The following is a 71,051-nucleotide window of genomic DNA, read 5'->3' as shown; positions in this document are numbered from 1 at the left end:
AAGAAATCTCCTGGTTGGCTTCTGGAGGTGTGAAAATCAGGTGGGGTTGGCCACTTCCTACCAAGACATCAGTTTCCCACAAGAGTTTTCCACTCAAGACAGAGCCATCCTGTGCCTGTTCCTGTGGGATATTCTGTCCTTGTGCCTTGGCTGATGTTTCCATATTTGAAGGTGCTCTGCTAATTCCAGGCATACAGAAGTCACAATAGTCATTTCTGAAGATAATTTCCTTTAGGGATTTGCTTTACCATGTAACTTTTGGGGCTGGATTCTTTACATCCATGAAAAATGAATCCTGAATCTTATTTGGTTCAAGAGTATGGTCTTTAAAATAGCAAATTATTTGAAGAGTTTATGAAATCCAGACTGTGAGCAGTTGAAGCTGAGCTGTATCTCTGATATTTTTCTTTTGTTGTGGATTTGCTCAGGAATGTTAGTAGTATCAGCTTCTTGATTTTGAAGTTTTACCCTCAAGGAAGTGTGACTCTCTTAATGAAGTGTAATTTCCAAGGTGAGATATGCCGGAGAGGACAAATCAGAATGTGTATTTCTTATCAGATCTATTGGAACACTGTTTTCAGGCCTGTCTGGCGGGTGGGAGGGGGGGAAATCATATTCTAAGAGCCATATATCTGACAACCTGTGCAAGATTTTCTGCAACAGGGAAAAGAAGCACCTGAAGTGCCTGTCTGTGAGATGATGAGCCTCCCATCACGCAGCTGGATGCTGCCTTTTTACCAACTGCGGTTTCTATTCTGCATATAGATAGACATCAGAGGCATGCAGTGTAAATAAGCATGCTATCAATCTACTGTAACTTTATTTAAGGCTTCCTCATCACACCAAAATTTCAGGATAGTTTTGTTCTGTTTCAGACTCTGAGCCAGCCCCCTTAACACTCAGACAGATCTGGCTTTGCAGAATTTAAGTTGTTTGAATGAACTTCCCTTCCTTTTAACATAATGAAAACCAGAGAGTGAAGCAAGGGGATCAAAGTTAAAATGAGTTCATTGTAGTTTGGATGGAGCACATTTCAGACTTGGGATGAAAGTCCAATTACAGTATGGCTTGATGAAGATTTGTTATCTGCACAGAAATATGAGTGAAACTTCCTGAATGACAAAATTTAGTCATACCTGCTTTATATAATTCAATTCATTAAGGAAAAAAATGGAATTACATTAAAGGAACATTAAAATAAATAAATAAATGTAGTAGATTGGGGCTTAGCAAAAAAGAAAAGACAGGAATGAAAGAAGCTTTTCAGCTAGGCAGATAAGCCTTGAAACAGGAGGCACAATGGCCTTAGTGATCTGTATGAAATCAGGGTCACCACCGAATTTAAGGAAAACAAGGTGAGAGGATCAGTCACATGCCCAGCAGAAGCAGATAAGGGCTTTTTTTTTTCTTTTGTACTAACTGGAGAGGAATGCAGGAGGCTGTGTAGGAAAACAGTGTCTGCAGTGATAAAGCATGGTATAAACCTTGTAATTCTGCGCCTCCTGTGAAGTGTGCCAGAACTACAGCAAAAGGAGCGCATGACAGACTTGATCGACACTCTGCCAAGGGAGGGCATGAGCACAGGGATGAAAGGGTTGCCGTGCTCTCCTGGCAGCTTGGATGTCACGCAGAGATAAAGGTTACTGCTAGTAACAAGTCTAATTTCCCAGGGAGAGAGCACGCAGCACCACGGCTCTTCACATATGGTAAGTTTCAGTGGAGCAGTGAGCTGGGTACATGCAGGCTTCAAGACTAACAGCAATACCAGAGCTAAGCTCCCTGCTATCTCTGCTCTGCTTGCGGAAATCACATGCTGCTCCTATCTGGTGAATGTGTGGGGATGTGGAAGGAAGGTGATGCTCTTTGAAAAGTGAAGTATCCTGCAAACAGGAGTCCTCACCTTGTTGTTGTAGGGGTGTAACACTGGACTTTGTGCTGCTTTGATGTTGCATCAGGATCAGAAATAATGTTGGCCACTCTTGGGCTGGGAAAGGCTCTGAAGTTGCAAGGTGTGCAGGCAGGGTCACCAGCACTCACGTGTTCTTCAGAGCTCAACTTTGTGTACCTGCATTTATGTGTTTGAAATGTTCAAAACGTGATGAATTTGACTCCCTACTAGAAGCTGATTCCTTCACAAAGATCATAGCGTGAATTGGGGGGGAAGACAATTCATTATGTTATTAGAAGTTTCATGTGTGGTACATTGGGCAAAATGGGCAATTCTATATTTTACTCAGTATTTAATGTTTCATCTTTAAATTAGCCAGCGAGGCCATCTTTGTGCAAACATTTTTGCTAATGAGAAGTTACAAGAACTGAATATGGTTTGGTCATCTCTGCGTTCATGGGGGAGGGGGGTGAACTTGCTCTTTCCGAGCCTGCCTAGCAATAGATCAATAGGATTAGTTCAATGCTTGTGAGTGCCAGCTGCCAAACCTTCCAGTCTAATCACCCAAATGCTCCTCTGGGCACTATATGCTCTCTCAGAACGTGGAGGGAGGGTGGGATGAAATGGTGATGCACTGGAATGGGCTGCCCAGGGAGCTGGTGGAGTTACCATCCCTGGAGGTGTTCAAGACCTGTCTGGTTGTGACACGGAGGGACATGGTTGGTTTCCGTTGGCTGTTTTTTGGTCAGCTTTCTGCCCACCCCGCGCTACAGCAGGAGGGCAGCAGGGATTTCCCCGCCCGTGCTGCCCTGCAGGAGGCTGCAGCCACTCGTGGTTGTCTCGTGCCACCGCGCGGTGCTGCTGCCGCACTGCCGAGCCCGTGCAGAGCTTATAGCCCGAAGCGCCATAAACAAACACAGCCTTCAGACTGCCGTTGCTTGCACGGCTTCCCACCGGCGTATTAAGATCTCTTGAGGAGAAAGCACGAAGTGGCCAAGAGAAGGGGGTGATGGGGTCTGCTGAAAAATGGGTTCCTACCCACCACTGACCCCAAAAACCCCAAATGGAGGATACCCCTTTTTGTACTACAGAGCTGATGTTTTCATCTGAGAGACATGAGGAAACAGCATTGTTTTCTTAGCAGTCAATGAGCAATCTTTGCATCCCTGAAATCAGACCAGGGCAATATTCTGCAGTTGTCTCCTGCGGTCTGGCTTCTGACATGCTGAGTTCTGGAAAACTTTCTCGCCATGTAAATGATGGTAACGTTAGGGAGATTAATGAAGAAATAGATGCTTAATGGTATTCTAACATATTTGCTCAATTGCATTTTACTTTTCAGGAGACTCCACCAGGGAATGATCTGTCTCACAGACTTGAACCCTCGCAGTTTTCCCTGGTATCCTGAAGAAGCAGTGTTTGCGGCAATGTAAGTTATCTCTGCCATTCTTTCCTTCTGTTTGACTGTCTTTTGCACAGTAGAAGTTACAAAGATTCCAAATTCCCACACATTTTGCAAAAATAAGAAAAGATCAGAGAGGCACTCCTAGTAATTTATCCAGATTAAAGAGTGGAACAACAACTGACCCTTTGTTAGACATCAAAGCACTCTTCTGGGAGGACAGCTGGAAGACACAAGCCTGCAGATTTACCATCTCCTTTTGATGTGCTGCTCATAAGGTGGCATATTATTCTTCCCTGTGCACACAAAGACAAAGGTGGAAATCACAGGTAGTTCTCACATTTCTGCAGTTTTGTAACCTGAGTCATTTTTATAAGGTCATGACAGTAATCTCAGCTTGTTAGGATGGCATCTTGGAAGAATTAGGGCTGCTTTTTATGTCTAGATAATTCTGTTATTATTTCTATTTTATGATTTTTTTTTTTTCTTTGTGTAACAAGAAATTACCCTGAAAATCTATCATCCTGTATTTATATCATAGGATGGCCTGGGTTGAAAAGGACCACAATGACCATCTGGTTTCAACCCCCCTGCTACGTGCAGGGTAGCCATCCACCAGATCAGGCTGCCCAGAGCCACATCCAGCCTGGCCTTGAATGCCTGCAGGGATGGGGCATCCACAGCCTCCTTGGGCAACCTGTGGCTGGCTTAGCAATAGGGATTTTGAATGACAATCTAAAGAAAGAACCCCTCAAGATAATGAATTTATACATATGAGGCCCAATACTGATCTCCATGTTCCTAATGAAAAATAACCTACCTAGTATGTAGTTACAGTCAAGCCAGTCAGATATCTATATTACCTACAGGTAATAGCTAAATCTTGAAATCTGCTCAGTAAATACACACACACACACACACACACATATATATATATATATATATATATACACAAACAAAGAACATGACTAAAAGTATGTACCATATAAAGAGGTGATGGATTACCAGGAGACCAGAAAGTAGGCCAACTGTATCGGGTTATTCTTGGTTTTTATTTGTTTCTATTAGTATTCAGATATTTTCAATCATAGGTTTTGGAGTTATGAAATAACAGGTTAAACACACTTGAACTATATGTAAGTTAAAATAGATTATTTCTATACAGCCATACGTGTTCCTCTCAATTCATCTCACCTCCTGTTTTCTGCTCTAATTGTCTTCAGGAAGTCATTTTGGCAATATATTTTTTTCCAGGTAACGAGGGCTGAGGGCTTCCACACTGATTAGTGGCTCAGTCAACTCCATCTTCTTTTCACTTTTGGTTTTATTTCATCTTCTCAATTTCATCTGCCTTTGACTACTAGAAACAATTTGCTTTGACTTGAAGATATTTTTCTTATTAATACGATGCCTCATTAGATGAATCTTTGCTTAGAACGCATCCTTCACACTCACTGCTCGTAGACAACCACTGAAAAGCAGCTCCCTCTGATGTCTATTCAATGGCTGATGAAAGTCAATTTCTTTAAAATAGATAAATAAATAAATTGCTTCCACAAAAGTCAAAAGAATCAGGATGGACAAATTACCCCCTTCTCTTCATTAATATTTTCTTTCAGTTTGGGATGGTTTGTTTTAACGTTTTGTTCTTTAAAGATTTATAAATGCTTGTTGGTGTTCAGTGTTTGTTATTCAAACTGTGCGTGCCAATGGGTGTTGGCAAAGCTGCTGTGCTCTGCAAATGATGACATTTCTGCCCCTCTGGGCTGGAAAAGGAAGCTCCTGTCCAGGCTCCAAAGGTCTCCAGTGACATTAAAAGAGATTTTCATGAAGTGGAAGGTAAATGCTATTAAAAGCTGTAATTTTTAAGAATCTTAAGAAATTATGCATATTTAACAGGATGTCTTTGAACTCAAGCCACCTAAGCAGGAAAACAAACAGCTTTGTTGCGAATTTGAGGATTATTTTTCACAAGAATTTAATTTCTTTAAATAGAAATGAATATGGATGAGGATATTTGAATAGGTTCTGTGCGTTCATCAGTCACAATTGCCAAGCGGGGACTAATCTTTGTGATTAGTAAGGGTAGTGACAAAAATATGCTTATATTCTGCATGCCTCCTGATTGGCAGTTTATCGCTCATAGAGAACCAGATGTCAAAAGCCATATGCTAACATTCAGCACAGAACAATCCTTTGGTTTACACTCTGAAATGCACCAACGTTGATGGTGTAGAACAGTGAGCAAACAGTCTGAAAGAGAATAAGAGTGTTCAGGGAAAAGGAGTGTTTGTTGCAGTGCTTGGCATAGGAGGAGCAGGGGATTGAGGGGCTGCTCCAGGCTCTGCTCCAATTCCTGACATCTTGTGACAGCCACCAGGGAAGGGCATATGCAGCAATTTACCAAAACTACAACTCGTATTATTTTCCTTTTACACAGCACCTGGCAGTGTCATTCCATTTATTTACTGTGGTGCAGCAATGAGCTTACTAAATAAGAACACAAGAGAAAAAGCATAAAGCAAAAAGTGCATGAGAATAAGAAATGCAGATATCAATTACTTTGTCTTCAGTTTAGACAGGATTTCAGTCCTTGATCCTCCTGAGCTTGGGGAGTTTACAAAATTAACAGTGGATGTTTGTTTCTCTGTTACTACGTACCTTTAAAGATAATACAAGTGATAACCCTGAGGAAAAAAGTACCACAGCTTAAAATAATTCATACAGAGGCAAAGCCAGGTTCTGCCTTCAGTTAAACCTTCCACTCCCAAATCAAAACAGCACAGGGTATGACCAAAGGCAGCATTAGGCTTCCTTCGTTCCAATGTGGTTCCAGTGAAACTGCTCCTGCACCATGTGCCCAAGATGTTAATTACAGCAGTTACTACTAACTGTAGCCATAACACCGAGGAGAAAAGTGCCACAGCCATCAGACAGAAGAGGCAACAAGGGGCTGGCTTTTTTCCCTGCAAGCCAGGCAGTAGCAATTCAAAGAACTAGCAAGATTTCTGCTCCTCAGTCCCCATCAGCTATTGTGAGCAATGAATAGACCCACCTAGCTGGTATGAAAGGCAATAGTGTTCTGCAACATGCTGCTGCAATCTCCCTAGCATTATTTTAACGTTTCAAGTCCTTCTAGCTTCTAACAAAAAATCTTTTTCAAAGATCAGTTGGGATGAACTGCGTTCACTGTAGCTGCTCTTAAAGGCTGTTAGTCTAATTTTACATCCCATTTTCTTGTACAGAGACTAAGATGAGCACAATTTTGTGCCTGTATGATTTCATCTGCAATTGCATCTGTAGCCATATTGTAAATGAGAAGAGTCTCTTTGATTCATTTCTATTCCAGGCTATCTTTGATGCAAGACAAGGATAAAAGCCTTATACAAAAGATCACTCAGGTTCTTTTTCTTCAAGATAAAAACTTGGATTTCTGTATCTTGGAAGGCACTTGAATTTCAAATTTGTTTTGGGCACTTGCTTTGGGGGTGATGGTCTGGAACATATTTAAATTTCAAGAGAAGATACACAGCTACGATCCTGCTCTTGAAGAGGTGTTGTGCACTTAGAGTGAGCTTTCCCTTTGTGATAGGGCTTCACTGTGCTCTCTGACTCATTCCTTAGCAGGGCACTTAGGGAGCACACCTGAACTGAAGAAAGAGCTGATAACACGCTATGGGAGAAGTAGCTATTAATCCAGCTCTTATGGTACCTCCCAACCTCTTTCTTTTTCAAAACAATAATCTAGTGAGATCATACATTTCACTGTAGTATTTCTCTGATTTTCATAATTTTATTAAATTGCTTTCATGACTTATGTAATCCTACACTAATTAAGGAGGCCTTAGTAGATCATCACATCTCCATTAGCTTCACTTTGAGTTACTCTTGAAGGGTGTGTAAAGCACAGGGAGGTGTAGGAGCTTGATGAGGGAAAGCAAGCTCTAGGAGAGAAATGATCCTGCTTTTCTGTATAAGGCAGAGACACTGGAAGACTCAGATATATAAGACTCAGATATATATTGCATGATCAGAGTTTTGCCTTTTTTTTTTTTTTATTATTATTATTGCTTTTCCCATCTTGGTTTTGTTTAATTTTGCTGTGAGAAAGTTTGGGATGAGCCTGTTGAAAGGACGCGGATTGTAGAGAAAGCTGCTGGAATAAGAGGCATCAATCATTGCTGCAGTGCTTCTTGGGTTGTGATGCTTGGGAAAAGCATAAAGAAAAACTTGTTGAAGTTGCAGGACTCTCAACTGGGAAATAAGCAAACGGTGAACTCTTTAAGAGCTCAGCTTTCATACTTCTTAAAAGCTTGCTTAATACTGCGCTAAAAGACTTGTTGAGATAACTCTTCAGTAAGCATGAAAAGATTTGCCTACTGTCTTAGGCTGGTGAGCTGGCCGTTGTCTGGGTTGGTCCATCATGCCTGTGAGAAATGGTCCTGTGCATTGTTTAGTCTGGTAATTCTATTAACTGCTTTTCTATATATCCACCAATTGATTTTGTTCTAGCTGAAATATTAGCTTGATGAGTAGTTTTCCACAGTCCTGGTTTTTAAGGATAGTTGTTAACGAGTCAATTGAAAAATGTTAACAAAATGTGTTTTTGTTTTTTTTCATGGGCAAGCAGACTTTTTAAAGTTTTTCCTTATGCAATAAATAGACAAGTCCCTTGAATTCTCTTTTTTCTTTCAATCTAGCCCCAGAATATTCTCTATTCTGATGACTGAAACCCATCGAACCTGCTGCTAGGAACAGCTAGTGTCTCAAAAGAGCTCAGCAGAAGTGATGTAATCTACCTGTTAGTTATCAATGACTGAGAACAAAAAGGTGATAAAAATCAATGATTTACAAGATCCAGAGTGTTGTATGGACCTTGTTGAGGATCACCTCCGCTGAGGTGATCCTCCCCCTCTACCCTGCTTTGGTCAGGCCTCACTTGGAGTGAGGCATCCAGTTCTGGGCTCCCTGGTACAAAAAAGACAAGGATATCCTGGAAAAGAGTCCAGTGGAAGGCCACAAAAGTGGGAAAGGACCTGGAGCATCTCTGTTATGAGGAAAGGCTGAGTGACCTGGATCTGTTCAGCCTTGAGAACAGAAGGCTGAAAGGTGGTCTTATTGATGCTTACAAATATCTTAAGTGTGGGAGTCAAAGGGCCATGGCTAGACTCTTTTCAGTAGTCTGTGGGGACAGGACAATGGGAAGAGGCCATAAGCTGGAGCATAGGAAATCTGCACCAATATGCAAAGGAGCATCTTCATAGTAAGGGTGACAGAGCACTGGAGCAGGCTGCCCAGGGAGGTTGTGGATTCTCCTTCTCTGGAGATATTCAAGACCCAACTGGATGCCTACCAGTGTAGCCTGAAGTAGGGGGCTGCTTTGCAGTGGGGTTGGACTTGATCTCTAGAGGTCCCTTCTAACCCCTACAATTCTGTGATTCTGTAGCCCACTTAACCTGGTCCCTTCACTCTGTTGGAAAAGTTGCATAAAATCTTTCTGTAAATCATAACTGATTTGCCCCTTTAAGCACATAAATACCTGTAAGAATCCACCAGAAAATCATGAACTGTCAAGCATCTCAATGTTTGAAGGACTCCAGGATTATCTTACTACTAGTTTGGATCAAACTTTAAAGCTGTAGGAATATAGGGAACAATAACTTCACAGAGAGCTAATGATCTCTAGGGATGTTAATTAATTTCTGCCTGCTAAAAATCACTCGACTTTGGATTTAACAAAGATGAGATTTCTCTTTTATTTGTCACAAGGGTGTATGTTCCACAGTGTTAACACTACTCTAATAGATATGTTCAGCATACACTTTAAGAGGTTATTTCGTTTTAAAACATCTAATACCTCCAAACATAATGAGTCTTGAGGGAAAAGCCTCTCAGGTTTGGGTCACTGAATCTTACCAAGTAATGCAAATATTATGAGTCACAGTCCTGTATGCCCTTAGTCTGCAATTCTTTTGAAGTACCTTTTTGTGTCTGAGTCAACATTGTAGCAAGGGCACTTGTTAAGGGAGAACAGTACTTTCAGAGAGGTTATCTGGGGTCTGTGTGTTAAGCTGACTTAGAATGACCCTGCTATGACTGAGACTTTCTATATTTACTTGAAACCCCATCCTGCATCCTTGTTTGTCTCCTAGCTAAATCCAGAGTTTGCTTCATGATCACAAAAATAATGACCTGGGTCACTATGGGGGACCCAAAGGGGAATGTTTTTCAAAATGGGATCTAGGTATCCCTATTAGCTGCAAGATGAGTGGGCTGGGACACCTCCAGCTGCTCCAGTGATTCACTGGGCTATACCAGAACACCCGATCTCCCTGATGTGCAATGGTACTGAATGAAGACAAATGGGATGGGAGAAAATGGAGTTTTGTGTGTTTTCATAGCTTTCACAATTTGAAATAGCATCCTGGTATCTCAAGGGATACCTATTCAGGGTAAAATTGAGAATATGGTTGGGTATTGCTGGGATTGCTTTCCAAATGTATTGTTCCTAAAAATCAATATTGATTGAGCGAGGCACACAGGCTCATCTTTCTCCTGACACCTCGCTGGCTTTTCACCTTAGAGCCTTATTTCCTGATCACAGCATCACTCATGAGGTCTACTGAGAAGCAGCTGTTGCTGATGCCTATTTTGTTTCCTGTCATAGGGCAGATGGCAGCTTTGAATTTCTTTTTTTCTTAAATACAGTACATGAAAAAACTAAAAGCTTTCATAGACAACAGTAATTCCTAACCACGACAGAAGCCTTATCATCTGTTTGTACCATATGTGACCGAAGTGCTAAGTTTTAAGAAAGGTCCAAGAGTACAAAGTATGGGAACAGGGGGAGCTTATCTTTAGTCACAATGGTCTGGTGAGGTGCTCAGCTGCAAACAGAAGCAAGAGTATGTGGTAGAGAGGGCTGGCTTCTGTAAGTGTCCAAGTGTAAACAGCTATAAAGGTGTTTACTTAATCTTAAAATTGTTTGAGTTGGAATGGACTCTTAAAGGCCATCCAGTCCAACCCCCTTGCAATGAACAGGGAAACCTAAAGCTCTGTCAGGGTGCTCAGAGCCCCATCCAGCCTGACCTTGAAGAACAGGTATCCACTACTTCTCTGGACCAAATAACCCCACTATAGCTTTAATTCACAGGTGTGAGAGCTTTTTTCAACTCTTTAGGCCTGCAAAGCTTCCTGTATGACAATTCTTGCAGTTTTTAGGAAGCCAGATTTGATCCCAGAATCAGAGCACTTTGTTCATTTTTCTGAATTCTCTGCTTATAAGGGCAGAGTCAGGAGCCAGGTAGACAGGGGATTAAAGTTTAATGTTTACTGATGTCCTGAACTTTCTCCAGCTTCAGCCAGGCTGTTTCCTCCCTGCCTATAGTGTGAAGTGCCTGAAGTTGAAGCATTTACTCATTAGGTGGTGCTACACTCTAATAAATGTAGGCTAAGCAATTACTGGAGCTATTTCTTATCCTATTTGGTATACTTGACAAGGCTCTGCACTCACCTTCAAGCTGTGAATACTGCCCTGCAGCACTGTTTGTCAGTTCAGAGGCTTGCTGGTTTGCAGTTAAACTTGCCATCAAATGATTATAGATAAAAAGTTTCCAATCTTTGTATTTTTCTCAAGTTACAGCCAATATTTCCAGAAATAGTAACTTGAATTTCATGATTTGGAACTTCCTTGCTCTTAGGACTGCTCCTAGGGTTGGGAATAGTTATATAGAATAGCAGATTTAGTTTGTCAGAGTCTAACAACTCTCTTCTTCCATCCTATAAAAGGTGGTCATTCTGACTGTTTCGCTTAATAAACTGTCACCAACTGCAAATAGAATTGACCTTGAACTCAAATCCCAGCTAGGCAGTGGTGTTCTAACCCAAGTACAAGGCAGAGTTCTGACAGAAGACTGCTATAATTGCCAAAGTAGAAATAATTAGGGACTTCTTGTATCTTCTGAAGTCATTGCAAGGCTGGTAAAGAAGATTCAGTTGCTAACTGAAGGTTTATAACAGGTAAGAATGTTGGGGTGTGAAACCTTCTTTAATTAATTAGACTATAAAGGTATTTGAGTTGTTGCCATAGGGAATTCTAGTTCAAGAAGCTGCTACAGAGAGAAATCTGAAACTCTCTTTCACAGAACTATTCTGTATTGACAGCTTTAAACAGTCTACTTAGCTGTCTTTGATGACCAAGAATTGTAGTGTCAGCAGGCAACTCACAGAAGGCTACTTCTCTTATAAGCAACGAATATCACTGAATGTCACTTCTTTGGGTGGAGACTGTCAGAGCTGCGGACACCACTCTGCAGAGCCTGTGGAGGAAAAGGTATACATGAGCCTTCCCTGCACACTACAGAGCACTGTTGCTTCATGGTCTGTACATGCAACAACAAGCTACCTCCAGGCTGCGTGACAGGCAGTGGGGCACAGCGATGGCTGGTGTGGAGCACAGTGTACTTGCAGCCGCCTATCAGTTTGCTGTTAAAACACTGAAGAATCATAGAAAGGCTCCTTTGAGCTCTGTTACATGGGCAAAGCTTTGAGTTAAGAGATTGGAACCTTACAGGGTAATCGTGGAGAGCATTAGAAATGAAGGCATATGAAATAGCTGAAGAGACGTCTTTGAAACCAGCTGCCAAATAATGAATAATCACGGGGAATTTAAATGAGATCCATAGTACAGCCTTTTGTTTCTTAAGGCACGCTACCTCTCTTGGAATTTTTCTTCCTCTGAGAACAAAAGGCAGAATCAATAAGCCAGTCAATGAGACTACTGGAAACCACTTTGAAGTTTGTGATGAAAGAGAATTTTCCTTCCTGTTTGAAATGCAGATTCCTCAATACAAACCATGGTTGGTTTGCTTCCACCTCACTAAATCTGACATCTAAGCTTCTATCCCATGCTAGCACTCAGCTCTTCTGAGTGCAATTCCACCAAGTGGGTTCAGTCAGCTGTAATCCGTGTCACAGTGTACAGTCAACAAAGATACAGAGCTATGTAATTAGGCTGGTATCTATAGATCATACAACTAGAAAGATTATCATGGTGGAAAGGGATAATCAAAAATAAATGAAAACGCTCATCCATGTCATGGGCTCACAGAAAAACTCCAAAGGGAGCAATCTCCAGAAAGAGATCCTTCCCTGGTGGCACTCAGCCCTTAAATGGGGTCTAGGAGAGGTGCAGCCAGGCTCCACTCCTGGTCACACAGGTGAACTGCCTTCACCTGTGCTCCCCTGGCTAACTCAGTGCTTGCTTCAGTGCTGGGAACCATCTTGGTCTTACAGCTTTGTAACTGTGTACCAGGATAGAGATGGATCTGTTTTGATTTTCCAGCTCATACCTGGCCGAAAGTATCACTTTGGGTCTGGTAGCAGGGGGAAGTTTGACCACTGCTTTATGACACGCAGTTTCTTTTCAGCAATTCCAAACTAGTCAGTGGCACAACCCCAGTGAAGTAACTAGTTTCTGGTTATCTGCAGCTAGTTATGTTTTCATCTTACAAAGGGTGGCTCTTCCCCTCTTTTGCTGTTGCTATGAGATCTTACCGGACATAGGTGGTCCTTACTTGTGTGGGGTTATGGAACACAAAACTGACCCTGGGACCTTTCTACCAGCTCTCATTCAGGTCTCATTCAAAGTAGTTGAGGTGGGGATAGCTTCTGAGCTCAGCATGTCTGCAGCTCCTAGCAGCTTCACACATGTTAAGGGTCACAGTCACTAATTCTTATTTCATTCCTTTTGAAGACAGATGCCTGAGACATTCAGATAGTAAATTTTTAATTGGACTAGAAATTAGTGGAGAACAATTTAGGGAACCTTTCTTGGTCATAAAATATTATCTTGCTAATACCGGATGGTCTTAAATTTCTTGCATCTTGCTGCACAGTCATTCAGCTTCTTCACCTACCGGGTCCACTCTTCTCTGCAGTGTTTTTTGTGCTTAATGAGCTTGGCCCAGGAGACCCAGCCACATCCCACCTAGCAATTCCCTGTACAGATCCTGGGTACTTCAACTAACTAACCTTTTAAGGATGAAATGCAGAATGACAAAGCTTGGTGCCTTGTCTTACTAGCAATGAGATGGACACAGGATGAGCAGCATTTTAGAAAGAGCTGAGAGCAGATATCTCCACTTTCCCTCAGCCTTTCCTATGCAGACACCAGATAACTCAGGTACAACTCAGGATTCCTTAGAAGACCCTTGGTGTATCTGACATAGATTCATTGCTCACAGAAATCCAGCGCCAACCTGGTAATTTTTGAAGGAAGTTCATCCAACAGAAGCGCCGTGCTGCTGTAAGATTACTCAGGTTCCTAAGCTGAGATAAAGCAGCAGAGAGTCATCTTCAAGCAGAGGGTGAGGAAGAAAAGGTTAACCAGCTGGCTGCAAAACTATTCCCTTCAGCTGAAGGCAGAAAAGCAGAGTGCATTTTTTATGGTTTGGGAGAGAAAAGCACACAGTGTGACATTAATGCAGAGTAAATATTTCATGGGCTGGCTTCCTGATGGACACCTCCCTGAGAAGAAGAGGCTGCTGTGGCAGTGACAGCCCTGCTGCCTGCATGAGCACACCAGGGAGTCTCTGATAGCTGAGACAGCTTTGTCACAACCTGGACAGGGAGTTCCCATTGAGCTTCCACTGGTATTTCTTGACTAAAATGGCAGCCCCTTCTTAGCAGAAAGGTGTAGTCTTGGGCAGATGATGTACTGGCAGATACTGGAGCTGAGCAGTACTGGTGATGCCTGGTGGCAAGCGAGACTCCCCTGTGCTTGTGAATATGTGAATGACAGAATGCTGTCAGACCACAATCCTATTCTTAGTAACCTTGCTGCAAATGCCCTCTGCGCTACAGAGATTTCCCTCTGAAAACCACTGTTTGCAACCTCATTTTAAAACAATTAGTGGAGTTTAGAAACATGATAAAAGCTTTGGGAAAACTTTTCTTATGTGAGAGATGAGAAAGACCATTGTGTTCACCAGAAGTTTATCATTCTACCTCTCTACTATCACAGCAGCACAGGTTAGAGAAAACTTCTCTTTGCAGCTCGCAGTGAAAACAGGTGGTGTGGTGAAGGAGTGGGCAGAAAAACGCAGGGATAAGAAAAAAAGGGTGGTTTGTATTTCTGGAGGATACTTTGGCAAGTATTTCAGAACTATCCGACATCAGGGTACTGCTTCCTACTATCTAATATGGGCGTTACTTATATTTGTATTATTATTTACAGTAACCGAGTGAAGCTGTTAGAAAACAGGAGTGCTCCGTTCGCTAGTGAAAGACGAGGCATCTTTTTCCCCCCGCTGATGCTGATGGCGAGGACTTTTCCTAATCTCACCACAAGAGGGTGCTAAAAGACACCTTTCCTGGCAACAGCGCAGTAATTCTCTGCTTAGAAATGAGACAGAAATGCACGCGATTTCTTACCGTGCTTCACTGGTGTGATTCAGTGAACAAGCTGAAATACTAAGCTGGCCAGAGCACTGAGGTAGTGTGAAGAAACCATGCTTGAAGTACGGAGGGAACAGGGAGCTATAGAGCTTATATCTCTTGGAAGGGGATGAGTTTTGTCATTTATTCTGTGCAGGACTTGAGCAGGATTTCTGTGTGCTCATCTGGAGGTCAGCGGTGCTATTGCTGCACCTGCGAGCACCCGTGCGACTGTTTTGCTGTTTGGCCTCGTCCTGGTCGGCTGCAATTACCGCTAAAATCAGAGTATTAAGCCTGGTTTCCTGCTGGAGAGGAGAGCTGCCTCCCCAGGAGCCGCCTGGGAGCTGCGGCAGGCAGGAGGCTGTTATTACGCAGCTCTCCACGCGGTGTCGTCGCTTGCTTGCTTTTGGCTGAAGTTGTGCCAGTGAGGTTCAGGTTGGATATTAGAAGGTAATGATTGAACTAGAGAGTATTAGAGGTCTTCTCCAACCTTAATGGTTCTATAAATTACTGAATGTAATAAATTAGTCTCATTTGGAGTCCTGCATGTGTAAAATATCAGTATATGCTTTTCATTAAAGGTAATTCCACTTTCCATGTTTATTGACAACTGAGCAGCCAACTGGGAAACCTCATGTAGTTCTCTAGCTTAATTTCAGACCCAGCTTTGCTTTTCTCTCCCAGCTGCTCTTGTTAACCTAATCAGAGAGCATCCACCTTTGAACTTCACCTAGCATGTTAGTAAGAACTCACTTCCTAGATGTCCAAAGCTGTTAAGAACACTACCTGTGCCCACTAGCCCATGAATTGCAATCATCTGCACATCACCTTTTCATACCATGCAGAATCACAGAGAATACCTCTTCACACTTACTTCCCCCTCACCAAATACCTCAAAACTGAAATGATTCACTTCATAATGGAAATTATTTCAATAAATCTAACAAAAGGATTTGTTAGTAATTTGATAAGTTCAGTGTGACAACTCTTCTTCCCTCTTCTTTGCAGCATTTATGTGTGCAAACAAGGAGGGCACAGAACAATGCCCCTGGCCCAAATGTTTTCACCAGCTTGGACAGAGGAGGGATTGAACGAGGGCCTCGTGTTTCAGATCAGCCCCAGGCTTTGGCCTACTAATTGTTGTAAGAAATCTTTCTTTTCTGTCCTTGGAACCATAGAGATCTGAAAGCTTTATTTCTATAGCTGGGACAAAACAAAAACCTATTTCAAAGCCAGAGTCTGTCATGAAGGAACAACACTGTATTTCAGATGATCCTAATTTTACCAAGTTCCCCTATTTTAAGGTCAAAAACTGTGGGGTTTTTGAGATCTTATACAAAGGCATCTTGTCTCCATAGAAAAGCACAAATGGGAGAAAATCCAGCCCTTCCATCAGGGATTTGTTCCAATCATAAACACTGACTTTGGTTTAGAATACTTTGCCTTATTTCTTTTTTTAAACTTCTCTAGCTTCAGTTTGCAGCATGTCACTCAAATACTGCCATTCCCTGTCAGGATAAACTCCAGGGGGATAAAAATTCCCGTTAATGGGGAATATTTGATTGCATCAGTCTGTAAGTTGGACTTTCACCCAACAATTACACCAATAGTGCAGTAGCACAGTAAGAGGATTACCTCCTTCTGTTCCCATTTCTGTTCTACTAACTCAATACTCATCAGTCTAAACTCTTCTAATTATTTTCTAGGGCTCCCAACCATTGTCCAGTTGAGTATCAACTTGTACACTTACGTCTGAAAACATTTTAAGTCTATTTAAATCCAGCTTAACTTGGTCTTGCTTCTTCGCTATATAATTCCTGATTTGTTTTCTTTGCACAGCCGTATCTCGGGACACAGACTTCTAACCTAATCCTTCTTCTTATGAATTGTCTGTTGGGGCTATTTAGATCCAGTTTGCAGATCTCTTTTTGTGTGCGAGTTCAGGAGTAGGGCTGAAAATCCAGAAGCATTCATTCATTCACTGGAATAGGTTGCCCAGAGAGGTGATCAGTGCCCCATCACTGGAGACATTTGAAATCAGGCTGGACAAAGCTCTGAGCACGTGATGGAGCTGTAGGTATTCTTTGCAGGAGAGCTGAATACATGTCCATTAAGGGCTTCTTCCAACTCAAATGATTCTATGAATCTATTATAGAATTTTGCCAGGGTGTGGACTGAGAGCAGCTGGAAGGTTTGTCATGTCACTTGGGTATTAAGTGTTGAATACATGCTCTCTTTAACTAGGTGAATCTCTGACAGCAGAGCCTGTTATTCATGCTCCCAGCAATAGGACTGCATCAATGGGCCAACTGTCACTGAACTGTAAATCACGCTGCATTTCTTTACAGAAAAGAAAACCCACTGAGAGAACTGATTCTATTTGGGTGAGTTGTACTGAAGAAATATTGCTATTTTAGAAATAACCGTTATTGGTTTTGATTTGATGTGGAGTACAATAAAGCTCGAGCTGAATTATGCAAGGTTACTATAATTATTTTGAAAGCTCAGCATGGAAAAATTGGTAACAGCTCATGTGCTCACATCAGGGATCATTTCAATTTTACCCACATGAGCAGTTGCTCATTCATTGCTGATTGCAATGATCTTTTAATCAAGAAAACAGTGTGGATATTTTACTCCAGCTGGTAATGGGGGCTGGGGGAAATAGTGAGATGTATTTTACAACCTGAATTTGAGAACTGAGTTTCTTCAAAGTACTGATACTTGCTAAAAAGAATGAAGTGGCTATAAAGCTTCTTGAAAAGAATGATAGTGTCAGATCCAGCCTTCAAGCAGCGTGTTACAAATATGCTCTGATCCTAGGAGCAGCAATGGTAAGGTCTGTGGCACAGACAGCCTACAGAGGTGGCTTTTCACATGGCTCTTCATGTGGCAGTAATGGACAGGAGCTCTGGTTTTTCTTCCACTGGTGACAAATTATAAACTGCTAAGTGAATGAGCCAGCACATAACAGAGCAGCTGGAAGTAAGGGTCTCCCCATTCCTTCTCTTTACTGCCCAAATTAGCTCATTCATTGCTTGCTTTCTTGTTCAAACCCAACTGAGTGCCTTAAAGGCTGACAACTACAGCTGTAATAACAACAACAACAAAAAAAGCAGTTGGTTTCCAAGACAGATCTTTGGGAGGGGATTAGGTGAGAAGTCTTTTCTGTGTTCTCAAAGTCCCAAAAGCAGGGAGAAAAGCAGCTGGGTAGATCCCTTTAGTTGTTAAAATGTTGGAGGCAAAAGGTAGTGAATATGTTTAGTGACAGCATGAGAATTCTTGATGAAACCTGTTACACGCATTTTTCAACAGAAAAATAGCACTTCTGTGCAAAAGAAACTCAACTTTTCCAACCGCTGTTTCACCAGTTTCAGGACTACAACAAATCCTTCAAGTCCTTATTATAGCCTAATGATGTCTCACATCATCCATTTTAAGCAGGATCCATCCAGGTATGAATGACACGAGCAACTGTACTTAGAATCATAGAATCATAGAATTACTCAGGTTGGAAAAGACCTTGAAGATCATCAAGTCCAACCGCAGCCTAACCAGTAGCCTATCTCTTAAAAAAAAAAAAAAAAAAAAAAAAAAAACAACCACAAAACAGTACCACAACAACAAACCTCTGCTAAATCATATCCCTGAGTACCACATCCAAACGGCTCTTAAACACATCCAGGGATGGCGATTCAACCACCTCCTTGGGGAGCCCATTCCAATCCTTCAAGTCCTTATTATAGCCTAATGATGTCTCACATCATCCATTTTAAGCAGGATCCATCCAGGTATGAATGACACGAGCAACTGTACTTGCACTGCAGAATGGTCATGAAGCACACATATGGGAGTCAGCAGTGCCAAACAAGCATTCAGCTTTGGGTTATTGCATGGCTTAGTTGCCTACTCTTGTTGTGCTCACTCACACCTGACCTGGCTTGGACATGGACCAGTTCGGATCCATGCTTCCTGCTGGGAATGCCATTCTGAGAGTAGGATACTAGTGAGACTTTGACTCAGGTGGTGTTTCTGAGGGGAGACAAGAGCAAAGGAGAATTTATACCACAAACCTCACAACTGGTGTCAGTCATTGGCCAGTTTTGGGAACATGAAAGTAACACCCAAGCTACAAGAATCTGGAATTATTCAGACTAGTGCAAATAGGCAGGTATGGAATAGGAGCAAAGCCCCACCGAGGCATGCATGTAACTGTCTGGCACTCAGAAGATATGAAGAAGTAGTCTGTGCTGAAATGGACTGCTTTGCCTTTGTAAGTGTTCTCATTATTGCTCCTAGACGAGTGCCTAAGGTATTCCTGGAGTGCTCATATGGAGTTGAAGACTTGAGCCTATTTAAATAGATTATTGTCTATTTCTCATTCTTTTGTATATTCAGATCATTCCAAAATGGAAAACATTTGGATTTGCTATATAAAATCACACAGCTTTTAGATGCCATGCTTTTCTCTACCCCTTACATTCTACAGAGGGAGCATAAACTGACCTTTGTAATGGTCACATCCTCCTTAGCATTTTAGTGGCATAAAAACAGGCAAACAGTCTTTCGTGGAAGCTCCCAGCACAAAAATGAAACACAAATACTTAATTCCCATGGAAACAGCTTGTCCTGGATGGAGGATTTCCCCTAGAATCAGATTGTGATCTTCCAAGAACACATCCTGGAAAAATGATGATTTCACATCAAAAAGGAGTGGAAGGGAAGAGGAGCTTTTTGGGGCGGGGGGGGGAGCCCAGCTGCTGGTCTTCACTCAGCCTGTGCAGTCTCCGCCTCTGAGATTTAAATCCTGTGGATTTAGTACACATGTGAGCACTTCCACAGATTTTAAGCACTGCGGGCAGAAGTGCCATTGTTAGGTATTTAATCTGAAAGCAAAGAGGATCATCTTTCTCCCTTTCAAATCTAAATCCCTTGTTAGCTTAATTTCTTAGGAGAGAAACACAATCAGATCTTTTCCCCTTGAATATAATTGCTTTATTATTTTCCCCCACTCCAAAAGAAAAATATAGGCCACAAAGGAATGCTTACTTTTTCTAGTAGCTTTTTTTTCCTCATCCCTGAAGTGCACATGATATGTCAGCTCCGTCATTCTCTCTTTGTTCCGTGATATTTGGATTTCACTTTTCTATAGCTTACCTGCTTAAAAAAATGCTGCTCTGGCTCACAAATGGTGTAACTTTTCTTGATCTCTGCATAGGTGTGGGCGATTGGATGGATCCAGGTTAGTAGCCCACATTAGAGCCTTTTCTTTCTGTCTCTCCTGGTTTGGTTGCTGGCTGGGTCCTGATTAAAGAACAGCACTGTTCGACAGCTTGTTATTAAATATTCTGGCAGCTTCTATCTTTTCTAAAGGGACATGGATTGTAAAGAGAATTGGAAATTCTGGTGACCCACCAGAAGAAAATAGGCCAGGGACTGAATTAGCATGCAGTCTGAGATCAAATAAAGCTTCAGATCAAATAAATTTCTTGTCTGTGTAAACAACCTCTGTGTGTTCATTCAGAATGCTCTCTAGGAATCCACAGTGCCACAGAATTCAAGACATTATGTTCTTGGATATCAAGACCTGTGCAAGCCACACCCTTCATCCAAACAGATTTCATTGGCAGCAGTGCTAGGGTGAAGTGGAGCCTCAGTGCTACAAGCAACTTCAAATGCATCCATGCAACTATATTCAAGCAGATGTTCTAAGAGCTTTGGGAGACTTCCACCAAAGTCCTGTGATCCTCAGTATTGTTTTTTGCAAGGAGAAATTTGTAAAGATACACAGCCTTCCATAAATGCCACCCAAGCCTGATGAGCAAGAGGCTCAAGGGAGAAGGGCTGAGTCCTTGTTCACTCAGGACACATAGCATTTTTATTGCTTTGAAATCAAATAATTCACTTTTATTAAAAAATCAAAAAATAAATGGCAGCGAGCAGAAGAATGAAGAGCAGCAAAATCCAAGCAGCATCCCCATAAGGACTCCACGTAGTGCCTGGATGCTGGAAGAACAGTGAATGCTAAGGATTAAATTATTAGTCTGTCTTTGAAACCATAGAAAACAACTCCCCTTCTTAAGGAAGCATCAAAGGAGCTAACTTGTACCAACCATAATGGCAATTTCACTGACTTCCCATTTCAAGGTAGTACCTTTAGCAGTATAAGTTTGCTTGTGACCTGACCTGACACCTAGCAGGTGCCCTGAATAGTGAGTACGTTGTCTCCTACAATTTGCTGTGCATCAAGGTTTCCCATCAGCCACCTTTAAAACTGAGGGGCAAAAAGCCTTTGTTTTCCTATTTCTCATATGTGCAATGAGGTAATAATTCCTCTGAGGCTTGATTTTCTGATGTTTGTAAAGGGCATTGTAGCTTGGGGATTTCAAAGGGTTGAAGTTCTGTCTAGTGTAAGTACTTTGACTTCAGCAAAGCTATGAACCAGATAAACATCTCTATTTTATGCTAGTAACTTCTAACTAATCTTATTAAAACCTTTCCAGACCCAGATCGATATCTGAAATGCACTCTGTCCTGTAATTAATCTGATGAGACATGCTATCTATGTTTACAGGTCCCTTCACATTTTTCTTTAGAGTTTTTTATTTTAAAATTAAACTGGTTAAGGAGGAGCAGGGTTATGATCTTTGTTTCTGAGTAGCTTTTTCATGGACTTATTAAATATCCTGTACTGAGTGCACTCAGTAATTCAATGATCCTGCCCTGGTGAATGCAGTTGGATACCACTGTCTTAGAGACCGTGCACAGAGGTAGGTCTGACAGTTTGATGGCTTGTGTGTGAAAGACACCAGTCAGAGCAGACTGGCAGATGTGCGGAGTTGTACCTCAGAGACATAAATGTGTGATGAAGTGTGTGGATTGATATGAATTAGGGCTGCAGCATGTCAGCGCTCCTGGGTCTTACTCTGTACTGTCACATATACTCTCCTTTGCTTAGTCTGCTTCAGCTCTTCAGCACATGGGCTACCCTTTAGGACAATCTTCTGACACTTGACTCTTGGAATAAAGGACTATCTGACAGCAACAGCATTGATTAGCAATGGACTAAGCTAATACTGGTACTTGAGAACATGTAAACATCAGTCTTAATTTTACATGCCCTCCAGAGGGTGGATGGACTCTGGAACAGGCTCCCCAGGGCAGTGGTCATGGCACAGAGCTGCCAGAGTTCAAGAAGCATTTGGACAAACCTGCCAGACATTGGATGTGATTTTTGGGACGTCCTGTGTGAAGCCTGGAGTTGGACTCAGTGATCTTTGTGAGTGCCTTCCAACTCGGGGCATTCAATGGCACTATGATCTCTGACTTCATTATAGTACAGACGAGAAAAATACTTGGATAGAAGCAAGCTGTACAAGTAGAAGGAATTAATGGAATAATATTATGACAATTTTGTTGCCACTGTGTGACTAATAATCACACAACCCACACATCGGAGAAACCCTCCTCCTCCTCTTCCCCCTGTCCCATGTTGGGATACAGGGCACAGCTTGGTGGGCCTAGTAGCAAGGTGACACAAGCAACCCCATTCCTCCAACTAAATTTTGGGAGAGTGCTCCACACGGATGGAACGTCCCACTGTGGGGGAGGGAAAGGGAGCAGCTTTGGGTTTTCTCCCTCCCTTCTTCCTCATGGGAATTAAACAGGAGAGCTAAGGGCTTGCTTTTCTGAGGCTATTATTGGTGACTAATACAAAATGTCCCTTTTCATGACAAGTAAATGACCTGCTAAGTACAAGCTATAAAAATTCAGGTCATGTTTTCTGTTTCATTAATATGCTGCCTGACAAAGCTATTGCCTGCTGGGTCTCTTCACTGGGGAATGGGAGTTAGAAAACCCTTAAGGATTTCTCACTGTCATTATGAGGTAGGAAGGCAAACAGGCTTCTAAAGGAAAGAAGGCTCCCAAAAGACAGGCTGCCTTTGTGTCCTGATCTCATGAGCAACCACAGGAGGAGGGAAGTAATGCCATTTACACACACAGTCCCAACAGTGTGGGGTTTGAATGCTTTTATGTTTCACTAATAGCTGGGCCTGACTGTCCCAGAAGTCAATAGAAAGGTTTTCCTTCACTGCAACAGGCAGCGGACCAAAAATGTTATTCAGCCAGATAAATGTTTGCAAAGTTAGTAAGTAGAGGGAGAAAAGAAATATGAATCAGAAGAAGAATCTAACAGAGAATTTCTCTGAAATGCTTTTCTACAAAAATATGGACTACTGTAGTCTTTGTCCCAGCACTAGTGAGAGGTTACTGCAGCCTGTTCTTTGCATTTCACAAGTCAGAGGTGTCTCCCTGCAGGAGATATCCAAGGCGGGTTCAGGGAGTGCATCACTTCTAGGTGAACTATATGGCTTCTCCATAAATAGTGCAGGGAGAGGGACTTGGCCAGAGCTGGATTCTGCCATTGTATAATTCTGGCAGATGTTGGAATCCACGGCATTTTTATCTGTGTAGGGAATATGGGCTGAAAGGATTTTGAAGAGCACTATCTTCTGCTCTTGACAGGGTTAAGTAGATTGCATCCTACCTCCTCCATTGCATTTTCTGGGCTTGTGTTCTGTGCTGTGCTGGCAGTGGAGATGCACTGCCCTGCCTGGGGCTGAGGTTTGGCTTTCCTGCTCCAGGTCAGCTCCCATTCCTATCCTGCTTCTTCAGCTACGTGCTGATAAAATGAGTTTCACCTGAAGAGTGTGGAGGCTGAGATGCAGCAGACAGATCTGGGATGTGATCTGACAGGTCAGTGCCGTTTAGAGGGATATAAATATTTCCTGAAGCCAGCAGGTATTTCCAGGTTCAGCATCCCTTCCTATCAAAGGTGGGGTTTAGGGATTGGGTTGCTTCATTCCTTCTTCTGTGCTTTTCACCAACACATACCTTGCTCTTAACGGTGCTCTCACCCAGAATGCCAATGTTTTGGAGCAACACCATCCAGCTCATTCCAGGGATACTCAGCCTGCAATGAATGCATTGATTCATAGCTTATTTTTAAAGCCAGAAGGAATTGCTATGCTCATCTGCTCTGACCTCGAGCATGCAGTGGGCACAGGAGTATTTATAGCTCTGTTTACAGCATTCTGCTCCGTATACAAGCCAGCGAGGCCAAGCAAAGAGCAGGGTCCCTGCCCCAGTGTAGGTCTGACAGCCCTTACAAGCTCAACTGCTTTATTAAGGTATTGCCCTCAATAAATGGCAGCGCATACTGGCCCTGCCAATTCCTGAGTGTGTGGGCAGAGGGGACTTGCTGTGCATATGTACATCTGTGGCCTGTTTGCAGCAGGAGCAATAAGCTCCAGGTGCAAGGACAGATATCTGGGAAATTCTGGGTTTGTGCTTTAGTTTTTCTTAGACTCCATACTGAATCTGTTGTGCATCATATTTTAGGAGATCAGCTCTCCTATGTTTCAACCACATCAAAAAGATGCATAAGGTCACTGAATAAGATGGTTGAAATGAGTTGGGAGGGTAATATATAACTTGTAGGGAGGTGCCTGAGAAGAGCAAGACAGAGTCACCACCAAGTGCATGCAGCTGCTACATCTCTCACAGTATAGTATTGCTCAATGTGTTTTCACTACTTTGTACTTGGAGTTGCAGGCAATGGTACAGCATGCTCCAGGGTGCCACAGTGCTGCACCTCAGCACTTGAACTGACCTTCCCAAAGCTCAAGCACTCCAAGAAGATAAGGGTGTAACTGAGGTCATTAAAACAGTAGCAATATTAATGGATACCCTACTTCCCATGCGCTATGCTCTGTGTTCACATCTCACAGCATGCAACTGCCATCCAGGCCACTTGTCTTTCTCCCATGCTTAATTCTGTTGCCTCACCTCTCAACACATAATAGGCATCTGACCAGAAATGTGAGCAATAACTAGACAAATTAACTACAGATTAGCCACTTTTACTTTCTGTTTGTTGTTAGATCCCTGCAGGGTAAGTGCACCACGACTGCTTTTGTGCTGCCAGAGTGGTGTAAGAAGCCCTTATAGTTCCCTTTGCTGTTAAATATAGTATTTTTAGAAGAATATTTTTTATAGCTAAGTTATGTTAGTGTTCTGGTTGACATGCATCCCGTTAGGCTCAAACTCCAGAGAGCCTGCCATTTCCATGACACTGTACTTGTGAGTGCACATGTAGCTGCAACATTGTAAATTGCTTGAAATTACTAAAAGGAAAAGTAATTGCCTTCTTACATGCAGAAATGGTGAAGTCAGCAGGAGCTGATGCTTTGATAAGTAAGGGAATCAGTTGTTAATGTTTCTGTGTGGAGCCACAGAGGCCCTTGCAACTGTGAATCTCACAATCTTGCTCTTGGGCAAAGTATATGCAGTCATCTCTAATCTGTTCCATCTCTCCCCAAGCAGTTCACCCAGCAGTGTGAACAAATTGCCTGGAAATGTCGTCATCGGGCTTCATCTGGCTCTATCTCCCTTTCTGTCTGGGTCATCGATTTCCTTGTCTCCTTTGCCTTAAAACCCACATCATATATCAATTTCTGAGTATCCAGTACTGAAGCAGCTGCACTGTGCCTTCCCTGCTCAACACCAGCAGCTTTCAGCCTCTCAGTAAAGTGTCCTTTACTGATGCTCATCTGAAGACCTCCTGAATGTGCCTCAAGTGGCCTCCCTGCCTGCTGCATAACAGCCTGTACTCTGACAGCTTTTGTTTCGTCACACCAGGGCTTAGTGCTGTTCTGCTCTCGGAAATTGGGTAAAATTTGGTCTCCTTCCTACAATGACTCAGTGTGCTGGAGAAACGACTCTCGCCTTGTGCGAGCAGCTATGGCAGGGCACTGAGCTGTACCAGCCTCTGCTAGCCACCCTCAGGAAAGCCCCTGAGCCAGAAAGGAGCTGGGGCTGCTCTGCACACAGGTCTTACAATTGCTAAATGTAGAGTCCATGATAAATAAAACGAATGCACGAAGAGTGCAAGAACCAGAAGCTGCTACAGTGTCATCTTAGCTAATACAGCCTTTTTTCTCTCTTCTTTTGCTCTCTTCTTTGTGGCCCTTTATCAGAGACTCATGCAATTTGAATATGTATCTTTGCACACCCAACTAATTATATCAGTTCTCATTGGAAGAGTTTCCAGGATTAGGCCTGCAATGTGCCATTCATCCCTGAGAAATGATTCTGCAAGAGAAAAAAAAAATCTTGTCTTGCTACTCAGTGGGGCTGTGGTCGCTCTGTGCTTGCACCAATCACAGCTTACTCCCAGTCCCGGTCTGCTGCCATCATTCAATGGCCAGGTACCTCCCTGCTCGTGTGTCAGACTTGTTTGCTGAGCTGCAAACTGTTGCCTACTGTAGGTTTGCACAGCTATTCCCGAGGATCCAGCCTGGCCTGCAGAAATGTTGAGTTTTGTTAGGAGTAATAATGTTCCACCTCTCCTCAACACTCGCAAACTGAGTGCATCTGATGTGGAAATAAGTGCAAGAAATAAGCTCTCAAATGTGTACTCCTTACTCCTAAATTAATGGTGATCTTAATGTGAATAATTTCACTCACAAGAAGTGTCAGATAAATTGATTTTACTTATAGGGCAGAGTGTTCTTCCAGAGCACGGCTCTGCTGATCTTTGTCTTTCTAGAAAGCAAATTGCCAGTCTCTTTGTTTTGCAGCCAAATTCCTCATCCTAGGCCTGGAATATGTATGGAAAAATATTTCCAGAGATTCTCCTGTTATAAATAACCTGGAGGAGGTGAAGGACCCTGCATAGCATGCTGCAAAAGGGATGGAGAAAGAGTTCATCTCTTGGAGAGAAATAAAGAATCTTCATCTTAAAGCTGATGTCTGTAGTGTGTGCTCAGGGTGAGTCACATGAGAGGCAAATTGAGATAAGAGCCGAGTCCTGAAAGAAAATGACTGATTTTAATCTCGGTTTCCCTGCTTACAGGGTCTTTGCTGCAGAAATAAAAAAGCTGTGCTTCCCTGCAATGTCTCTCCGTTTAAAGGTGCATCATCATTAGCTCCCAATATTTTTCTGCCTATGCTCCCCATGTATGTTGTGCATATATTTATACATAAGTGTACATATATAAAGCTTCTCTGTGGCTTTTTCTTTCTGGGTTGTTTATAGTGTGTGCTGCACATTCAGCTTCTCGCAGCCCTCTTGCAGCTGTTATGGCCACACCATATTCCATCTTTAGCCACGGCATCTTCTGAACAGTCACACATGAACTTTTACCGGGTTTATGTAGTTACATCTGAATTTCACTAGATGTCCTCTATTGCTACTCAATCCATGCCAAGCACTACACAGAAGTTCAGTGAAATGAACCTCAGCTGTTTAAGCTGTATTTTTATAGTTCAGTAGCTCCCAGTCCATAGATGCACAATGATGCTCCTCATCCTTAGCTTGAAAGAGTACTCCAATACCTCTTACCAACTGGAGTTATAATGTGATCTACAAAGGTGTTGTACTGGTTTCACACAGATTTGAAGCCATCTGACACATCATAAGTAAACTTCGACTATCTCCTTTGCTGCTCATCTGAGACAGTCATCAGGTAGGGATCAGGCTTTGGTCTCCTTGTGCCCATCTCCACATTTAACATCTAAGGTCCACTCTCTGCCTTCTCTGCTGCAACCACTTACACCTTTAATGAGGAACAATAAACAGTCGTGCTGTTATTTAGCCCTACTAGTGAAATGTTACACTATGTTGATAATACACCCCCTTAGAGAAAGTTGGTCTGAGGTACAGCCTGACCTGAGTAGTTCAGAGACTGTATGGTCTCTTTAATCCTACGGAGTGATGTTGAAGCAGGTTGGAAATGTTGCGTGCCTTAAGCTGCATGGGGGAAAATGCTGGCTAATGTTTTAAGGTGTTTTTGTTTGTTTTGTTTTGTTTTTCTTTGAGTTATAAAGTTATAAAGTTTGAAGTTTTGCCCAACCTGCACTTACACCCTCCCAGGGAGGGCTCTTCCTGACAGTGTATCTGCTGTCAAACCAAACTGAAAGTTTTCTTTGAGCGCTACTCGGGGTGACTCAGCAGGATACAAAAAAAATGCACTTAAATAGATGTTGCATTGTGTAAGAGCTCAACCACAGCAGCAATTCCCCCGTAGCAATGTTAACTAATATGCACTACAAGACATTTAATGTTGTTCCAGATTCTGGCTGGGATTGAAAGAAAGATGAAATGGGGATTTCTGGCTTTCCTTTTTACAACATTTCAGTGTTTCACGTGGGCAGGAGGACTCTAGAGAATGGAAGGGTACCCAGGAGTCAGGCCATGGGCACGTTTTCTCGAGCACTGTTAACACTGGTATGAAACACAGTAAGATTTTCAGATTTGGGTGTCTGAATGTTGGTCTGCTCCTTGTTAGGGAATAGAGGTATCTCTGTGTGAGCAGAGATCTGTTTAAGACATCCACATACAAAGTTGGATGCTCAGATTTAAAGATGCAAACCTAAAGCCTCTGACCTACTGGTGCCAGGCCAGAAATGTCCCAGCATTTAGTGACAAGGTTTGCTGAGAGCTGGGCACCTCCATTGCTGCACTGCATGCTTAACAAGTGCGACAAAAGGCTGCCCTCAGGAAACTGAGAGGATTTTTTCCAAGAGAGAGATTTGCAGCCAACAAGAGCACAGTTTTGCACTGAATTCACGCGCAAACCTGAGACTGCTGTTGACAAACCCCCATCCTACCAGCCAAGCTGTTGATTCACGTGAACAAAATGTCTCAGCCTCATGGTTCAGTCAGAAAAGCCTAGGGGGGTTATTCCGGGCTCGTTTTCTATGCCTTGAGATGGAGCAAGATTAGTGAAGAATTTACAGGCAAAGAAAGCCAGGCTGCCTGTGGTATGTGTGCATGGCAGCTCATAACACACCAGCTGGTATGAGGGTGGGCCCTCTTTCAGTGAGATAAGACGGGCTCACCTGGTCTTGGAGAGCTCAGACTTTGTACTTCCAAGGACTCGAGCAAGACCCAGATTCACTTGCAAGAGCTGAGCTGGCAAGGGTGGCATGGCCTAAGGGCCTGAACACAACCCGCTGAGGAGCTCTGGTGCTCCAGTGAGCCCTGTGGCAGCACAGGGGCAGCTCCAGGCCCTGATCATTGCAGGGGAACTGGACTAGATGACCCTCAGAGGTCCCTTCCAACCCTAAGGATTCTATGATCCCGTGATTCCATGACTGCTCTCACTCATGAGTTATTCTCAGACAGCTGTTGCCCACATCCTCTGTACAGCAGCATGTATGCCTATACTGGTGCTAATGCAAACACAGGGCTTTGGCTGCCTTCAGCTGCTGCAGGAAGGTGCAGGGTTGCAAAAGAAGCTGCCGGTGAGGTGTGATGCAAAGCACGGCACTGGTTTCACTTCCAGAGCCAAGGGTGCAAAGAAGAGAGGACAGCAAGCAGTGCATGTGCACTCCCTAAAGTCTCAACTAGGACTGGTACATAAAAGGCAAATTGTGTTATCATGATAAGAGGTACAGTGCTTCCTTGTATTTAGCACATATATATATACATATACGCATGTGTACAGCAGAACTGATGCTCACAGCACCCTATGGGACACAACCCATTTGCTGCCCCTCCGCCGCAGGGACAAGCGCAGCTCCCGGGGTAGAGCCGGACCAGCTCCCCGTCCCCGTGACAGCCCCCGGGCGCCTTAAGGTGCCTCCGCCGCTCCTCGGCCGCGCTCCACCTTAACGCCGGGCCCACTGCCGCGCCGGGGCCCTGGGGCCGCGCGCTCCGGTCCCCCGGCAAACGAGCCCGGAGCGGAACCCATCTCCGACTCCCCGCAGGTGACGCCGGGCCTTCCCGCTGCTCGCAGCGCCCGGCCCGGCCCCCGGCGGCGGGGCGGCTCTATTTATAGCAGCGGCGCGGCGCTATAAGGGATGGCCGGCGGCGGGCGGGGGCCGGCCGGCGCTGCCCGGCGGCGGGCGCCTCTCGGCGGGCATGGGCGGGCTCTGAGGGCGCGGCCCGCGGCGGTGGCCCCGGTGAGCGGCGGGAGGGCGGCGGGGCTCCGTGCCGCTGCCGGGGGACGCGGAGCCGGGGTGTGCGCGGGGCGGCGCTGGGGGCTTTGTGGAGGATCGCGAGCGTGGCTGCGTGAGCGCGCGGAGATGCCCTCGGAGGGGTGGGAGCCGCGGCCAACTTCGCTCTGTCCCTCTCCCTGCAGCGCTGTGATGCGGAGTGCCGCTCGGGCATGAGCCGCCCCGCCGGGCCCTCCTCGGCCGAGACAGCGTCGGGAAGAAAGGGCCCCGGAGGAAGCTCCGCGCTGCTCGGCTCGGGACCGCGGGCTGCGCACGGTAGGGCTGCTTTGTGCGGGCTGTCGGCTTCTCGGGGGCTTCTTGCTTCGTTGTAATGCGAAGAAAGGGGCGAGGGGGGGACTGCTGCGTGTGCCGCGGCTTCTCCCTGTGCGGTGGGGAGGGCGTTCTCCCGAGTTCCCCTGTGTCACGGAGGGCTTTGTCGGGCGAGGGACTGCTGCGTTTGTGGCCGTCTTCCCTCCTTTCCTCCCTCCGATTTCAGACGCGCGCCGATCTTTCACTTTCCTCCCTTCTCCTCTGCCGACCTGCGCGCTGCCGCAGCTCTTATCTCGCTCCGAAACTGCTTTTGAACCTCCGAGTACTTTGTGAAAGCTTCCAGATTGGTTTGCTCGAGCGTTTGCTGGGCTTCTCGAAGCGAGACGCAGATGCTATCTCTCCTTACAATCAGGAGGAGGTAGTTTTTTCTTTTTTTGGTCTTTTTCTTTGCTTTTAAGACAGGACTGGGCGTTTTCAGCTCGTGTGTGTGGGATTGCTGGGGATCAGAAAGCAAACTTGAAACTCGTTTTTTTTTATTCTCAACGGCTCAATAACTCTGGAAACACTGCTCAGAGAGCCCTGACCACCGGGAGAGGGGTTCTGACAGAGCCAAGCTGGCAGGTGAGGCACAAGGTAGCATTCTTCTCATTATGGACCACTCTCAGCATCCTGGGTTGTTCCCGGGACCCTCTGCGGATCAATGACCGTGCAATGCGTTGGGATGTTGTATCAGCTCAGGGTAGAGGTTGAGGCTTGGGTAGGGGAGCACAGTTCAAAGTGGAGACCTGAGCCCAGCAGCTGTCCCAGCACAGGTAACTGCAGCACCTCTGCACGCACCAGCAGGCATTACTCTGCTTTAGTTGTGTGGTGTTTTGAAAGTGTGAAAGTCTAAGCCCTCAAGGCCTTGGCTATCTTATGAGTCAACTCAAACTGGGATTTTGGTGGCAGGCTGAAAAGGATGCTGTTGTCTGGAAATATGTCTCATCTGGAAACTGTCGTTCATGCATTGGTTAGTACTGATGCACCAGCTTGGTGTGCACCATACCTGAGTGTATTTTTCTGTATTTTTGCTATGAAGTTATACGTTTAGCTTCGTAAGAGGGGCAAATCTCAAAGGCTGAAATTTGCATGCATCAGCTGTTGTTAATTTTCTTTATGAAAAGTGCTTCTCTGTTGCTCCAAGTCTGTTAGGGTCATTGTAAAAGTGGGGTTCTATTCGCTTAAAAGAAGGTAAAAGAAATGACAGGGGTGTGGCAAGGAAGTAAAGCAGGAGCTTTAGAAAGTACACCTACGGCTTTGGATTTCCTGATAGAGACAAGAGTTCTTTCTTCATACTAGATCCTGGCAGCAAAGCTGGCAGCGTGTCTTTAACAGTAGTGGATGCACTTCATGTCATTGTTTTGCATCGATTTGTTTGACTTGCTGTTATTTTGATTCTCCATCCCAGGAGATATCCCACTTGATACGGAGCGCAGTGTGAATTGCAGAGTGCCAAACACCCCGCTAGCGTGGGTCCTGCGTGAGAGCAGCTGGCCCAGCATCTGTGTTCAGAATGAACGTGAAAGACAGTTTCAGTTTACTGAAGTTTTGGTGGGTGTTTTCACCCACTTGAGATTCTTCGTAGAGAATCTAGTAGCTGCAGAAACAAAGCTTGCCTTTTTTTGTGTGGTTTGTGTGTGGATTGGGTGGTATTTTGTTTGCTGCTTATTTCATTTTGGAGTTCTTGTCTTTTTTTTTTTTTTTTTCCTTTTACTAAGACTGAGACTAACAGAAACGAAGGAATAAAACTGGATTTTTGGGCAGGTAGATACCTTTTCTCCACACCTTGATACTGGGAGAGACCTGCTTACATCTCAGGACTGGGAGGAAAAGAACAAGCCCTGAACCTGAGCTGGTGTTGTCCCTGGCAAAGTAGTAAGTGAGGGCACTGTAAGAGGTGGATGTAGTACAAGTGATGAACCATTCTCACTGTTGACATCATGCTGTGATTTGTCAGTGCTCATCTTTGGCTGTATCCTGTGCTGGAGACCTGTGTGACCTGCCACTCATGCTGTGTGCTGTTGTGGCTAGTAGGGGATGTTTCGCTACTAGGATCATTGGAGCAGAAATTTTGTTCTGTTAATAATGTTGGAGGGCTCATTGAGGGTAGCCTTTTGGCCTTGCTTATTTGTGCTTTTGTTGTTGTTGTCTTTGGGTGTAAAATTACTCCTTGTCTGGATTCAAACCAAGTCTCTATGTATGTCACCTATGTGTAAAGCCAGGTCTCTCTGCTGACCTGTTGCATACAGGTCGGGCAGTTTGTTCAAATTAGTCTATCCTTGAGGGGTTTAGGATGCTGACCAGTCTTAATTTGCCTTAGCCTGCTTTAGTTATTTGCTTTGCACTGCTGCTGTGGTGCTGTCACTCCTGGTGGTTCCTTGCTCCTGCTGTGCTCAGACTTCACAACCCATGCAGTGCATCCCCCCTTCTGGTGGGAGTTACCCTCATCTTCTCCTAGATATGTAGCTTCCATGCTTTCCTTTACATCTCATACCTGCATAGACTGAAGGAGGAAGAAATTTCATCTTAGCGTGGTAATGTGCAGCTTCTTTGTGCAGAGGAAACATTAGATACTGGAGATGGAGAATACTAACATGAATCCACAAGAAAGGTATTTGCATAAGCTTCTGCTATGCTCAGTAAGTAGATTGGGGCTGAGGGGACAGATCTAATGTGGAAAATATGGAATTCATTTTTCAGACTTTCAAGCCAGTCCCATAGACAGGGCTTAGGAAGAGAAGTAGTCTTAAAAGATATGGAAATGTGCCTTGGAAGTGACCTTTCAAAGATCAACAATATTATTCTTGGTGTCTGAGGCATCCCAATTTAATGAAATGTAAAGCAGAAGGAGCTGGGAGGATTTGGTCCAAGTGAAAACAGAATGAGCGTGGGACTGACAGATGGGAGGAACATTAGCCCACTCCTTGGTGAAGTTACTGCTGTTCCTGTTGTTGCCTACAGAAGGGACTCAACAGAAGATAGTCAGTGGGAGGGGAGTGCAGGCTACTTGTCCTACTCAAATGTCACTGGATTTTTCTGCATGGGGACAAGTGTCCAGCGGACCAGTGGGTCAAATCCTTAATGCTTGTATCTAATGTACATCCAGAGCAAGTCCATCAACTTTGCAACATCTGCAGTACGGAACAACTGGCTTTTTTCTGCACAGAGAGGAGGAATGAGCAGCTGTAGCTTAGGATGCTGAATTTCTTGGCATACTTTTTTTTTTTTTTCTTATTTTTTGAGATTTATGACTCTTATTCTCTGTTTGAAAATGTAGTGGAGGAGCAATTGCTGATCCATGCATGTATGCATGAGAAAATGTCAGCGGAGGAGTAATACATATGGAAATCTTGCGTAGAGAGATGGCAAACTGGCCACCTGCTCTTAGATGAAGTGTTTTACAAAAATATATCTGCTGAAATAATGACCGAGGGAAGAGCTGGGGGCAGGTTTGAGGGAAGTTAGCAATGTTTATTTAAGTAGTTTGCTGTAGTACTTAATGCTGACCCTCTTGCCAGCTTGACTGCTTCAGACACAAGTGGTAGTTAATGCAGTAACAGGTGCACAGAGGGATCAGCCCATTGGACAGAGCTAGCAGAAGAGATGGGAAACCTGTCTCCCAGTGTTTTCTCTGTCACCGACTGCCTTTGGGCTGGTAGAGTAAGATCAGAAATTCTTACAGCTAAATACCTGTGACTGTGAATCTGCCTCTCATTAGGATTAGGTTTGCTGGTTGATGCAGTGACTGGTGTTAAGGCACTGAAAACCGAACATTTACTCTTGAGTTTTAATAGTCTACAGGAAATAAAAAAAATGGGTAGAACTACATCAGCTCGCAGCCAGTTTCCCATAAACCTGCTCCCTGGGTATTGGTTAACCTTGCTAAGTGTGTCCTGGGGTCAAATCTATTGCTTTTGTATGTGAAAGTAAGTCTTGGTTTGCATTGTGACTTACTGGAGTGTAAATAAAGCAAGAAGGTCTTTCACTTAGAAGCTCAATCATCGGCATATATTAGTAATGCTCATCAGTTTTTGACTGGAACTTTGATGGCATAATTACTGTAAAAGGGTAACATATTCAGAACTACCTGTGTGACTTTGGGAGTTGGATTCCTGAGAGGCTTAGTCATTATTTTAAATAGGAGTCAGCTTTTTAAGCTACGCATATTCCTGAAACTTTTAAGAAAGGACTTATGTTATCATGTCTGTAGAATGTCAATTTCTAGGACAGGTAATGGCAGCTCTTCCACTCTACTTATTTCAGATATTAACTGAGTAGGTTGAAGAAAGATTAGAAAAACACTGTGGGAAAGTAGATTCTCATGGGTAATCAATCTTAGTAGAGAAATCTGAGATGTGAAAATGCCTATCCTTCCATCACCTGACAGCAGGATGGATATGCACGTATGTATTTTCTGCTGTGTCAGTTAGGACAGTAAGGAGGCTGACAGATACCTTGGCCATAGCTGTAGACAGAGTAAACCTTGTGTTTCTTCAGACACTATTTGGGGCACTGAATTCAAACAGCATGTGATTGGAGCAGTTTGAGTCACCAGGACAAACGCTGTTATCAGAAGGAACAGATAAACTAAGGAAACAGTCTTCTGTACTCTGGTACATGTGTTTGCATAGTTAAGACTTCAAGACTGAAAGCAAATTAGGCTTCTTTTTCAGCTGTGATAGATTACTCCTAGTATTTGTGGTGCAATTTTTGAAGTATTCCTGGAACACTAATAATGTAAAGTGTATTTATTTTGCAACATACCTATGGGATGGACACCCACTACTTACCTTTTTTCTTCAGCTGGGGAGCTGGAATGTTCAACAGAGCAAAACACTGCACACACAATTGTGCTGGGAAGACTCCAGGACAGGCACGAGGGTGCTGAGACTGACTCTCCATGCTGGTGAAAACCATCAAGCTCTGCTCCATACTCTACCCATTAGATTATTCCTCAGTGCTACTAAGGTATTTTAGTGCATTTCCTCGCCTGGACAAGGTTAGATTGGACTCTTCCAAGAAGGAAATGTCACGCCTGGTGAGGGAGGGACAAGATAGATGAATGCTGATGTATGTCTAAGGAAAGGTGAGGAGTGAGGAATATTCTCTAGCTAGAGATGCTACCACTGGTTTTTCAGCAAACCTGGCTTCCCTGATGCTGGCACATCACAGCTATTGAAACTGTTTCTCTGGGCAGATACCTGCTTTTCCTGGGCCCAGAGCCAACTCTGCCGATATTCGCTTTAGGATAGAGCTGACGTAAGTGGCTGGATTGGCCTCAGATCGTTCTGCCCAGTCACTGGCTCCAAAGCTTCTGCCACCATGCCATGACCTTGTGCTCTCTGGTGCCAGATGGCCTCCTGTCTTGGCCTTGCAAGGGGCACCGAAGTGTTTTGTTTAGGGAAAAGAAACTTGTAAAGCTGGCAGAAGGAATTCTATTTTGGGGGGAGCTGCATGGTGAACAGTAACAATGAGTTTTATTTCTCAGAATGTATCTACATTTATAGGTTGCTATATTTAAAAAGGAGAAAAAGAAAAAAAAAGAGTCGTGGGGAGTTATGCTAATTCTCTTGTGAGGCTGAAGGCAACAGGAGTTAAGTAACAGTTTTGTGAAGCCTCTGGAGGATTTATGGAGCAGGCTGAAGCCAGCTGTAAGCCATGTAGTTCTTTGTTCTGGGCTCCTTTCATGTAGCTGGTGCTGGTTACAGTGAAGTACTCTCATAGCAAACCCTGGAAGTGCTCAGTGCTGTCAGCTTCCCTGCCCTTGCATGTGAGTTGCTGAGCTGCTCCTCTAATAGAAAGTCACAGTGGCAGTCAGTGGTGGGGTGTCCCTGTGTGTCTCAGACCACACAAACAAGCAGCAAATAACCATTAAGGTGAAATCTTCCAATTTAGTAGGTTTTTTGCTTCACTTTTTACAAGTCTGTTATATCAGTTCCCAAACGTTTAAGTTTCTTATAGTACATTTATTTATTTAAAGAAGTGTGCTTGGAAAGAGATGACTGTGAAGCTGGGACTGGTTTTTAGTAAAAATACTTGCTCATTTTATAATGGGAAGAAGAGTTAAAGCTTTTGAATAAGCAGCTGTTATTTGCATTGCTGGAAGCAGTGGTGAATCTGATAAGCAACAGCTGAATAAAGGCCCATCCAAGTCAACTTAAAAGGATGTTAGTGGACACTGGTGCAATGGGAACCCTTTTCATTTTTTTTCTTCTTGAATTGTCCTTCCCACTTCAAGGGCTCCCAAAGCACCCACTGCCACGTGTCTCTGTCACTGATGCTACAAGTATTTAGGGATTTTCCAATTACAACCTGTGGGTCTGTGATAAGAGCACCTTTAACAGTTGGTTGTTGTGACACAGAAAGACTCTAGAAAGGTAGATAATAAGGGGGGGGGGAAAGTGACTGGATCCAGATGGAATTTAATCTTAGGGGGTCTGTCATCTTTATTTAACATATCCTGATAACTCACAAGTGGTCTTCATGGGCAGCTGGTAATTCAGTAAAGATTGTGATCTTTGGAAAACATACAGCTGATATCTTGTGTAATGCTTGGTATGGATGTACTAATGGCACCGGTGTAAGTATAAGACTTGCTGGGTGGGGAACATCTAACTATAAAGTATGGCTGCTGGGGAAAGTTCTTCAGTAGCAAGTGCTCAATTCCAGGAAGAGTCATTAAGAACCTGCGATGGACCAGGGAGGGGAAATCATCATAGGAATCCCTTTGGCTCAGGAGTGCTTGCTGCAAACCTTCAGGCTGGAGGTTGGTTTGATGGCTGCTGGCTTTTGGTGGAAACAAGTTCCCAGTGTACATTGAGGTGGGGCAGATATGCCCCAGTGCTCTGGAAAAAAAACCCCAAGCTGTTGAAAATTGCTTTTGTGCAACAGCTGAGCAACTTCACTGCTGACATTTTAGCTCTCACAGTTAGGTACCTCCGTAACCACATATCTGTATCTGACGTAATCACCCTTGGAAAACATACCAGGTATCACCTGAGCCCATTCTATGCACACTGTGCTTCATTTCTACCCGAAGAGAGGTTGTTGGTAGCTGGTGAGGAATTGCAGTCTGAGCTTAAGAGTGATTAAAGATTAAAGCTCTGTGGAGCCACAGTTGTGAGGTAGACTTGGATGGTGCTTGCTCTTCTCCCCCCAGAAAATACTTCATAGTGCAGGGGCAGAATACTGGGAGAGACTTGTTTCTTTCATGTGCTGTGGATGCCCTTAATCTGTGAACATGCATAAATGTAGACACGAGGAGCTGAACAGGCCTCTTCTGGAGTTTGGTGTGGTCTGAGAAGATCCTGAACACTGGGGTAAAGGGCTCTGCTTACATCATTTCCTCTGTGCTCCATGTGGCACAGATACTGGTATGATGCTGCAGCACCTCTGCTCTGCAGGAGCACTTTGTTGTGAAATTTACCTATAGAATGCTGAGACCACCTTCAGAAGTTTGGCTTCAACTGAATGCCTGTGGAATGTGCAAAGTCTCTCCCGTTAATCAGTAAGATTTGCTCAGGGGATGTGTAAATTTTTATTTTATTTTACAGTATAGCAAGTCTGTTTAATTAAGCATCTGGGATTTGAATTATTAAATAACAGAACAGTTTCAGTCTCCTTCTGTGTTCGTAAAGATCTGCAGCAACCCATTTTTTTGTTTTCTTTTTTCCTTGGATTTTTCAATTACAGACTTCAGAAACTCTTTGAACCTCAGGAGGGTGACTTATTGGGTCCAGAAGAGCTGAGAAATACAACTCTTTTTCTAAGGCCCCCTGAGCACAGCAAGTCACTCCCTGTTGTTTACATAGCAGCCTCGCAAGAGTATGGGAATAAGCGTTAAGTTGTCAAAGCAAAGGAGAAAAATCACATTTTTGGGTGTAGGCTGTATGGAAGCATGTGTTTGGATTTGTGCTGTGTCAGAATAAATCCTTTTGCTGCACAAAACAGTGGGAGCAGCTCTCTGGCTGGGTGGCCAGATTGTCTCATCTGTTTCTGGATTGGGAGGAGAAAACAGCAATATTGGCAGTCGGTGTGGCCTTGGGAAGGCTGGCGAAGAGGTGGAGGGGTGTAGCTTGAGAGGTGGGAAGGGATAAAGCTGAACTGAAGTGGCAGAGGGCTCCTGAGCACCAACAGTGGGTGGAGGTTTGCTGCTTTAGGCAGTGCTTCCCAAGGCCTGCTGACCCCAGGCTGACCGATGCCCTTCAAAAGCTTTGTGCAGTGTGGGTGGGGGGGACACAGCGGGTGGAACTGATGAGCCAAAATATAATTTCCCCTTCCTAAGACTGGGTGTGTACCGAGCTGGTGTGGTAAAAGAGTATGAACCAAAAGTGCTGAGAGATGCAGTGGTTAAACTGAAACATGCTGTGGCAGGATGAAAGTAATCGTGTCCCTTACCAGCCCTTAAGTGCTTTGGGGCTTTTTTTTTTTTTCCAAGTGGTTGCAGTCCATGCTGTCATCTAGGCTTCTCTGCTTTTAATAGAGAGAATTTTATATGAAGAAACATGCTAAGACACCAACAGGGCAACCCATCTCATGTTATGTTATAGCTCACAGGGTCAAGATAAAATGTAAGGGCATCTCCAGTTATCTTTTTGTTCAAGTTTTGGTTTTGTCCTGTGTGTAGTTGTTTGTTTTCTTCCAGTCTCCTTGAATGTACTGAAGCATATGAGAAAGACCCCTGTGTGGAGTGAGTGACCCCCAGGGAGAATCCTGCAGTTCTAGGAGGGCCAAATCCCAATCTCTTGTTCTGTCTATGAGCCTGATATTTAAAGCATGATGTACTTGAGTTGCTAAGGCTAAGGCTGGCATTCTCTTGCCTTCGTGTTTAAAGAAATAGTGGCACTCTGCAGGCATAGAGATGGCATATGGGACTTTACTGTGAAGTCAGAGCAGCACAGTGCTGCATCCCGGGATTTTTGAGAATATCTCTGTATCTCGACTGTTGTGACTTTGCAGCTGTACGGTGGATAGATGGAAAAATGGCTCCTGATAGTTCGGAAGTTGCTGTGGAATTCCTCTGTATGCATGGCTGCACATAGAAGCACTCACAGTACAGAAAAAAAATGTCTGTCCATCCCCAATAAATGAAGAGAAATGTGGTGTTGTCAGTATTTAACTGATGTTTTTATCCTCTTCTCCCATCAGAGCTTCCCTGGTGCTAATACTGAACGGTGTGTTTGCTCTCTGGGTCCCTATGCAGGGAACGTAGCTCGGTGTATCTCCTCATTCCTCTGGGACAGTGGGCCCATGGGAGGTCTGTCTGCAGTTTCTGGAAACGTGTTGCTTCCAACCCAGTGACTGAACAGAAGGCAGGGCTGAGTGCCCTCAAGGCTGACTCCTGACATGGGTCTGGCTGTGTGTGGCATGGTGTGCTTCCTCCATGTGGATGCTAGAAGCAGCTATAGTGTGGAAGCAAAAGATGTTATTGTTTGTGTGTGAAAGATGCTTTGTGGCAATGACAGCTGAGGGTGTGCCTCTCCCTTTTCCTTTGGCTAGGGAGAGATTCTGCTCTTGGGTTTTTTTTTGTTCTGCTTGTTTGTTTTGGACTAATTTTCTTCATCCAAATAATAATTGATTTTTGAGGGGGGTTATGTTTGAGTTGTAAGTGGATTTCTGATGTGATTGCACAGAGTGAGCAGTGGTTGGAGCCCTGCTCATCTGAGGTACTTCAGGAGAGTGCAAAACACTCTGGAGCTACAATTTTCCATAACACTAATCCAGTGAAGTGCTGTAGACTTGCTTGCTGGCACTGTTTAAATCCATAATGCAGCACCACCTGCCAAACCGCAGGGCATAATGGAAGTGTTAATGAATGTACATATATACCCTCCCACACTGCGGGAAATTGAATGACTTAAAGTTTGAGGCAGAGGCTTCAGGCTGAGAGTAGATGGAACAGGCTGTGTGTGCCCTGCATCTTCACAGGATGCTTCTCAGGCACTGGCAAGACAAGTGCACTCAGCAGGAGGGAGAACTTAAGTCAGGCTTGGCTAAATTCTGTTGCTTAAGGTTGTCTTGGGCAGTTGCCTTCTAGTTCCTTGGTGTCTCCTTCAGGTGAGAGCATCGAGTGTGCCTTTGCCACTCAGAGAAGGATACAAAGAGGGAGGTGACTGCTGCACAAGAGAAGGACTAAGAGGTACTGTGGCTTGAATGCTGGAGGTGAAAGTGCTGCATGCCCTCAGGCAGGTTCGTGGAAAGGATAAGCCTTGGATAAATGAGACCACCACTCTTCTCATTTTCCCCTGTCTCTCCCCAGAAGACTGGCAGCATCAGCCTGGGATCCTCACATGGAAATACTGTTAAGACTATGAAGGTCCCTGGTTAAAGCTATCTAAAGAGATACAAAGTGTGTTTGCCAGGAGGAAAGGGAATCTTTTAAAAGCCATTTACATCCCAGAAGACATCTGGTAGTAACAAGAGAGATGTAAAAAAAGCATTAAATACACAATAGAGCCTGACTGGACACAAACTTGGAGCCGAATGCTTTGACTGATTTGCAGAAGGGTGACTGGAATAAGATGTACTCCATAAACCATCTCTGAAGCAGCTGTAGGTGCCATGAAGTCTGCATTGGTTCAGCCATGCCTGCCCTGTGTCCAGCATGATGCCCAGAAGGTCACAGCACAGAAGATGGTGATGGAGCTGGTCAGAGCTTGGTGTGTGGCCTGGTGAGGATCAAGCAGCCCTTGTTTTGCTGGGGATGCAGAACCAAATCACAGTGGGGAAGGCAATTTGGAGCAACAAGGATGTTCTGTTCTGGCAGTTTTTGGTGCTGCTCAGGATTCCTACCCAGTTGCATCACTTCATTTGCTGCAAGCCATGTACAGGCAGTATAGAAACTTAGCACTGCTGTGCTGCTTCTGCTACAGAAACCTTGCTGCACAGTACAGAAGAGTTGCAAAACCACCCCAGGTAGTGAATTAGGGGTCTTTTTATTGGTGTGTCAGCAGGCTGGGATGTGTAAGAGGGAAGCTGCCCATTTCCAGGGATTGTGCTAGCAGGAAGGGCAGCTATTGGAATTTGAGGCTGCTTCCTCCGCTGCAAATTTGTTCTTGTTATCTCTGGCTGGGCAGGGCAGGGGAACATCTTGGCTATCTGATTTCTTTTGCTACAGTATGTTTAGGTCAGCTTCGCTGTTTCCATGATAACATAAAGAGAGGCGTTCCTGGCCTCACTAGCGAAGAATTTTCAAGAGTTGTGCAGGAATCTGTCATCCCATAATGCCTCCCAGGAGCTTTGGAATTAAATGAGTAAGGAAAGGGATGTTGGATCTGAATACACAAGAAGTAATGGGAGCAAAAGCAGCTTAGCCACACGCTTTGTAAGGGGATGCTCTCATTTAATGTATTGGAAAAAGGGCTGAAACAGATGTAGGTGGACACTCCTAGACTGGAAACCATATCTTGTTAATGCAGGTCTTGGAGATGCAGGAATGGCTTTCTCCTAACCTATGTGAATTTTCCTACTAAACTGATAGCTCTGGTGCTGCAGCTCTAGACTTAAGTATGGGGTGGGGTTTCTGTTTGTTTTAATACAAATCTAACCTCTTCATCTGACTGTAGACTTGTCAGGCTGGCAGAGATCTTGTTACATGTTTTGAAAAGGGTACTGAATCGCCACAAGTAACATGCTGAAGATGTACAGAGTTGCTGGGGAGGTGGAGGAGGGGCTGTGGTTTGTTTCAGTGACATTTCTCAATAGGACTGATGTGTGCCATGCTGCATTTAGGTAAAGATCGGAACAACAAGAAGCACGTGCTTGAAAGTAAAATGAGTGAACCCCCAAGTCCAGCTTCATCAAGGGAGAGCTGTTACAGCTCAGTGCTGCCGCAAGAGCTTCTTGTTACCACCTGAGAATTTACAGGGCAGTGTGAGGGAGAGAAGCAGAACAGGCTGCCTACAACCCAAGCAATTTCCAGTGACGTGGTTTTTTACATTATTATTTGTTCAGGCTATAATTCCATGTTTCCTAAAATAACCACGACATATTCATCAGGCAGCTACTGCCTTTAGTTGCCTTTTGTGTGAATCTCAAGTGCTTCATTACTCCCCTGGTGAGTTTTCTTTCTCTTACAGTAAATCTGAGCAGCATCTGTGCAGTGGGGGAGGTGATGTGATCTTGGGTTGAAAGGGAGAGAAGATCTGGTTGGCACCGAACATCAGTGAGGAGTTCAGGGAGCACAGCCTTTGGGATGCATCTTTTTGCACCGGAAGAGATTTTAAGAGGCCACTTTCAAGTCTGCAGCTACATCCCACAAATCAAAATTCAGCCAGTGGCAAAGCAGAGGTTTTATTTTTAAACAACAGTAGGCTTGCAACTATTCTTTTTCCTCTTCTTTAATAGCAATCTGATAATGCTTTGATCACTGCTCCAAAAGGAAATGCCTGTAATTCCCTGTACAGGTCTTGCCAGGTTCTGCTCTCCATCAGACATCCTGGAAGCTGAAGGAGTTGAGAGCACTCTTACCTGGCAAGATCCTCCTCAGAAAACCTCCAGGAGCTGAAACTTGGGTTTTGAACAGCTTAATGCTAAATGATGTCAGACTCTGTCTTCCCACACAATTGGTCTCTTCCATATTGATTTCCCACTGGAGACAGTGGTCAATCTTTTGCTCACTGTATCCTTTTGGAGGCATCAACCAAGCAGGAACACTGACAAGACTGAAGGAAGCCTGGCTAAGAGTTAATCATCTTTATTAAGTAACAGTTGTCAGTGATTATTCATACACCTGCAGGTCCTTTGGTTGAAAGGCAGTCATGCCAACTCAAGGGAGAAATTCCTGAAGTTTGCTCAGCATGGCTCTAGGGAGACAGTTCCCTCCAAAAAGCGCACATCCCGAGTTTAAGGGGTTTTCAGTAGCTTCCAGTCCAAGGGATTGCCTCCAAGATGCAAAGCTGAACTATTTTGGTACCTGGCTAACATCTCTGGGTGTGTCATGGTAGTGGTGTGGCTGCAGCCAGCCGCCTGCAAGAAGAACAGAGAGGGAAGTGTTCAGATCTTGCAGAGTTTCAGCCCTGGAGGCATTGCAGGGAGCTGCTAATGCTTGCAAAGAGACTGGGTAAAAGGGTGTAAGCGACTGAGCTGTGGCTAGGGGAAGAGTTATTAATGGCAACTGTAGGAGTAGTTGGCAGCATTGGTGGCTTCCTTGGCCTCAGGTGAGGCTGGTGTCCTCAGGTATGCAGAACTCTGGCAGGGCATATGTGAAAAGCAATCCATGGACTGGAGCAAACAAGCAATGGCAAATTTGCTTGAGGATGGGCTGGTCAGCATAAATAAGTATGCATAAGCTGAATCTTGGCCTATTGCTCTAGCAGCTCCCTAAAGTTGTCATTTTTGGAGAGCGGTAGTGAGAAGGAGGGAGCTGGTTGCTCCCACACAGACCCCACTGCAGCTTTCTTGAGGTTTCATAACAGAATTAAGCAATTTGTCATGTGTTGCCATGGTGACCAGAAATCACTGTCATGCCAGGCTTTTCTGTCAGGGAGCTGATGCCTTTAATTGCTGTAACCTCAGCTGTGAATCCTGAGCTTAATTCTGAGCTCTTTACCTGAGGTGATGGCTTTGCCCTGGGAGCTCTGCCTCTGGGAGAGTGCAGCTGGAGCCAGGGACAGGAGTGCTCATACATTAACTGTCACATATCTGGGGCAGATCTCGCTGTTATGGCACAGGGCCCCACCTCTGCTCCAATCAGCATGAGTTATAATGGCTTACACAAGCCGATATCTGCCCTGCTTATACTCAGGGCAAGTTTCCCCATGGTGATGTGCACCATATTTATGGTCTGGTGACCCATTGGTTGCATTAGCTAATCTGAATTTCTCCATTATCAGCATTTATGTATATCTCAGCCTCTTCCACTCCACCCATGGTAAATGGGGTTTTACTCCTTTCATACTGCTTCTGTACCTGAAATCCTTCTTGCCAAGGAATGCTCAACCTCAGTGGCACTGTGGGCTGCTGTTTCTTCTTCTCCTTGCCATCTCTCCTAGAAGTGGCCGTGTCTCTGTCTCAGTATGAAGGAGTTTGTGCTGTTAGGACACAGATATTACCAGCGTGTGTGTGTGGGGGGCTGCGTAAATCCGCCTCCATCCAGTGACTTAAACAGAGCTCTTCCAGTGTGTGTCTGTGTAGGGTATGCATCGTTCTCTTGGCTCCTTCAAAATAAACAGCTGTATAAATTGTTAAGATGATTATCATCACAGCTTATTAGCGTATTACCACATGCTGCTTTGTATTCAGACAATAGATAAAAAAGTGTCTGTTTAGTTTTTCTCAATCAAATCTACTGCAAACACATTCCTCCTTGCTCCCTTCTGAGAAAGGCTGTGTCAGTACTCCTGCCAAAAACATATGAAAATCAGCCCGACTCTTGTGCACTTGCCCGTGGCAATGTAACCAGCCAGCGTGAAGCTCTGTGCACCTTTGTAAGTGGTGAATGCTTTCCAGAAGGTGACATATGTTGTTTTCAAGGGTTGATTTATTGGATGGTTGAGATTATAATCTCATCAAGGCATGATCCGTCTTCTTGCTTTGATTGTCAAGGCAGGTGGAGGTGTAGAGAGGTGGAAGTACTTGGATTTTGGAGGTTTGCATTTATGTGCTGGTAGGCTTGGGAGCGCTGCTTTCTTTTCTGAGATGGAAACTTATTCATGGACACATCTGGTGTCTGCCAAAACATGTGACTGTCTGGCTTTGAACCCAAAAGACAATTCATGTCTAGAGTGCACAAGGACACTCCTTAGGAAATACTCCAGTGATTTGGGCAGTTTGACTGTCGTTGCCCCAGGGACCTTCAGCAGTGTGCTGAGGATGGCACATCTAGGCAGCATGCTGGGGCCCCGCTGCTGCTGGTGGATGCTGACACAGTAGAAAAACTCATGTGCTGCCTTTTGACACTCGGATAGAAGGTTTTGTCCATTCATGCTGACATCACCTAAATGCAGCTTTTGTACTCAACAAACCAGCCTACAGTGCCTTATTTTAATTTTTACTTTTATTTTCCTAGTTATATTCTGGTTGTTTCTCTGCAGGCTGTGTTGCTCGGCCTGTAACTTCAACATAGAGTATAACAAAGTAGCTGCAAGTAAACACTGATTTGACCCTTTTGAGTGTTGGACAGTCCGTTTGTACAATGGGCTAAATATTATCTTAGTACTTTGGGAAGTGTTCCATGCAAGATAAGCTCAAGGCTTCTTAGGAGGGAGTTAAAGGGGCTGGTACTAAATGCTGGTGGACACGTAATTCTTCTCTGCTGAGCAGTAGCTTGCGGTTTTGTGAGGAGGTCAAAACAGTGCACAAACCAAGTGTGGTTTTCACATCTGTGTCCTGTCCTCTGCATTGTGAGCAACAATTGGTCTTTCATACGGCACATTGGAGGCGCACAGGGTGGCTGACTCCTGGGCTCTCCAGTGTAAATAAAGGCAGGGTGAAGCTGCGGCCACAGGCAAAGCAAAAAAAAATTGTTGTCAAATGTGTTGGGAAGTGATTGAGGACAGCTTTTAGACAGAGCCTTAGTTCTAAGGAGCTTCTAAGGATCTTCTGACTCTAGCATGATAATGCTGAAATAAAGCTTGATCTTACAAGCCAGTATGAGAGAGCTGGTTGAAATTGGGAGATTCCTGCAAACCAAGCACGTGGCCTGTTGACAGTGTGATCTTGTAAACATGAGGAAAAGTTGCTTATTCTCAATAAAACAGAGATAAGAAACTTTCCCTTAGGGCTGTACTGAGGAGCTGAAATCAAAGTGGGTGAGAGCAGAACTGTGCTTCATCCCCTTCTCCCCTTCCAGCTGCTGTTGATAAAGGTGGAAATGCTGTTCTCAAGAATTTCTCCCTACAGTTTAGACGCAAGGTGGCTTGGTCATGTTTCTCCTTACTCTGAAAATGTTGGCTTGTGTCTGCCAGACAAGAATTCTTTGCAGTTCCCACCAGTCCTAGCAATCTCACCTCTGTGATAACCCCTTTTCTATTCAACACAGCTTTGTTTTTAGAGGAAAATTTAGAATGGTTCCTATACATTTGGCCCAAGAAGTCGTCTATTTCATAGCCTTAGTTAGTGGTCAAGACACTCAACTTGTACAACATATAGCTTATGCATATGGCAAGTTATTTCTGTATTTTCAGAAGCATCCCCAACACAAGCTGTGCCTTATCATACGTAATGTAGTGTTGGGGTGAAAGGAGGAGGAAAGACTCCCTCATTTAAAAAAACAAATGGAAGATTTTTCTCTTTTGGCTTTGAGCTATGACTGTAGCCAGGAACAGAGCTCCGAGAACTGTGTCCTGCTGGCTGTGGTTGGATCATAGTGTGGTGGTCAGAGGCAAGACATAGCAAATAAACCTTGTCCTCATGCCTGTTTGCAGGGAAAAATGCATACACACAGTATGGTGAATCATTCGCATTATCTTTACGTTGTCTTTGAGCATTGCTATGACTTAACAGCACACTTTGGGGTCAGTTGCTGACACCGAATATTTCAGGGGATAAATTTTTGGTTACAGCTTGGATTCCACAGGCTGCTTTGGCCTGAGAATCTTTTTCCCATAAGTAAAACAAACTTAAATTTGAATATTCACATCTGATTTTATTTTGCCTCCTTTCATGTGTTTGCCCACATGCATGGGAAAGTGGGTGTGTAGTGGGGGGGGGGGGAGAAGCTGGTTAGCAGAGCTGTGAAAAGCCCTTTGTCAAAGGGTGGGTTCTTTGCTGTATGATAAGGAATGTAGGACTCTCAAGCACTGCAAGTGAGAAGTGCCTTTAGGATTCAGTAATGTGCAATAAACTGAAATAGTGGTTTGGGAGAACAGGACTAGAAAAAGCAAAGACTAAACTTGGAGGGTCATAATCATAGAATGGCTTAGGAGGGAATTTTCAAGATCATCTAGTTCCAACCCTGCTGCCATGGGTAGCGTTGCCATGTTGTGTTGTCCAGTTGTACACAGTGAATATGTTTGTCTCTTGTCTCCTGTGGCCGTGTTACAGCCACAAAACCAGCTTTCCTGCTAGGGCAGCAAAACAAAAAGCACCTGTAGTTCCTGATGTGCTGCCCTCTGTGTGAGTTTCTTCATTCTCAGAATTAAGGCTGAGAGAGAGAAAAACAGTTAAGTGTGTTCTTGTGTGTCAGTGGGACATTTTTTGGTGACAATTAGCCAGCATTGTAGATTGGGGCCTGCACTAATGAGCTACAGCCATGGTGCTGTCTGCCCATGGAAGCAATGGGCCTGGGATGGAGCTGTTGGGAGGGCACGTGCTGTGCTGTGATGTGGGCCAGAAGGACTTTGGATGCTGTCACAGAGAGGAGAACTCCTGGTTCCCAGCCATAGAGCTCTTCCTCACTTCTTAGGCACCAGGTCAGAGTTGCCTGGTGCACATTGCTCTTGTTTTTCACTAACAAGTAATCTGAGATGGTTTCTTTCTCCGGCAGGTTTAACACAGTGGCAGCATGGCTACCAGCGCTGTTCCCAGCGAAAACCTTCCCACGTACAAGCTGGTGGTGGTTGGAGATGGCGGCGTGGGGAAGAGCGCTCTCACCATTCAGTTTTTCCAGAAGATTTTTGTGCCAGACTATGACCCAACTATTGAAGACTCCTACCTGAAGCACACAGAAATAGACGGGCAGTGGGCAATTCTTGATGGTGAGCAAGCCACTTTTGTGGTCCCCTTTCTTTTCTTGCTGGACATGAGAACAGGTAGATCTCAGCATCTTCCACAATACTTTTGAGTTCTTCCTGTGCTGTGGGCTGCCAGGAATTTTATTACAAGCTGTCCTGTGAGCAGCAGCATGTGGTCTGTAGTTGACCTCCAGAAAAGCTTCTACTTCTGTCTGCGTTGGTTCCAGTTCTGCACAGAGCTGTTTCTTGAACAAGTGTGAAAACCACTTATTGTCTTGAGTGGTGGTTTCCAGGCTGCTTGCATCTATATTGTCAGTCTTCAGAATGACCAAGGGGCAGCTATTTCAATCCTCTGCATTTACCAAGGAGGATTTGTTTGGGTTGTGTGGACAGGCTGTGGTGGCCTCCTTTAGTAAAGTCAACCTACAGAGGCTTTAGGGAGTATGCCATGTGCTTCAACAGTGCTATGAGGAAGAAAATAGCATATAACTTCTACTTTAATCTATGCTTTCTTCTCATAAGCAATGCTGAACTGCTGTACTGTTCTGCTAAGAAACTCTGGACTTTCCCATTAGTATCATGTTGTTTGCATGGGGAATTGCTGCAGCTGGCTATGTTTCAAAAATGACTACTTCACAGTTCTGCCAACTGTGAACTCCACAATATGGAGCTCTAGGCTATGTCTCTGTATGGTTATACCATGCTGCAAATGACATTTGGGGTTGGCATCCCTGGTAACAATCTTATGTCCTGGGAAATACCAGTAAGAAGGCAACTGATTGAGGGTTATAACTAGAAAGAGCATTTAATCAAAGCTCTCATCCACTGACAGAGAACTGTAACATCTCTCAATTTCCCTCTTTCAGGCGTGATGTTCTCATACCTAGTTACTCATACCACTTAATTGTAAGCAGTATAGCAGTGTTTCAGTTCTCTGAAGAAAAATTGCCTTCCTTTTTTTGGTTTTGTTTTGTTTTTTTAAGATCACAACCACAAAACAAAAGAACATACCTCCTCGATGCTGCAGGTGTGGGAGAAGCCATGTTTTACCTAAAATGGTGACCTTTCAGTTTGTGCTGGATAAGACAGACCAGAGCACCAGGGCATTCTTGCTGTCAAAAAGATAAAAGTTTTGTTTGGCTTTATATAATAATTAGGTTGTGCATAAAGTAAGCAAATATTTTGTGCCTTAGTTACCCCCGTGTGCTGAACCGAGTTTAACCTGGCTTGCAGCAGGCTCCCACCTCAGTGTACAGGGACAGAAACACAGGATATTGGCATCAGTGGCATAACATGTAGGGTTACACAGCTTACTCTGAAGTCCCTAAATTTGGTCTGGTTGAGATCTTGGTTGTCTTCTTAAGGGCTTATCAGATACAATTTTTTGAGTACTGATGGTTCCCATGACCTCCAATGTGTTAAAGAACAGCCTTAACTCATTTTGTTGTGTTTTTTTTTTTAATTTTTTTTATTTTTATTTTTTAATACACCTTAATCTTGCCAACATTTGTTCATTTACATGTGTCAGCAGTTGGTCACTGATGGACATCTACTTCATGAATATTCCCTTGCAAATATGTCTCATGGTGTTATCTGCATCAGAGATGCCTGCTCTCGGTTGACGATCACACAATGCACTTGTGTACATTTGTTTTTTAAATACTAATGCTGCATTTAAAAAAAAAAAAGAAAGATCCTGTTATACATGAGAGAGTGGATTGCACTTATATCTCTTTACTCCATAATCCAACCCTTTAAAATTAGCTACCTTTATCTTCTCTGGTATGCCTCATATTCTAATATTATGGCATCAGCTGCTGTATACATTGGTGTTGACTGAAACAGCCTTTCAGGCATCTTCCACTGAACATTTGGATATATTTTTTTTATTCAAGAAAAAACCATCTGACCTGGGGTGGGAGTGTGGAAGGAGGCTGTTTTCCAACAAGCAGAAGCTTAGCCTTTACCATCTGCCCAGTAGAAACAGGGCATGAAGACTGACTATCACATGTGTCTCCTGCCACAGCTCTGTGTCATGGGACTTGGATCTAGGACATTCTCATATACTTGGGCAGCTGCTGCCCTTGTGGTTACACGTGGCTGCATGAATCAATTATGGTATAAAATTAGGGACAAACATGATGGGAAGGGTGCAGATGCATCATGATGAATTCTAGACATTCCAGTTGGCTTTATGGCTAATTCTCTGTAGGAGGTGAATTTTTTTGTGTTTTTCTTTTTTTTCTCAGAGCTTATTGTAGGGCAGAAAAGGGGGGAACCACCAGAGACTTTTGCCTCACCCTACCCACCTCCAAAATAGGAAATAGTATTAGAAGATAAGACTCCCTAGTGAGGACATAGTGTAAGGGGGTACCATATGTTTCTAAGTTTGTAGAAATAGATTTTTTATATATATATATATATATATATAGGCATCCAACAACAATAAATAAAAAGCAAAACATACAGCCCATTCTCTTCTAGGCTGTAGCCTGAGTAGTTCTATAGAAAGCATCCCCTGCACTTAATATCTGCCCTACTGTTATGTTGATTAAAAACAAAATAAACAAAAAAAAAAAAAGCACCTAAAAAATCCCCAACTTGCACCGTTCAGTTTGCATAAAGCATCTGGCTTCCCTCTGTGAAGACCTACACCCACATTTATTTGGTAGCACTATAGCACCAACTGGCAGCTTGGTAAAGTGTTTGACTTGGGTTTTTTGTTTTGCATTGACATCTCTCATTGATATTAGTCTTAAACAGAATGGGCTTTTATTTCAGATTTTAGACCTTAGAGACAAGCCTGAGCTCAAACTCATCTTTTACACGTTTCCTTTCTGGCATAGGTAGGTATCCCTGTGCTCTTAAGAGAGCAGAATTTATGATAATTTCATGCCTCCCAGAACACTGAGCAACCTGTACCGAGTCCAGCAGTACACTGGGTGCTGAGTGCAGAAATACTTGATTGGTGGCCTTAACATCAGTTTTCTGGGACCATCAATTCGGTGTTTGGAGGACAAGTGCCATAGAGTGGAACAAAGCAAGTTAATTGCATAGGAGATATGCAGGCAGTTTGTGGCTAGCCCTTGTTTTTAGATTTGTGCATCTCCAACAGGGCCTCCAATTTTCTCTGCATGTGTTATCCTCATTTATTTCCTGCTGCTCATACTGAAATCAGCATGATGATGCACTTGGTTAAATGCACCCGCATGCAGGTGCTGTATAGAAGCATCAGGTCAGAATTAAGTGGGGGCCAGGGTTAATCTGCTTTGATTAGGTGTTGCTCCAATTGAGTTGCTGTCATTGATTTGGTATGCTCCTTTCTGTGTGCAGGCTGACTTAGCAGAGGATTCTTTTGATGTGGCTGTGAAATGCCAATCTGGAATTATTCAGCTGGGCATGAAACCAAAAGTGGAGTATCAATACAGGAAAAATTCCCAGTGGTTCCAAATTCTTTGTAGTTCATAAACCACATGCAGGTAAAAAGGTGGTGATGAGGAGAGAAATTGATAGCCATGAGCAGATGGCTTGGGTGTGATGATGAATTGAGCTAAACTATTAGCTGCTGGTAGAGCTGCGCCAGTTGGTAGCAGCAGAGCAAGGAGTTGTGCCAGTGTATTGAGTGATAGTGGTCTCTTTTTCCTCTTTTCTTTCCTTCTGCCAGAATCATTAAGATGAAATTCCCACTGACTACAAGTTGTCTTCCTACTACTCATCTTTAGTTCTCCCTTTTTCCTATTCTTCTTTCCCTCCCCACTCCCCTCCCTTTACACAAGTCCCTGTCTCAGTCTCTGGTTGCCCTTGTATTGGGTTCGACATGGTGTGCATCCCCATGGAAATAGCAGTAAGCACAGTTCTTTTCCCTGGGCTCTCTTTCTGCTCTCTCCACTCATGTCACCCATGCATTCCTTTTTGCAGAGGGTTTTTTGCTGCTAGTCATCTCAGGACAGGCTGTCTGCTTTTCTCTTTGGGAAGCTTGGGAACAATTCAGCCACGAGGCCAGAAAGAGAGCAGAGGTCGCTTTAGACTCGCAGGCAGAATGGTTGCTTTGCGGCTCTCGCTTGCTTTATTTCTTTAAACTTTGGGTAATGTCATTGACAGAATTAAAATTCAAATAGAGTTTATAATTTCATTCTCTTATTTGTGTATGCAGTATTTTCCCTCCCTTGATTGCTTGGATTTTGCAACCTTGTAAGAGGGTTTTTTGTCCTGGGTTGTAGGGTTGTTTTTTTTTTTCCTGCCAGGAAAATTTTGATGTTGCAACTTGGAAAACACAAGGCTTTGAATACTTGCCCTTTGTTAGAGAAAGAGCTCCTTTAAGGGCTCGCATCTTTATTCTGTGTATTGATGTGGCAGCCTCTCTTCTGAAGGCTCCCCTTTTCTTTTTCCTTGAAGAAAGGGCAAGAATTCAAGTACTTGGGTTTTCCATGTTATAACATCTGTGTATTTAGTTAGGGCACAGAAAAAGCCTTATGAAAGCCCCAGTGTTTCCCATCACATGTTTATCCCTGTGGAAGGCTCTCACGCCAGGGGCAATGTGGCTGTATCTCAGCAGACCATTGACAGTCGGAGAGACCAAGCAAAGCACTTTGCCTTTCCTTGCTCGTGGTACAAGCACCTTCTCTGCAGGGTGATTTGGGGTGCGGGAATACAATGTACAAGCTATGGGGCCCCTCTGCCCTGTCTGCTCAGCACCCAAAATACCAATTCCTTAGCTAAAGCAAGTATTCCTGAGGACTGCCCTCTACCACACTACTGCTGATGGGGGGATGAAGATTGGACATGGCTTTCTTCAACCTGAAACTGTTAGGTTTGTTTTGTCAGTTCAAGTTAAGTTTTCCCTTGACCAGACTTACCAAGCCACAGAATAGTTGGGAATGGAGATTCTCTGGCCCCACCTTTGGAAGCAGAGCTGCTGTGCAAAGAAGAAATCGAGACTCAGAAAGAAGTGCCAAGAAGAGTCTGGCTCTGTAGCCCATGATGACAGCATTCCCCTGACGGTGCCACATTCCTAGTTCTGCTCTTTCCTCCAGGGACTTTTTCTGTATTTTGCATTAAGTTGTTGAAGAGGCAGAAAATGGCCTGGAGTCAGACTTCTTGCTGCTGCTCCTGTCCCTGGCTCCTGTCTGCCTGCAGACCCATCCAGTCCCTTAAAGGCTTGCACATACACTGTGTGTACGTAGCCGAAGGGACTGCTTGCAAAAATCAGGTCATGCACAGAGTTCTTGCCTTTCTGAGCAGGAGATCAGTCTGGGCATGAAGAACTATATCTTGTCCCTGAGCTGTGTGGTGCACAACCACCTTTCTAGAATGCCAAAGTGCTCTCAGAGCTGCTTTCAGGTCTGGCCACAGCAATGTGTGGATGCCACTAGTATTTGATTTTTTTTGAATGGAAGATAGAAGAAAGATTTAGTGTGCTTTAACGTGCCTGTCTCATCATCATTGGCCTCCTCAGTGAGGCACTGGAGGAACTCTTGTGTTGATCTATCTACCTGATTGCCCAGCAGTGTACGGGTAAAGACACAGGAGTGTGTGTTGCCTCTATGTGGGATAAGAGAAACTCTCCTGCACAACCAGATTTGAGCTGCCTCAAGGCCGGGAATGTCATTTTTAAATCTGAGCTAAATCCAATGGAGGCTTTGGGAAAAGTAGTGTCATGGCTTAAATTTCATAGTCAGTATGCCTCTGCCCTTGGCTTAGATTTACATGCCTGTATCTCTGGTTGGCACTCAGAGTACTCTCAGTTACAGAGATATGCCACACAGAAGACATCTATACCAGGAAACGCTGAGTGCTTCTATTTGAGGCTTTCTGGGCTCCTACATCTACTCAGATCTGCTTTCTCTGTGCAGCTGTGCTCTTGTCCAACCCATCAGAACTCACAGGAAAATGGTGTGTAAAGCTCAAAGGATTAACATAGAGTTAATTACAGCAGTTGCGGTCACATCCAGTGGAAAGCAGAAAAGGCTATCTCTTTGCTTAGCAACCTTTCACTCACAAAGCAAGACATCTCATGCTGAGCTCTGAAGGCTAATTACGTTTAGTTTATTCTCCAGCCGATTTGCATGAAAGCTCTGTAATAAGACTTTTGCATTGCCTTCTTTGGATGTCTCTTCCTATTTCAAGTTGTTGGCTTCTCACTGCTCACCCATAGGTTTTCATTAGGGTTTCTCCTTCCTTCCTTCCTTCCTCTTTGGTGAAGTTTGTGGGAACTAAACCAAGCCTGCTGTCGGAAGGCCCTCACTGCACTGTACAGTCCATGAATTTGGTTTCAATTCTTGGAAGAATGAGGCAGGGGAAACCTGCTGTGTTTTCCTCCAGCCTTATTTCCAGTTTGGCTTTAATGTATTGCCAGGGTGGCAACTGACAGACGGAGTACTGAGTGTTGATTTTAAAGAGTACCAAGGGAATAGAACTCACAATTCTTTTCTACTTATGATTATTTCTAAGTCTCCTGGCATCCTTTTTGCAGAAACGAGGATTTTAAGAGGAAGCATGTTAGCTGAAGTCCTAAATCTCCTCACCCTGTTGGGAAGCCAGACAAATTACCTTCCCAGTTTCACCTCCCCAAGATTTCTGCTGGCTGCTTTCCCATTTTAGTATATTACAGTCCTCAAGGTTATGCCACAGCATTACTCTGGAGCCAAAGCTGTTTGCCTGTGGTCCTCTTTTGGAGCTGATGCTTTCCAGGATGTGACCCAGTTCTCCCTACAAAAGGATCCCAGTTGCACTCTCCGCTCTGATTTCTGCACTACACAAATTGTGAAAACCATTAGAGGGCTGTCTTTAAGAAGAACACATTTAAAGCTGAAGCAGGGATGACTTCTGGCTAAACCTGTGACCCTTAAGTTTGCATGAACTGGAAATTAACTTTTACCGCTGCATGTCTTCTTGCCTAAGTTTCCAAAGTGCCATTTTCAGTGCTGTCTGGACTTGTTCTCCTTTCCAAGAGTGCTGCAAATTAATTCCCTGTAAATAGTGGCTGCTGACACAGCAGCCCTGCTTGTGTTTAGCATTAGGAAGGGAAAGGAATGGCAGGAGAGCCCAGCCCACTGCTAGAAGCTGTCCTACTCCTCCACAGGTTGGGTGTGCATGTGTGTAAGAAGGGAAGGGAGTGTATGTAGGGCTGGCAGTCAGCTCCCAGCCCTGCCCTGTCATTGCTTCCAGCTGGTTCAAGAGTCAGATGAGGGCAGCCCAACCTCTCCTTACAGGTTGGGTGGATAGGAAGGATTGATTTCCTCTTCCATTCCAGCCAGTCTTGGCTTTATTCCATAGTAACTCTTCTGCTCAGGGCGTAGAAATTCATCAGTGCATGTAGTGTCTTTGGCGGCTTGTTTTTCTTTTCTTCCTTTTATCTTCTTCTTCCTTCCTGTTTTCTTTTTCTTTTTTTTTTCTTTCTTTTTTTTTTCTTTTTTTCCGATGGTCCTTAGGAACAGCCTGGATGCCTTTGAGCTGAGACTCTTGTTTCCTAGATTTAAGGGAGGGAAGCAGGATAAAAAGCTGTGAAAGGATACTCGTGACTTTCCAGCAAGTTCTAGCTACTCAGCAAACAAGCCCCAATCCTGGGCTCTTTGTAAAAGCCTGGAAGCTCTTTTTACCCTTGAGGCTTTCAAAGTGATGGGACGCAAATGAATAAGACTGAGGAGTTTTAAGAGGTCTGCCATTGCCAAATACCTCCTCTAGCACAGCTGCCTTTCCTCGAGACACAGAGAACTGTGGTGTGCTATGTAGCATGTTGAGCATGTCCTCACATGGCCACCCGTGCTGATTCTGCATGTAATGCTGGCAGTGAAGTGGGCTTTATCCCAGCCTCATCTGGAAATGAGGGCAGCTGGAGTACTTACCCTGCAGGGAGTGTCTTCCTAGGACTGTGGGCCTGCTTGGACTAGAAAAACTTGCATCGAGCCCTGCTGCTCTATCAGCAGTACACACCTGACACTGTCTCCATCTACCAATGCCCAGGGCTTTCCTTGTTATTCGTGGGCAGTAGATGCTAACTCTGCAGCTGTACAGGTGAAAACAGTTTTCTTACTCTACACAATTGGCTGGGATGTGAAAATGTTTCTGATCTTCAGGAAGATCCTGTGTTTGCCTCTAGGATACAATGATGCATATGGACAAGTACTTCAGATCTGCCAATGTTTTTTGAGCTTGTACCTTGTGTTGCTAACTTAAGCTGCTGAACCCTTCCTACCCTCCTCCTGCCAGCCAAAGCTGTGGCAGCAGTACTAAGTGGGAGCCTGCTAAGTGGCATTGCTACCATGCCTAAGTGTATGATGTTTACCAAGAAGGCAGGTGTCACTTCTTCCAAATGTGGTTCATGATATATCTGATGGGAAACCCTAGTAGGCAAACTGATGGCTGCCTGTCTGGGAACAGCATTATGTTGCTTCTATAGCCTGGGTATTTTATAGAATTTGAGCTAAGGCGACTAGGCATTGTTACTAGCTGTCCTGGAAGGCAAGCCCATGCTCAGAAACAGGGCTGATAGGTATGATACACAAACAGCTTTTCTGTCCTAACAATTTTCTGAATATAAAAACATGACTTAGGACTACATATGTGGGGAGTTCCTCTGGACTGTACCATCTCGCTCTGAAAGCACATAATTGTGTAGAAATAGTATCCAGGCAGTGAGGAAAACACATGCAGTCATCACTCGAGGTTATCTCCCAGCTCTGCTTCACCACAATCCCTGGTTTGTCCCTGATATTTAAATTGTCTTTTACTTGCTCTTTGCTTTTCCATGCAGGGATCAGTGAGAGCAGGAGGAGGAAGAGGGCTGGAAGGTTGGGCTGCAGGATACTTTGAGCCTTATCTTGCCAGAGAAGCAGTTCCCCGGATTCTGTGGTAGTATTTGATACTTTGAAGGAAACTAATATTTATATAGCCCTCTTCCCTATCACCTTCTTTCTCCAACTTGCTTTCACAGAATCTTGCAGCCTTTGGGAGGACCAAGTCCAACGAGCAGTAGAAGGGCTGCGCAGCACAGTAGCTATTATTTCACTCAGTAACTAAAAACCTTTCTCTTTTGTCCTAGTTCTGGACACGGCAGGCCAGGAGGAGTTCAGTGCGATGCGGGAGCAGTACATGAGGACAGGAGATGGTTTCCTGATAGTCTACTCCGTGACAGACAAGGCCAGCTTCGAGCATGTGGATCGTTTCCACCAGCTGATCCTCAGAGTCAAAGACAGGTGGGTGCTGCACCACTGGATCTCCCCAGCCCTGTTGCAGACCATGCTGTGGGGCTTCAGGTCCCTGAGACCTCCTGCTTGTTTCATGGTAACTTCTTGTGTGCTCTGTGTAGGTTTATAGGTCTGCATGTGGGATGATAAATATCCATTCTGATAAACTTTCTGAGTTGCTTTGCATGTGGGAAAGTTTGGTGGATGGAATCCTATAATGAAGTGAAATGATTTTGGAAGGGAGAAGCTCCAGCCAGACTGCCTGGTCATGCCAGACAAACCTTAGAAGGTTCTACATGGCATAGGCCTGGGAACAAATATCTTGAAGGGGAAAATGCCTCAGGTTGGGAGGAATCATTTTTCTCGAAAGGGGATAAATGCAGTTAATGCATTGTGCTGTGTAGCAACTGTTTTCAATGAATGAAACATCTCAGCAGGGCAGGGGGAAAGCAAGACTTGGTCGGCTGCTCCACTCCCTGTGTACATGTGGGAGAAATTAGCACTGGGAGATTACTATGGTGAGCAAATCCATCCTGACAGACCTAAAGGAAGCTGCCAGGGCTTTATCTTTCAGGTAACTCCCTCTTCCTTTTCCAGTTCAAGAGATGGTGATTCCTTTTGCACTAGGTGGAGTGTGAATTAAGCCCTTATTTGTCTGCAGCTTTTAGACATTTAGTTTTTCCGTTCATAATAGCTGTTAATTATGGAAGTCATCAAGAAGAGCCACCGGAGGGTTCGGACCTCGTTGCTGGCTTCCTTTCACAGCTCTGAATAACTTCCCCACAGGAAGGGTGGATGCCTATCATGTGAGGTTCACAGCTGACAGCTCTTCCAGTAAAGCGTCCCAAACAGAGCCCGTGAGAGTAGAAAGTGGAGGAAAATCCACCCTTTGATTTCATCTAAATGAACAAAAACGTCAGTCACTCAGCCTGCCTCCCAGATAATGATGGCGTTTCCTTCACTGCCGGCTTAGCTTAGGGCAAGTTCACCCTGTTTCTGAAAGCTGAGGAAGACAGCAAAGTGTTTCCTGTAACCTGCCACAAGCAGATGTTGGTTTTGTCTAACTTAGCTTTGTGAAAATAGGATGCAGTGTTCGTTGTTTTGCTTCGGACTGAAACCTCTAGCCCTCCTTATGCCGTACAAACAAGCAGCAGCGTGTGAGAACCAGGAAGTGAAACAGGCTCATGAAACTGCTTGTGTTTCCCCACGCTGGAGTATATAATGCCAGGAGTGTAACACTTCATTCTGAGATTGTTCCTATTGCTGTGACTTTTCTGAACAGCGTGAATTAAATAAACCATCCTGCCAGGCCTGCGCCCCGGCTTTCAATCTAGCAGTCAGTTTTGAGGTCTCTGAATCTAAAGCGATTGCAAGCTGCTGCTCAAAACCTCTGTCCGTTTTCTCTCCATAACCTAAATTACAGTAAAGCTTACAATTGTAGCAGCTTGTCCAAATAGCAGTCACACAGCTCACAGCAAAGTCCCCACAGAGTTTTATGCCCAATGTAAACATGGCAAATGAGATGCTGTCCAAATGCAATCCTTCTCTTATCAATGTGCCACAAGCCAAAAAGAATCAAATAATTCAAGCAGGTGTTTTGTTCCAGAATAATCAGAGTAAAGATGTATCAGTGCTCAGGTGTAAATGCTAAATCCACATTATCAGAATTAATAACTGTAAGACCCATTTAAAATGCAGAGTACAGTACAGTGCATTTCCAGCCAGAGCAATGGGCAACATGCCAGGGAGAAGATGGAGCCCTTATCATCTCAATGAAAAATGACACAAACTCTGTTTGAAAATCCAGGGAAGTCTTTTATGCAGCAGTGAGTGCAGCCAGCTGCTCCTTGCTCTAATAAAATCAGCTCCGTTACAGCAGAGAACACTGGAATCATTTTAGGAGGGTTTAAAATTAGCTATAAGAGAATAATGCTGCAGTAAGCATCAGTTATTGGCAGTTACCTCCTTCTTCGTAGCAGTGGGTAAAGGCCACGCAGCACAGCTCTGCTGTGTGTAATGCAGCTGGAGGAGAGGCTCTCCTATGGGAGGTGGAGCAGGAAGGAGCCACGCTGCCAGCACCTCCCATAGCATGATCTGGCTTAATGTAATCCCTGGAGCTACACAGACCTTTACCATGATCCACACACCTTGTCAGGAAAGCCTCATGCAGGGCTCTTCCCTTGTAGTGTCTGAAGGCAATCACTTATATGCCCGATAAAGTTCAAGGAATACTGAGTAGTAATACCAAGCAAGATGGTTTTGGTACAGAAGAATGGTTGTTCGTCATGCTTTCGCTCTATGATGAGAAGCAGAAAATAGTAGATAATAGCATCTGGAAGTATGGCAAGACCAGGTTCATGCCAGCCTCCTCACAGCTACCACTGCTGGTCTTGGGGTAATTACAGTCATTGCCGCCAGTCATTTTCTTCCCAATTTGATGTCTCCATATGTGTGAACTCCATGATTATCTTTTCTTCCCCGGTGGTTGCTTTCAGTGGATAAGCATCGTGCTGTTCTCCACCAGGACATGAACTGATACCCATTCTTCTGACTTCTTCTTTTTACCTTGCAGTGATGAGCAACTGTAAGGCATGCAGCTACTGAGATGTCTTCACTGTTATAAAAGAGTCCTGTTTCTCTGTTCAAGATTTGCTTCCATGCCTATGTTAATTTCCTTTTATAGTGGTTTTATTTAGCTGGATTCACTCCATTACCCAGCGTTACGATGGCACTTAATAAGCTCCTGAAATGCCTGTGGAATAAGGGTGCATGTGTGCATGTTGTCGAGGTAAATTTTTATGAGCGTGCATACTAGTTCAGTCTGGGGGCTGATGTACATTCGTATGATTTATCTTTATATTTCTTTATAATTACATGGTACATCTGTAGCTGAAATTGCTTGATGTCAGTATTAGAAAGTGAAACAGACTTGGTGTTTTGTGTCGTTGCCTGCTAATAACTGTTTTGTTTTCTTTTTTTTTTTCAGGGAGTCCTTTCCAATGATTTTGGTGGCAAACAAAGTTGATCTGATGCATTTACGGAAAATTACGAGAGAGCAGGGAAGAGAAATGGCAACAAAACATAATGTAAGTCTGCAAAATTGTTTAATTGCTTGTTTTAAGTACCATTACAGGCATTCAGAATTGAATTACCTGCTTATATGGAGCTGAATTGAAGTATTTTTCTTAGAATTGAACATTTGCAATTGTGTTTCGTCTACCATGAAGCAGTAGCTACAGAGTTTCCTCAAAGCAGGGTCAGTTTGTTGCTGGAACTAGAAGCTCTACTGCATGCAAATCTGTGGCTGTCACAAAGTCATGTGTATAAGCTGTCTGCAAACAGTGACAAATGTGAATGCTCAAAATGAGGGAAGAAAGCACAACCTCTCAGACTGAAAAAGGAGAGTCAGAAGTTAGGAAGTACACCCAGGTGCCCACATGAAATAAACTCGTTAAAGATAATGGAGTTACAGAGTTGTGAAGTCAATATAAATCTTGCCCACCATCCTAGCTCTGTAGTATTCACACTAGTTTAGCTTGAGAAATTGCTCTTGGATTGGTGTAGATCACATGATACTTCGCTAATCACCTCTAAATGCCAGAAGTCTTGAATACCCAGAGGGAGGCAGCAGCTCCAGTAGGAGGTGCTTAATGAAAAGATAAAGGTAAAAGCAAACAAGCCTGAGACCTTTTGGCAGCTTGCTGTGCCTCGATGGCAAACTACTTTGTGTTTCTAAACAAGGCACGATGGGATTTTGGCAGGGCAGATTCATTCCCTCCCCTCCCCAAGGAAGCTCAGTGCTGTAAGAGCCAGTATACTGAAACTACAGCACAACACATTCCACCCATCTGCATGTACACACTTTGGAAAAGGATGTGCATGTAAATGCTTTGTAAGAGGGCAGTTTCATCTATCTGCCAGCGTGCTGGACAAGCGCTCTTAGGAGGCTCCATCTGTTTGTAAGACTTTGAAGAAGATCATTTTACACCAAAGGGGAATTTTAGTCATGAAATATTCATGCCGTTGTCCTAATAAGATGTGGCAAATGAGAATTTTTGGCAAGTGCTCATCTTTCAATCACCATCAGCAATTGCTGTGTCTACAGACACAACCTAGGAAGAGAGAACATCTGGCTACATGGAGTCTTGTGATCACTCTTCCCCAAATCCAAGCTTTCTTTAAGCATGAAGATGTTGATAGCAGTGTCATGACAACATTTTGTTTACTGGTACTTCTCTGGTATCTTAGACATCCCGTTTCTCCATCCTGTAGAATGTTTCTCATTTTGAAACTGATTTGTTTCCAACATATAAGCTGATACGTACCTCTTTCATGGTATACTTCTCTCCTTCAGATTCCGTATATAGAAACTAGTGCCAAGGACCCACCTCTAAATGTTGACAAGGCCTTCCATGATCTCGTAAGGGTAATAAGGTAAGCAGTAAACTCTTGGCTGAGTTGGTGCCTGTGGGTGGGACGTGTGGGAGTCCTGGGTTGGAGAGCAGAGACAACATCTGGTGGGGGCAGGGTGAGATAGGCTACTTGGGGTAGCTGATTTCTGGGTTTTAGTAATCTTCCTTGTTCTGTACATGCATATGAATGTTACTAATATCACCTTTGTAAGAGACCAGTGCTGGACAGTTTGAGAACTAGTTGTGACCATGACAGAAAAAAAATGTTAGTCACTGAAGAAAGCAAAGGTTACTACAGCAATTGGTTTTAAAAGGCCAGTATTAAAAGCTGTGGGCCAGTAATGTGTTTCTTCATGGCTTTCTCATCTCAGACTCTCATGTTGCCCTAAATTTAAAGAGCTATTTTTTTTAAACTCATAGGTGAGTTTTGCCATTTTCTGCTTGCTAAATGGAAAAAATTAAGCCACTTTGTATGAAAAACAGCATGATCTAATGGCTAAGCCACAGGTTTCCTCCTCAGACAGCAGAGGTTTGTTCCCAGTTCTGGCATGAGCTGCTTTTGTTCGTTTTGGCAAACGCCTGCTCTCTGGGTGAACCCAACTCCCATTGCTGATGGCAAAGTACTGCTGTCCAGAATCCTGGCTGCCTCACAGGAAAAGAGCTGCATGCACATCTCAGCATCTCGTTGATAACCTCCAATCTCTCTGAAGATTTGTTTTTCTGGCAGGGGTTGTCTGCCAGGTTTTTCTGGGCCTTCATTTTTCATGTGATGGGAGGGCGCTGAGCTGAAATAATGCTCCTCCCCACCATGCAGTCAAAGTGCCTTGCTTGGCAATTAAACCATGAGACATTTATTCACAACGTATCTGTACTTGTGAATATCTTAGCACAGCCTCGAGCCAGCCTCTATCAAAAGCAGATGGTACTGCCCACTCTTCCCACATATCTGAAAGGCAGGGGGCAGAAAATCTTTGGAAACTACAGAGCAGAGTTGGCAATGTCCCAAGCTGTTTCCCAACTGTTCTGGAACTCAGCATTAGTTGGCTAGATATTACTTTTTGTTACAGCAAGTTCTTACCACAATCTATTCTACTCTTGGGGGAAAAAAAGAAAAAAGAAACATAACAAAAATAAGATGGTGAGGTTCTGTTTGCTTTCTCTGCATAACGTGACTCCAGACACAGCCTGGATGGAGCACTGTAATGATACAGCACTAACTTCTAGCCCTGACAATGTACTTCATAACCTAAAATACAGGTGATCTACCTTATTTCCTGAAGTAGTTACAGTGAGGATTATTGTTAGCCATGGGAAATTCTCTGTGGCATCAAGACTGCCACGTGATTTGTCCCTCAGCTTTGTCTCATTCTGGTCCTGATACGTTTGATACTCACCCTGCATAGCAAAGAGGCTGATTTTGAACTATTCAAGCTCTCAGGTTGGTTATTTAGGCTCTGAGTCAATGGAAGCTGCCTATGCCTGTGTGGTTTATCTTGCAGTAGAATTTAAGTCCACAGACTGCCTGTCAAGTGTTTGAACTACACAGCCTTCTGTTGAATTTGCAATGCTGGACTGACTTGAGTGGTTGGTGTGATCGGGTAAAGCTCCTGTAAAGTTTTTGGCACTATTTTAGCTTGACAAGATTGGGTGTTATATCTGAAGGCACAGGACTGTCAGTGTAGCACCTGCTGAAGATCTGACGCAGCGTTTCACCATCATTTCTCTTTAAACAATATGACTGAGCAGTGCCTCATCTTTTAATGAGAAGGGAGAAGCCACCAGCATAACAGCAGATGAGATGAGGTTGCTCACAGCCCACCTGACTGATGAGGGCTGTTGCAGCATGGCACAGGTGGGCTGGCAGCTGTGTTTTTGACAGCTGTGGCTACAGCCAGAACCTTCCTGGGGCAAGACACAGAGAAGGACACAGGGCGCATCCTGCTCTCAGTGCACTGGAGCTCATCACAAGTTCCGTGGGAGGCCAGAACCTTGTTGGCAGCAGATATGCCATTTCTTTTTCTGGAAAAACAAAAAAAAACACAAAACCACATCCACATCAGTGGCTAGGAGACAGTGCCAGCTGAAACCAAATCCTTCCAGGACCGTTTATTTCTCAGAGCATCCTGTATCATAGAATCGTAGAATGAATCATAGAATGCCTTGAGTTGGAAGGGATGTTAAAAAGCACCTAATGCCAACCCCTGCCATAGGCAGGGCTGCCACCCACTAAGATCAAGCTGCCCAGGGCCCCATCCAGCCTGGCCTTCAACACCTCCAGGGATGCAGCATCCACAGCTTCTCTGGGTGATGGTTGATGTTGCATTTCTTGGAGCATCCCTGTTTTCCAGGTGAGTTGAGTAGCTCTCTGGCGGGCAGCAGATGCCCCTGGGCAGCTGGAGGCTTCTCAGGTCATACGTCCCTGCTCTTAGCCTTGGTGCTTCTGTATGGCATCTTTTCCCTTCCCCTTGAAAAGAGAGGTTGTTAGCTGTGTGGTGTGAGAGCCTGTGTGTTGGTGGAACGTGAGTATGGGAGTGCATATATATGTATTTATAACCCAATCAAGTGTCTGACCCAGCCTTGTGGCCGCTGGCCTCACCTTATTCCCCTTTCTCCCTCCCTCGTAAAATAGGCAACAGATCCCAGAGAAAAGCCAGAAGAAGAAGAAAAAGACCAAATGGAGAGGGGACCGAGCCACAGGCTCCCACAAACTCCAGTGTGCAATTTTGTGACGGGGGCACTCAGGAGCGCCTTGGACATCTCCCTCCTGCTCCCAACCCACCATGACCTGAGGCTCCCAGCAGCTCTGGCTCGGAGGAGGCGGCTCGAGGGGTCTGGACCCTGGCAATCAGCTGGAGGGGCTGCTCGTGGGGCCGCACGGAGCAGAGCTAGCAGGAAGTGGAAGGGAGCAGCAGGACTTTGGTGCTCGAACGTTCCCAGCTCCTTCCAGAGGCCTCCATGGTGTGTGTTTAAAGAAAAAAAAAGAAAAAAAAAGAAAAAAAAAAAAAAGAAAAAAAAAAAGTGTTGGTTTTATCTGCAAACATTTCTCCTTGTGACCCTTTTATGAGCAGCCATGAATAGACCCATTTGGTACAGTCGTGTGTGTATGTGTGGGAGAAGGGAAAGGGCTTTGCTTTTTTTTTTTCCCTTGTCCTCTTTTTCTGTTTTTTTTTCCTGTCGTTTGCTCAGCAAGCGTTGGGTTGCAGAGAAACATGGCTGGGGTTAGACTTTTTGCACTGAACTCTTTCTTACGCAGCAGTGCCAAAACACAACTTCATATGAAAGTGCATAGATTTGAAGGAAGAAAATGAATTCCAGCTGCTCTGGGTGCTCCAGACATTGTGTCAGACTCTGGAGGGCAGCCAGCTCACAGACCATAAACTCCAGCTTAGAAAAGGGGGTTTGGGCTTGGATATATTTTTTTTCCTACCCTTTGTCAAGAGGTTTTATTTCTGTTTTGTAACTCGGGGCATGTCAAAGTTAAGATGTTTTGTTAACCTGGAAGTATTTAAATTAAAGTAATTTACAAATGGAAGGGTATGGCATCTTTAAGGGGTTGAGGGGAAGGAGAGAGGAAGTAAAAAGTGAACTGAGTTTGTTATCTGAGTGTTGAATTTCTGCCTTATAAATGTGTGTAAAGTGGTGTGATCTAAATCCTTCTTTATTATTCCTTAACCTTTCCCTGCAATCCACTCTGGGGTAGATGAATTGTTTTGCTTTTCCCAGGCTCATCTTGCACTCAGACAAAAAAAAATCTGTTTATGGGGCTTTGGCTTAATATTTCTTCTTCTCTTCCCTGAGAGTTGATGACTGGAAAGGAAGAGGTGTTTTCAATGTGGTTTAAATGGGACGCGTCTCTTTGTAAGCTTAGCGTATCTAAAATGCTACAGTGAAAACAGCCGAGACTAAATATTTTTGCTTTATGAAAAGGCAAGGCAAAAAAACCGCAGCCATTCAAGCTGCCAGAAAGATGATTGTGCACATCCTGGAGGGGCCACGTTTTACTTTCACACCTTTATTGGCAGTCAGGGTTGTAATGGTGGGTTGTTGGGTTTTTTTTCTTTAATTTAATGGATTGTCATCTGCTGGACCGAAGCCATCAGCTCGATTCATGAGGTCACTAACCTCCTTTGAAAGTAACAACTTGCTTTTCATCAGGTTGAATCCTGTTCAAATATGCTTTATTGGCATAACTTAAAATATTGGCAGAGCATGAGTGCCTGAGAGATGTGTGTCTGAGAACAGCAGATTGTGGCGCTGGATGCTGACGATTCATAGAAGGTAGTGGATCATCACCAACTTAATTGTGTTTGTCTTTATAACCTGCTGCTGGATTTCACTTCCTGACTCTTTGCCAGGCCACCTTGTAAAGTGGGAGTTGGCTGCTGGTTGTGTTTCAGGTGAGTGCAGCTAATGAAAACGTCTCCCTCATTTGTCCAGTCTTTGTTACAGCCAAAAGACAGCAGTCATCTCAGCAAGCTGCTTAGCGTAATGCCGGCTCAGCTGCCTCCATCCTCTTTTGTGCCACGGCAGATGCTGGGGATAGATTGAGGATGGGGGTAGTGGAAAGAAATACTGTTTGTGGACCCTCATTTTGGACAGGGGTCAAGTGCTTCAGTAAAGCTGCAGCATCCAGTGTCAGCCCAGGGCTGGCTGCAGCAGCACCCTCCCACTCTGGTTTTCTCCTTGGCTGAAGCACAGTGACTGAAGCATCCAGGTCAAACCCGGCCCTTGGGACCTGCCAGTATCTTCTGGGGGTGAATCTCCCCACAGGCGTCATGTTCATTCTGCCTTTGAGAGGTGTCGGATGCTTTACAACCAAACCAACTTGATGTTACCCCGTTGTTGACCCCCTAGAGCCCTTCCACTTAAAAATAACCTGATTCCTGCTGAAACCCCTCATCCTTATTATTTTTATCTAGCCCCTTGGGAACGCTTGCCTGAAAACAGCATGTGTGCATCTCGAGTCACATCTGCAGGGTACTCAGCGCTGCATGCGGGAAATTGTCTGCTTTTTCTGAAGCAACTTAATTGTTCCTTCAGCTTCTTTAGCAACTAACAGCTACTGCAGAGTAGTGTGGGGAGGAGGGGAAAGGAACAAATGAACAACCAGATAGGTGTAATGATAAGGCTCAGGGGAGCATGCTCTGATTTATCCACCTTGATCAAGTTGTTAGAGCACGGAAGGGATTCAAAGCCTACTGCCATGTACCTCACCCTTTTGCATTCATGGCTGTTCTGGTCCAAGAGTATCCTTCCTCCGTGTGCAGCGCATGGGACCTGATCGGTCTGATGGTTCAATTGAACAGTGTCTCAGCCAAGGCAAAGCTGCTGAGTGAGAATGTGGCTACATCTGAATAAACTGTGTTCAGATGATGGTGCTCAGCAGGAAGACAGCAGAGATAGGGAACAAGATGACAGCAAGAGCTTAGTGGGAGGCTGGGATTGCTTGGTTTGGATCAGATGCTTGCATGAAACAAGAGGCCGTTGCACTGTGTTGCTCTGCTCCTTAATCTGCCGTAATTAATTTTGGCTGACTCTTAAAACCTACAGCTGTACTAGAATTTGTAAACTGGGCTAGGCTGAAGGTTTTAGACATACATTGTGTGTCTGAGCTTAAAAGATAATGAGCAGACAGCACTGGTAAGCATGGAAAGGACTGAACTGAAATACTGGCTCAGACTTTTTTGTGGGTTTTTTGTTTGTTTGTTTTTAATTATTACCATGATGCAGCCAGAACTGAGACTGCCCAGAGCCTTGCTCAATATCACTTGCCAGTGATTTTGAGGGATGGTTGCTAAATGCTGCTGCAGGGCTTGGGAACTTCAGGCAGTTGCCACAGAGCTTTGAGAGTGGAGTGTGGGATACGGTTTTTTATGAGGCATAAGTGATAGGCTATGCTGGATATCAGTGTTCAGCTATGTATGGGCTAGAGAGGAGGCTGAAGAGGACAGAAACTCTTCAAGCCAATGTGACAACCATCAAGTCAATGGATGTACCTGAAACTGGGCAGAACTGATCTGTCTGGAAACATGTTCATTTAGTTGGGGGTTAGTGCCCAATGCAGTCTATCAACTACAAGTTAACTGAGAGGCAGAGCATTAGTGCATGTAGAAAGTGCTGCAGCACATCTACACACCCAGCACTGCAGCAGAACTGAGGCGAAGGACACAACTGCTTGAGGAGTGCTGCAGGGCTGGGGTGTAGCTCCCTGTGCGGGGATGGGAGCTCTGCTGGGGCCAGCGGTCAGGTAGGCTCCATTCTGTCTTGTGCGTGTATGTTTGACACCACTGGAGATGTAACAGGACATCCAAGGCATTTGCTGGAACTTTCAGATGGAACAGAGAGGTCTGTGCCTTTCTGCAGCAGCAGCCAGGTAAGACTGATGAGCAATGGCTCTATAGCTGCATGCACTGAGAAAAGTCTGTGGGTGCTCTAGCTCCTCTTCTGCAAAGTCACCTGTTCTACAGAGGCTCACCAATGCATCAGAGCAAAGTCTGAAACAGAAGGCATTAATTTCTTGACCTGTATTAACTGCATCTTGCAGCCCAAACATTCTTGTGAACATCACTTGCACTTGTGAATAATTCAATGTTTGGCTATCAGGGATTCCACTGATATTATGCAGGCTTTTTTCTTCTTCATGTGAGGGCAATGAATATTTTATAGATGATCCCACAGGCACGCTTTTGCATTGCTGGGATGACATGGGACTTGCCTGCAGCAGTTGTGGAGCAACAGCTCTGGGAGGGCTGGATCCCCAAAGGGGAGAGCCGATGCTGTGGCACAGCAGTGTGCTCAGAGCTGGCTTTTGTTCCCACTGCTGTGACAAATGAGGAGCAGCTGAGGGGACTGGGATTGTTCAGTCTGGAGAAGAGGAGGCTTAGGGGAGACTTTATGGCTCTCTACAGCTACGTGAAAGGAGGTTGTGCCAAGGTGGGGCCCGGCCCTTTCTCCTTGGTAACAGTGATAGGACGAAAGGGAATGGCCTCGAGGGAGGTTCAGGTTGGATATTAGGAAAAAAATAGGCAAAATTTCTCTCAGAAAGGGTGGTAGTGCACTGATATAGGCCGCCAGGTGGTGGAGTCACCACCCCTGGAGGTGTTCAAGAGCCATGAGGATGTAGCACTGAGGGTCACGGTTAATGGGCATGGTGGGGATGGGATGATGGTCAGGCTGCGTGATGTTAGAGGTCTTTTCCAACTTCAGTGATTCTGTATTTTTATGGAATCCCTGCTGCTCCCCTCAGCTCCACAGGGCCCACCCACAGGTAGCTGAGGGGTTGGGCAGGAGAAATGCACAGGTACTACTGAGGAGAGGCAGAAGGAAAACTCACCGTCCATGCCGGGAGCTCAGCACGCCTCTTTGCATCTCAATAGCCCACGCCTCCTTAGAGCTGGAGAATGGCAATGAGAAGCTGCTGGGAAAGCCGGGCACTTGCTGGTAAGTCCGGGCGTTCTTCTCTGCGAGCTCCTTATTGAGAGCAGCGTTTCAAACCGCACTCCCCAGGATGCAAACTGACGAAAAGCAGGAAATTCAAAGTGAAGGCTGGATGCTCCCGCTCTGCTCGCACCATTGTGGCTGCCGAACAAAGCACAATGGTGTGAGCTGGGACGGGCGCTGGCCAGCCCTCCCCGGGAGCTTCCTGCCATTCCCTTATCCTGCCTCCCTAAGCTTCCCGAGAGCCCAAGCCATGTTAAGGCGCTGAGTTTCCCACAGAGGCGGTCGCAGAGTTTCATTCCCACGTTCTTGTGCAGAATGGTGAGGGCTGCCTGTCTCTTTTTGGCCAGAAGGGTCCTATCCGTGGTAGGGGGCCATGTAAATAGCATTGCTGAAGGACACCGTTTGTCCAGCACAGCCTGCATCCAGCCCTTGGGGAAGGGCTAGCACCAGCCGGATGGTGCTATGGCGAGGAAGGCAGTGTGTTTTCAATGGCTTTAAGTTGCACCAGGAGCAGCTCAGGATGGGCACAGACTGCCCATGGATTGGGTGCAGTCACTGTCCACGGAGGTGTTCAGGAGCCATGGAGATATGACACTGAGGGACGTGGTCAGTGGGCATGGTGGGGATGGGGGTGGGCTGGGGTTGGACTGTGTGATCTTAGAGGTCTTTTTCAACCTTAATGTTTCTACTATTTAATGTTTTATTGCCCAACTACAGGTTTATTGAGTCCTAGCAATGGGCTCAGCAGGGTCTCCTTTTACTGTCACCAGCGTGGGGAAGTAGCAGTCAAAATTCCCAGAGAGCCAAACAACAGAAAAGTTGTCTTTAACTCCCCAGTCCTTTGTGTCCCTTCTGTGCAGAGGGTGGGAGCAGCACTGCCCCAAAATGCTGGTGGGAAGTTATTGAAGAGGGGAGAATGTTAAAGGGGATCCCAGCACTCTGTGTGTGTGTCAGTGAGAGGTGCTCCCTGCTACTTCTGTGATAGGAGAGAAAAATACCCCCCCAAAGAAAAAAGGGAAAGGAAAAGTGGAGGAGACAGCTTCCAAGCAAACAGATCTCAGACGGCTCACAATATTTTTCCAAATGCATTAATCTTCCAAATCCAGTTAGCTGGACTCAAACCATAGTGACGGCGTAACCAGAACCTTCTGAGAGGTCACCTTTTGTTCTCCGGGAGATCTCTGTAAAACAACGGGCTGAAATCTGCGCTTGGATGAGACTCGTTAGCACGGCTGTTTGGAGCACTGCTGCTCTGACATTAATGCGGGCAGATAATCAAAGAAGTATTAAAGCTCGCAATTAGGCAGAGATAAAATTAGCGCAGAAAGAGCTCAAAGTTAAGCCAAAAGAAAACGGGTTTACAAAAGCCCGTTTAGCATTTCAAACAAAACGAGGACAAAAGGCCGCGGTTACTTTGCATTCCGGATTATGGATGCTGATGGTACCTGGTGTGGGTAGATGGGGTGAGCAACCCAGGGCCGTGCGGGCAGCAGCTGGAGCTTCCACTGAGCTGAGGCTTTGGGCCGGTCCCAAGGGCAGCCCTACTCCTTCCAGCTACTGGAGCTCTGTTCAATCATGCCCTACCACTAAAGTGTAGCTCGTGTTCTTCTACCAGATGTCCTGCTGAAATGCTATTAGGAGCCGGTGCTTTGTGTTAATTAAAGGGAAGTTTCGTAATGAATTCTTTTTGCGAGGCAACAGTGACCTACATCACCTCCTTCAGCCCTGCGGGCTGACAGAACACATTGTGGTCACACCGGGACATGGAACCCCTCCAGGGTGCTGGGAGGAACTGGGGTGCTCCCCAGTGATGTCCCATGCCTGCTGAGAGAGAAGCTGTGGGGTAGCACCCAACACTGCCTTTCAGCATGGCACAGTTGCACACACATGTTCATCTGTGCCCAAGAGGCTTAGGCTGTGTCATTAACATTAATCCATGACAATATAATCCATAAAGCGCAGCAGACGCGTGCAGCTGCCAGGCTTAAACCCATTCTGCGAGTGTGTTGGAAAAGTAAGCACTGCACAGCTCCTATGGGGGGAGAGGGTGGGCAGAGGGAGCCCTCTGTTCCTGAGCATGTGCTTTTAAGAGAGAAAATACGCCCATGAACCTGCAGATAAATGTTGCTTGGACAGAAAAGCCGTGGCCAGCTTCTTCCTTCATACAGAAGGCCCAGAACGGTGCCTACCTCAGGAGCCATTCTTCTCACAAGACAGTTTCGATTAAGAGATTGACCTCTTCCAAAATCATTCAGTTCTGCTGCGTAATTCATTCCTAGCTGTGCTGGTGACACCTCTACAAGGCAGAAAGGTGCTTATGTGAGTGGATGGAGCAAACATCAGTTTGTGTGTGGCCTTCATTTC

General features: G+C 44.6%; 1 protein-coding gene and 1 long non-coding RNA gene across 9 annotated transcripts in view; both read left to right on the top strand.

The window, feature by feature from the left end:
• Window positions 1–4,739, top strand: part of LOC140254680 (uncharacterized) — a 17,636-nt gene extending 12,897 nt beyond the window's left edge. The window contains exons 2-3 of the long non-coding RNA XR_011904288.1: window positions 3,231–3,317; window positions 4,545–4,739. This is a non-coding gene — a long non-coding RNA (uncharacterized lncRNA). The remainder of the gene's footprint in view (window positions 1–3,230; window positions 3,318–4,544) is intronic.
• A 24,501-nt stretch (window positions 4,740–29,240) lies between these two features.
• On the top strand, window positions 29,241–64,898 carry MRAS (muscle RAS oncogene homolog). Of its 8 annotated transcripts, XM_072341525.1 has the most exons (9): window positions 29,393–29,501; window positions 29,876–30,005; window positions 30,573–30,620; window positions 31,803–31,913; window positions 47,464–47,674; window positions 56,691–56,844; window positions 59,822–59,921; window positions 61,190–61,269; window positions 63,877–64,898. In XM_072341525.1, the coding sequence occupies exons 5-9, from the start codon at window positions 47,482–47,484 to the stop codon at window positions 63,974–63,976; spliced, it is 627 nt and encodes a 208-aa protein (XP_072197626.1). In that variant the 5' UTR covers window positions 29,393–29,501; window positions 29,876–30,005; window positions 30,573–30,620; window positions 31,803–31,913; window positions 47,464–47,481; the 3' UTR covers window positions 63,977–64,898. The 8 variants fall into 8 exon arrangements, with proteins under 8 accessions (XP_072197623.1, XP_072197626.1, XP_072197622.1 ...); XM_072341523.1 differs by lacking the exons at window positions 29,393–29,501; window positions 31,803–31,913 and adding an exon at window positions 29,595–29,696; XM_072341524.1 differs by lacking the exon at window positions 29,393–29,501 and having other exon boundaries at window positions 29,706–30,005; window positions 31,807–31,913.
• The last annotated feature ends 6,153 nt before the right edge of the window (window positions 64,899–71,051 follow it).

The sequence above is a fragment of the Excalfactoria chinensis genome, chromosome 7 (genome assembly GCF_039878825.1).
Source record: "Excalfactoria chinensis isolate bCotChi1 chromosome 7, bCotChi1.hap2, whole genome shotgun sequence".
Lineage (NCBI taxonomy): Eukaryota > Metazoa > Chordata > Aves > Galliformes > Phasianidae > Excalfactoria > Excalfactoria chinensis.
The sequence above is the reverse complement of the archived record's forward strand: the minus strand, read 5'-3'. Positions and strand labels throughout refer to the sequence as shown.

Bases quoted from the DNA above. Each gene is read 5' to 3' on its own strand.
- MRAS (XM_072341522.1), top strand. From the start codon at position 47,482: ATGGCTACCAGCGCTGTTCCCAGCGAAAACCTTCCCACGTACAAGCTG. The intron at 59,922-61,189 runs GTAAGTCTGCAA...TCTCTCCTTCAG, and splicing joins AAATGGCAACAAAACATAAT to ATTCCGTATATAGAAACTAG. The intron at 61,270-63,876 runs GTAAGCAGTAAA...CTCGTAAAATAG, and splicing joins GATCTCGTAAGGGTAATAAG to GCAACAGATCCCAGAGAAAA.